We start from the raw sequence: 72,089 nt of genomic DNA, 5'->3' as shown, positions 1-72,089 counted from the left end.
GGAACCAAATTTGTTGAGGCCAGTAAAGTGCAATGAGTATCATAGTGCTGTTCAACGTGCTGGCTTTCTGAAGTACTTTGGGTATTAAGGGGAAGGGTGGAAAGGCATAAAGAAGTCCCGGGGGGCCAATCATGTACAAGTGCATCCCTTGGTGACTTCCCCGGGGGGGGGGGGGTGAGGGCAAAGTAGCTGCTGCATTTGGCATTCACGGAGGTGGCGAAAAGGTTGCAGCAAGGTTGGCCCCATTTTAGGAAGATCTCTTTCGCAACTTCTTGTTTCAGTGACCACTCGTGAGGCAACATAATCGTTCTGCTGAGTTTGTCTGCTATCATGTTGGATTTTCCTGGATGTGCGTTGCTATCAGAAAACATTGATAAGAGACAGCCCATTGCCATACCTGTTGTGCCTCTCGACATAGGGGATACGATTTGGTTCCTCCTTGTTTATGTACCACACTACTGACATGTTGTCTGTTTGAAATGCAATAGTGCCTATAGGGAGAGAGTCCCGGAATGCCTGTAATGCATAGAGCACTGCTCTCATCTCTAGGACATTGATATGCAAGTGGTTCTAGTGCTCTCGCCATAAGCCTCAAACAGTCTTTCCCAGATAATGCCCCCCCACCTGATCTGGGAAACGTCTGTGGTCAGTACAGCAGTCAGTTGTGGTAATACAAACAGGCGGCCCAAGAATAACTGATTCGTTTGAAGCCATCAGAGAAGATCCTTCTTGCATGAATCTGTGATAATTATCTGATGTGACGGTGGCAGATCTTGCATGGACCATTGGACAAAGAGTAACCACTGGAGGACCCTCATGTGAAGATGTGCCAGAGGTACTAGAAGAACTGCTGCTGCCATGGTACCCAGAACCTGTAACACAGACCTCACCTAAAACTTTCTTCTTGATATCAAGCTCCTGATTTGATGGTGTAGAGATTGAATTCTCTTAGGGTAAGTTTTGCCACCATCTCTTTTGAACCCGACTCTCTGCCTAAGAAAGTAATATGCTGTGAAGGAGACAATGCAGATTTTTTTGAAATTTGTTGTATTGCCTAGCCTGGAACAAAGAAGTATGGTTTCGTCCCTCACTTGCAGTAGTAGATGCTTGGTGGTGGCAGTCAGGATCCAGTCATCTAGGTATGGAAACACACAGAATCCTAGACGTCTCAAGTAAGCCGTAACCACTGCCATGCATTTGGTGAACACTCTGGGGTCTGTAGTGAGCCCAAAGGGCAGGGCTTGAAACTGGTAATGACTGGCTCCCAGTCTAAAGCGTAAGTGTCTCCTGGATCACCTGTCCATTTTTATATAGGGACCTTTTGGATGACTCATTTTTTTCTAGCAACTTGTGTATCTCTGATGTTGCATAGTCCCTCTGGCCAGGTGGAATATATGGAATGGACTGATTTATGGGGGAGGGGGGGGTTGAAAAGGGTATGAAATAACCTCTGGATATGATTGTCTGTACCCACTTGTCTTGACTGATTTCTAGCCAGGCGTTTGGGTACAGTGACAAGCGTCCCCCGACTGCCTGCAGAGAAGGACAGGCAGACCTCCATTCAGGAGTGCTGGAAAGGCCTGCCAGAGAACGCATCTCTGTCGCCCTGATTCTGCGGACCCCCTCTGCTGGGAGGTCTGTGTCTTCCATTGTTACTTCTCCTCTGTCCCTGGGGGAAGTTTCATCACGTGTCGGAAAAACCTTTTTGAGAGTTGCGGAACCACATTTTGCCACCTTTCTGACCTTTGGGATAAGGTCTAGTGGGGACAGAAAAATGGACTCCTACAGCAGACAAGGTTTTCCCTTCCTGTTCACACCTGGTCAAAGTTTCTTTCACTTTTGGTCCAAAAAGGGACGAGCCATCAAAGTGGGCATTGGTGAAGAAAGACTTGAAGAGTTCAGCAAAATTGCATAAATGCATCCAGGAATGTCTCCTTAAGGAAATTCCTGTACCTGCTGCCCTGCTCGCTCCATCAGCTGCATATGAAATCAGTCACATGGAGGAGTTAACAACTGAGTTGAGGATGGAGAGCTGGGAAGAAACTATCTGCGATCCCCGAAGCTACAGTACCCTGAAGAGCATCTCCCAGCTCTTTTATGAGATCTCTTTGAAGTCTTGTAAATGGGTCAAGTAATTCAGTGACCACAGTGTAAATGCCGCTGAAGGAAAAGCACACTTTCCATATCTGTCCATAGTCTGTAGTTCTTTATGTGGAGAGTGGACAGATGAGATGAGGTCTCTGACAACTCCTTCTTGGTGGCCGCTGCCACCACCATCGCATCTACAGGGACACCTTTGGTTAAAAATTCCTTTTCTGTAGGAGATGTAATGAATTTATTGGGCCTTCATGGAACAGGCTCCACCTTATCTGGAGAAGTCCAAGCCTTACGAGATATTACACTCATTAGCTGGTCATAGGGAGGAGACACCCAGGAAGTGAAAGGGCGAGAACCAAAAGCCTCCAGGTATACCGACTCATCCTCTGAAGGGTTGGTGGGCTTCCAGCCACCCGTCTGTTTAAAGGATCTCAAGGATGTCAGCAAAGGAGACATCCTCAGAGGGGGACCGTGGGGACCTTCTCAATCATCCAGGTCAGTATCTGAAGTGCTAGACTCATCAGGGGAGTCTATGTGCTTCCTCTTGCACAATCTCTTTCAAGGGACTTCCTCAGAGGGGTACTCTGGTAAAATTTCGGAAGAGATGATGCTGCCAGCAGAGGCTTCATGGGGCCGCGGGTCTCTATGCTGGGGGGGGGGGTGATGATGAGACCAACACAGGTGCCTGGGAGGGAAGAGAACCTGGGCCAGAGAGTGGAGCTGCCTGGGGTGACCGCACTCTCTCCATCATCTCAAAAGCCCCCTCGCCCCACTCCAAAGATGTCTTCGGTTCCGAAGAGACACAGGACCGACCCTGAGGCAGAGCGGGTGGTTTCGAAGCTGATGTAGGAACCGAGCTCAACCTCACCAAGGCAAAGAGGGGTAGAGTTGGATTGGACAACTGTCCTCGCCGACTCCCCTCCCCGGACCCGACAGGTGAACGTCTGCTCTTAGACTCCTCGAAATCCGATGGACCCGAGGAAGTCGGAGCAGATGTTAGAACCGATGAACCTAAGGGAAGTCTCAGTTCCGATGCCTCGATAACTATCAGAACCAAGATCTCTGGCTCCGAAAGCACAAGTCGGGTCGGAAAAGGAATCGAGGATGGGGATGGTGCTTTGGATGGTTCTGATTCCTTTGAGGCTGGAGGCGATAAAATGTTTGCCAGCGCCGGTGTTCGAAGCAGTCTCTTCACCACTCGCTCCATGTCATCATCAGATAAGCTCCTGGAGGAACGAGAGGATAACGAAGGAGATCTTGCCGTTTCCAAAATGGGTGATCTCAAAGTAGGAGTAACTGCCTCCAAGATCAGAGACCGGTTCCTAGTCAGCAACTCTGCCAGCTCTGAGGTCACAGATGGAGCCAAAGAGGTAGATTTAGATTTGTCTGATCCAAGCAGAACTTTTACTCACTTTTTCAGATTTGGAAGAAGAAGGAGATGATGGTTTAGAGCTCTGGGATCCCTCTAAAGTTTCTGAGAAGGGAACCTTTAATAAGCACCTGATAATAAGCTTGTTTTTACGCTCTAGCAGAACCCTGCTACTAAATCCATGGCAAATGGTACAAGGGTCTTGTAAATGGAAGGCATCAAGACAATAAACACAGCTAATGTACCCATCAGTAATCAACATCTTTTGATTACACTGATCACATTTTTTGAACCCCGACTGGCTAGGTTCTTTATGCTCTTTTTGCTCTTTAGATATGACTGAAGAAAAAAGGCACTACCAATAGCAATAATAAACAACTGTAAATTTAACTTGTCAAAAAATGGCTATCAAAACTACAAGCCTATAAGGTTAACACAAAAAAGAATATATATATATATATATATATATATACACACACACACACACACACACACACACACACACACACACACACACTCTGCAAAAAACGGCATTAAACCAATAAAAGGTAGCCTACTACAAAAACGCACCACACAAGTGTATATATATATATATATATATATATATATATATATATATATATATATATAAAACTATATATCAAACACTAAAGAACATGTAGAAAAAAGTGATTAAAGGACCAGAAAATTTTGAGGAAGAATCCTCTAACTAAAACAGATTCTCCTATATCAAATGGAAAATACACGCACACGGGGGTAGGAGAGCGGCCCTCTAAGTTAAATGGGTCACTAAGAACCCTCCAACTTAAATGGGTTCACAATAGATGGGGGGAAAGCTCTCCAAGAAAACGAGCTTGTGGAGGACAGTAATTCTAATAAACAGAGAGGGTAAATTTGACTATCTAAATACGTAAACCACACTCGTAACTAGTCGCACATGACAGAAAATGTACTGAACAGAGGTTTTCTCTGAAAAGATTAAGAATTATGACAGAAATATATAACAAACTACTTAGCCAATGAGCCAGCCAGAAAACACCTTGATCGCTTGAGCAGCAAACGAGATCTGGGTAATCTACCCTAAACATCATGGAATAGGGGTTAGCCTCGAGCCAGTGGAAGCTCTCGAGCTTTTATATTAGGCCAAGTTGGTACTGATGCTCAGTTCTGAACCCAACCAGCAAAAATTAAGGCGAGATAGGACAACATAACATTGTTTGTTTCCTTATGGCTCGTGAGGTTTAAAAATACTGATCGAGTAGATTCAACAGCTAGGTATGTTCACTAATTCTCACTATAAAATGAACCACAAAGCTGAGATATCTGATTGATCCACAATTATATTCACTTGGCATCCATTTTTACCCTACAATAAAGGGAAATCTGTTGCCAAACAACTCACCCTGCTGTTCACACATTAAAATATTCCTAGGACATACCTCTTAAATGTCTTCGATTTTAGGAGATATTCCTAATTTTGCCTCACAGTTTTGCTTTGTCCCTCACAAAATGTGATATGTAAAATAGCAAGAGTTTCAGCTGATATGTAAAGTTAAATCAATGCACAGTAGATTCTTACTGTTTCTTAATCTTCAAAAAGTATATGCCAATAGCAAATGGTCTTCGTCTATCTTCTAAATGAACAATGTTATTTAAAATAAATCTCTGAATTACAGCAATGTTTCTTGCTGTTTTTAACCTCGCCGTGATCCTCAAAGATGTAGAAATATATACAATAAGTACCATTATGAAGAACAAACATATGAGTGTAGAAATAGCAAATAAACTGCTGCCTCAAGACCACCATAAGTAAAATATTTATTGATTTTATCATCATCATCAAGTCTCACAAAAGAAATGGAGCTGCCTCAAAGTAAGCAATTCATAGCTTTAAAACTTTCTCAGTGGCTTGCAATAGGAAAATACCAATGCCAACAAAATGACAATGATCTAGAAAAGAAATAAAATAAAAATAATAATATAAAGATTGTGTAATACAATAGTCACCTACTAGACACAGTCATTACAGGTTATGGTCATGCTCACATACAGTGTGATTCTTAAGTCAAGCTCATTTAAACAAATGGATACTGGGAGAAGGCAAAACCACCACCACCAGTGCAAAGCAAGCGATGATAACCAGGATTCAGAAACATGGCCCACATTATGGACTGAAGATCTACAAGACAATATGTCCATGTGATTCAAAGTCACAAGAAGGAGAATGGGGGTGGGGGGGTGGCATAATGGTTAAGGTGTTTACCTGCCAAACACAAGGTGCAGGGTTTGATTCTCACGTGGGCTAATTGGCTAGGCTTAAAATGACCCACAAGGGGCAATTAGCCTAGTACTAACCTATGAATAATCACAACTCTGCCATGTAAATTAGCATGGTACTGTTTCATCATTATTCTGAGACATAACAGGACACACTAAGAACCTATAAAGATGAAAAAAAAAAATTTGCGTCATTGTCCTAACTAAAGGCACAACTAATATGAATCAATCTCCCTTCATAACTGCAGGGTGACTGTGAAAGACACAAACTATGCCACTAGCTCTTTACAAGTAATGACAGCAAGTGAGAAAGAGAGAGAATGCTTATTTGTATTACATTGTGAAGTGAGCCTTAGATAATGGAGCAGGCATCCCACTGGGACAGTACAGCAGTTTACTGTGATGGCATACTTCTGCACATTACCAGCCATGAAAGGCAGTAGAGATTGCTTCATAGTAAGTAACAAATGCATGAATGTACATCAAATACAGATGGAAGGGTATACTGTAACCACAGTTTTAGCCCTGCCAGGTTCCAACCATCAGCATCTGTGTGGAGGTTGCTGATTCTCCTTAAGGAATCTAGCACCACAGTAGAAATGCAGCTGAAGACTGGCATGAGATGGATGCCATCCTACTGCATCTAGTGAAGAATATTATGGGCCAGTGGCATACTATACACTATGACATCTACCAATGGCAGTGCTGTGCACAGGCTGCACAAGTCCGGCACTGCAATAGACTGCATGTGTGAATGTCCTGATATGCACAGTTGGATATGTGACTATCATATCTCTTTAATGGTAGGGTCATGTAATTTGCCACTATGCAAATTAACTAGGCCTGTAATGTACATTAAATACACAGGTTATTGTCATGGATACTAGATGCAATGGCTTGGGTTATGCCTACAACTCCCTGCAGAAATGTGGCACCAGATAAAAAGTCAGTCCACTCCATCCCCCTGTACAGGGACTCCGGAAATCCAGGGGACTACCATGTACAATGTTGGGGTGGGCAGTGCAGGAAGGAATACTGTCACACAGGGACCCTGACAATCATCACTGCCTCCATGACATAAGATAATTAATCACTGACCTAGTGTGCGTGAATGTCAGTTGTGTAGACAGCTATGCATTTAAGGCAAAAAACCTTCACCACAGTAAAACGCTCATAAGGCTCAGGCAACAGGCCAGCACTATAAATAAAATCCTCCAAACAATGCTGACAGACAATCCAAACTTCCTGAATCATGGCACACACTTATTATTTAAAAATACATATTAAAATAAAAAAAAAGTTTAGATCTTTCATCCTTCATTCACTTAAATAAGTTTCTGTGTAATGTGACCTGCAAATAATCACAAGATTATTAGAAAACTTGGTTTTTATTATGAAATACTAAATACAGCAATGACTCCTAATGCAGTAAATAAATACTTTATATTAACAAAGATAAAGTCAAATGCATAGATACAATTCTCTAAAATTATAATTGCAAAAACTCTCACATATTACCCTTTAAAATTATAACATTAATTAACGACAATAAATAAATAACAGTAATAATTTCATAGCTTTTAATCTCAAGACAGTTGAAATTGTGGAATAATCTTTAAACTTGGAAAGTTCTCTTTATTGGTTTGGAGTTAGCAATATAATTTGTGAACTTCTAATAGCATTTTCTATGACTCTCCCCTAGTGTATAGTTTTAGAAGACATTTACAGTGTTGTCCTGTTTCCTGATCCTTATGAGCATTTTTTCCATAGTGAAAGTTTTTTAGTTGTGTAGACAGCCACAAATGTGTACATGGATGTGCTGCTGCATTACTCAGATGAGAAGCACAGGAAGCATAACAGGATATTTTGAGGATATGGTAGGGAAACTTTGCCATACACAGGGTTGTTCTTCTTCTTTTGGCTTTTCCCGCTTAGGGGTCACCACAGCGGAACTCTGGTCCGCTAATGACTGGCAGCAGATTTTTATGGTGCCAAGGTGCCAGCCTGACAGCCAACCTTCAATGAAGGTGCACCCATTCATGCATGTTTTTCCAACGCCACTCGACCGCGGGGAAGACATGCAGACTCCACACACAAGGAGCTCCAGCCGAGAATCGAATGGGAGAACCTCTTGCTGTGAGGCGACAACGGTGCAGGGTAAATGTCATATATCCTGACCAATATCAGCTGTTATATACAAGGTCTAACTACGCATGTGCTTGAGTATGAGCTATACTTTGTAAAGGTGCCACATGGGCATACCAGCAGGTGCAGTTAAGTTCATACTTATAAGCAGTGTTTTGTGTAAGAAGCAAAAGTACAGTAGGCTGTGGTAATTCATTGGCATGTTCAAGTGCAAACAAACCTCTCAATTGCTAGGAAGTTGCATCCCGGTAAGCCACAGGACTACAGGGGCACACTTTTGGCACTAGGTTACCCCTAGCTACCAAATAGGTGGCAATCCACTGAGCATAGAAGAAGTTATCAGGGACTTGGGGACCCAGGTTGATAGTAGCCTGTCATTCGACACCCATGTAGCTAAAGTAGTTAGGAAGACCTTCTACATTGCCCACCTTATCATGAAGGGATTCTCATCTAGATCAAGGGAGGTCATAGTCTCCCTATACTCATCACTCATCAGACCAATGATTGAGTACAATGCCCCATTCGGAATGTATCTGACCCGACACTTGCAGCAGCTGGAGAGGCCACAAAAGTTCCTCACCAAAAGGATAAAGGGTCTCAAACATCTGTCCTATGCTGCCCGACTGAAAGAACTCCAGCTCTATTCAGTCGCACCGCTTGCTCAGAGGTGACCTTTGCCTAACATACAAGGCCATGTCAAACCCAGATTTGATGAATATGCTTCACCTCAAAAATCTAGATCCGTCAGAGCCACAAGGGCGGGAGACTTAAACCTCGACACGGCTATTAATAGGACGCTGGAGGGATAGATTCATCACCCAAAGACTCCCTATGCTGTGGAATAAAATCCCGGTATATGTGAGGCAGAGCACCTCGCTGGCCTTGTTCAAGAGAAATCTTGACCAATGGATGGGAGATCGCAGATATACCCCAGGGATTACCTCAGTGTCACTGCTCAACAGAGGCACAGCAAAATAATGGGTATAGTTCCCCATACTAAAGGGGTGGCGTAAGCCACAAAACTATGGGCTAGGCTTGTAAATGCCCTTGGGCAGATAGCCTAGTATGAACCTATGAACCTATGAACTTGTAACAGCTTGTTCAGGCTGTGGTGCTAGCTAGGCACACCCATGTACTCTATTCAGACCATTGTAATGCTGGTTAGTCAATAATCTGCTCTTCAGTAAGTTGTGGCACTGCGTGGGCACATCAGTGAGTGCAGATCATGCTAATATACAGTTTTATTTGAGGCATCTTGAGCTGCAATATGCTGTGGTACTTATCGAGCACATCATGGATAAAGATCTGTCATCTGTACTGTATTGTCAGCTGCCGCTTATATACAACTTTTTACACTGAGGGTTCCCATTGTTGGCCTATTAACTCTGTACCAAGATAACATTGTATGGCCCAAAGGTGCATACATTGTGTGTTCTGTGCCATTGTTGCATGTACTAAGTACATGTACAGCTGTGGTACAGCTTCTGTGCCACAGAACTTCTGCTCCGTAAAGATAGCACCATGTCTCTGGAATCATGATCTCTCATCAGGTAAGGCAGCAACTGGTGCACTCAGTGGTAATCTACATGCACACATTTAGTGTGAAACGGCAGCAGTATGTACAGCTGACAGCACGTTCATTACAGCGCAGAGCAGATGGAAAATTTCAGCGGCACATGAATTGCTTAGTCATGCATACACGCTGTGTCTGTAATGAAATCCCCACTAAATATACATATTATTTAACAAGGCACATTATACATCTATCTGACCATTACCAGTGCAGACACATAACATTCCACTACTGGTATGCCTATAGTTACCCTATATACATAGTTCAGTGTGATGATTTACACAGTGTTCAACATCTGTAATTTATGTTGTGTTGTGCCATTAAGGGTCATGCTAACACAGCACAAAACACGATGGAAATTTGCAAACATATCAGATGTCCCCAAATAAGATTAATGCCTAGTTAAGTGATATACATCATATAGGTATGCTTACATATGTTCACATATGCATGACTCCAAGATGCAGCTAAGCACACATACAGGTTGTGTGTTTATGTATTATGTTTGGCACATGGGCTGTGGCAGCAAAGATATACAAAGCATATCCACACACTTATTTCCTCAGGACCACTATACATGTCAAATACAAGCCTTCTATGGTACATCAATGTGCATGCTGCAGAATCCTAGTATGTGAGCATGTATAACAATGTCTGTGAACTACATACAGTACATGACAAGTGACAAACATGTTATCTGGTTCTTCACTCACTCTACATAGACACATACCTCACCATGCATGATAAGTAGCAGATGCTCTACCTATGAGGGGTAAGCCAAAAGGTGAAGGCTGCACAGTTTAATGCTGTATGGATGTGACATACAATTAATGTATCCAGCCATGCCTCAGTCAGCACAGTACAGGAACAGTCTGCACAGTACAGGAACAGTCTGCATCTGTTAATATGGAATGGTTAACTACATGTCCCACATCATGGTTCCAACAGCCATGATGGCATGCCAGAATTGCCATATACATGTATATGTACACTGGTACTGTTTTCATGACATTCTTCATACTGCTACTATACTGTTTAGGAAAATGCTGCGCACAGATGCCTCCAAAATGTACTGGTTACTGTCTGAAATTAACTTTGTCATGGTCCTGCATCTTACAGGACAGACAGTACATATACTTGCACTGGTGTGAGGTATAAATACTGGAAAACATGATGTATATGCTTAGTTATGTAACATATTGGTGGCTAGCTCATCTTTTAATGCATAGTATCACATGTAGATACCATAAAAGACGTGGATATAGCTTGCTTTCTTGTTTAGCATTATGCAATGTCCTACACTGCATTGTATGGCTAACCTAGTTGTAATGTTTTGTGGTGTATAATGTGTGTTTGTATTGCTGTATGATGTTTGCCAAAACCATGTCTTTTATTAATTCCATAGCAATGTCCACATATGTTCAATGTGCCTCACAGAGAATACACACAGTATTATGTGAGGGTCTATAAAGTGTCAGATCAATGTTATGCCATAAGTTAACCAGGTCTCAGTCGTGTTACATTCCATATTTGTGTTAAATATGCACACTGAGAATACTGGCTCCAAAGTTGCTAAAATTTCTTATGTAACATGCCATGGTGGGGGATGGGTTAGATCCATGTCAGCTGTTAGCATTCCTCCAAAGCCATACATTCCTTTGCCGCAAATTGCTAAACTCTACTTCAGTCATGACACATCCTTATGTCAATGTTTCCTTGCTATGTATAATATGGGCACAAAGATGGCTTTCCTTGTTGTAGATTTCTAACACAGTATAAGCCTTGCTGCATACTTTTTTCAAATTTTATTTTCTTTGCATGACTGTTTTGTGCTCCACTGTTTTGGTTACAATGTACATCTTTAACATATCTACTGTTGGACATCCTAGTGTGTTGTGTTTGCACTTATGAGCAGCCATGTCCTGTGCATATACCAGTGTTCTGTTATATAACTAAGGCATGTGCAGTAGGCCATATTGTAATAGTTGTATTGTCCTAATAAGCATGTGTCATAACAGCTGTCAGTATGGTCTATGTGATCCTTAGCTGCGTTCACACATGTTTAATATTTCCTTTCATGGGCATATTCAGCCATACTATAAAGTGTTTATGCCCTTAGATATGGCATACTACTGTGGGTTTAAGCTAGTTATTGTGGGCATGCTTAATATTATTCTGCACTGAAGTTCATCGAACATGATTTTGCATTTAGCTCTTGTATGTCAACTTGCCATATGTACCACATACACTGGCCTTCACAATTTTTTTTAATAAAAAGTGTTACAAGATGCTGCCTGGCCATGACACTCCTCTCATATTTTCTAGCAAACAGTGGCCCCATCACTTAAACCATCCAAGTACTTCTCAGCCATGCACTCATTTTCAGCTTTCCTGTCCACTTCTTTCTCTTCTCACTGCTAGTGAGGAATTGTTTTACTGAAGAATGTAACCAGAGACTCATATAACATCTTCCTCCTTGAAACAATGATATGCAATGGCATCATGATAATACAAGTGCATCCCTGCTTGCCCACATAATGCAACCTGTCATCAACACCTGCTCTTAAACTTAGGTCATCCTACCCTCCACTGGGATGTTTAGATATTTACTCAGGTCTCTACTCCTGCACAATGTGGGAAAGAAATGTCCCTGATAATCCTGTAACTTCTTGATTTTCTTCTTAACCCAGGTCAGTTGTGGCATGGTTGGACGTGTTAAGCTTGTGCTTGTACAAGCTAGCTGATAACTCTGTGGTGTGAACAGTTTGCAGTTGTCAAAGATGGTGCTGGTCATACTGCTGTCCAGCAACAAACCTACAGTAAATTTAGATGCACAATCTACATTATGTCATGCAATTCTTAAGATATCTGGGATGTTCGAATTAAGACTGCTATTTCTCCAGTGAGTATATGAGCCCTAAACATCTGTCTGGTATGAAAACAAAAGAAAGGTTGTTGCCTGAATAAGATCTTGTAAAACTAGAAAGGCACATCCATGAGAATAGCAAGCTATTTCACTGAGTGCACTGTTCAATGTAACAAACATTGTCCTTAACTTTGAGAAATTTTATAATGAGACCAGATGGGTTGAGATCTTTAAAAAGTAACAGCTTGTTAAAATGCAAACAGCTACAGAAATTGTGGACACAAGCCAAAAGATGCAAGTTGGAGCTACTTTAGAAAAATAATTAAAATAAATGGCTAATGTTTTGGAAATATTTTACAAGATGAGTCATTCTTTTCATATTCCACTATTAGCTATTTCTTACCCTCCCGAGAGAAGCAACCATTTGTTCTTATTTGGTTCTGCTTATGCCAATCTGTCTCTTCCCCAATCAGTGTTACCTGCTGTTCAGGGGATGCCTCACCCCCCCCCTCCCCATTTTTTTTTTTTAATTTTCTTGGCAGTCATCTTCTATGACACTATCTTTGCACTGCTCTTGTAAGTGTCCCAGCAGTCTTAGGGTACTGCAATCTTTTTTTGTCTAGAAACTATTCTCTTCTTTATTTTTAACCTTGTATTGTATCACAACAGTTCTCTTGTGTATACAAAAGTTATATTAATTCTGTTTGTAATGTATTAACTCCATCATAGTTTATGCAAGATATGCATGTTTTCATTGAAATGCAATTCTTTCTTGTCACTAATACTACATTTTTACTTCCACCCAGGCATCTTTGTTTCTAAATCACTTGTTCTGATAAAGCTTACTATAGGTAGGTTAGATTTCCCCAGTTTGTTTCTATTTCTAAGCCAACAGATGTTCTCTTGAAAATCACTTTTTTGTTATAATTACTAAAGTTGTCAGTATAGATGATCCCCACGATTCAATAAAGCCTACACAGTCGTTTTTCACAGTGTGAGCATTGCAGCTCGATGTGCACACAGCTATGTAAAGCTTTAGATTCAGTAAGTGCTGTGTAGAGGCAAACCCTCTCTCCCACAAACAAGGTAAACACAAAAGTATGTTAATTACAGCAGAAGCAGCTGAACTGCATGCTAATCAGCCAATCTAACACAGTGGAGCTATTCAATAAGCTATAAAGCATCCGTGTAAACTCTGTGCTGGTTTCTCCTGCATATTCCCAAACTTTTGGAATACAGCCACGAAAAGGAGTCTACATGGACAGAACCCTGTCAACTGTTATTTACAAGGTAAGTCTTGAACCTCGAGTGAATTATGTAATAATAGGAATGAGTGCATTATCCTTGTATCACACTAATAGAGAAACATATCCTTGTTTGTACCAAAACACTAACTCACCTTCCCCACCCCACCCACAAAAGAACAGTCTGTCCTTGCTTGTGTCATAACAGTAACTCACCTTTGCACACCCCAAAAGAACAGGGGAAATGACATATTTTGCTAACAAACCCTCATAAATGGTAAAAGTGCTATCAAAGGAACTGCACCTGAAACATCTGTACATACATATTACAACGCATTCCATTTTCATGCATTGGCAATCATGTATACCTCTGAAACAGTTTGGTAAACATGCCTATGCCATCAGTACACTTGTAAGTAATGCATACAGATAAAAGTGTAAAATCTTTTGCTTCAAGAGTTTTCTTAAATACATTCCAGCATATGCACTATGTATTTGAACAAATGGAAGCATACCTTCAAAAGTTCAGTAAGTCTCTGTACAGATATATCCCAAAGTAATAGCATATATTCAGTCTTCTCTGCCTAAACAAGTCTCCTCACCATCAGTTTGCCTAGCTACATGGTTGCCTTTTTATATGGTGTAGATTCAGGGCTGTCAGCATGGTGAAGATGCAAATGAGGTGTGAACTCATTAGAATTGCTGAATCCCAAAAAATTGGATCGGTGTAGGGATGTAAACATAGTGCAGCCACTCCCTCAATGTTTGGTTTTGATGGATTGCAACTGTGACTGATTAGTGTTTGGGAGAAGGAAAACACAGCAGCACTGCAGACTATTTTACTTCCAGTGGGTGTGTCAGGTCACATCTACAATGTGTTAGATGTAAGGTTAGAAATGTAAATAAGCAGCACACAAAAGTCACAGGTGTTCTTTCACATCCAACCCGCCCTTCATTTTTTGGCAACTGTGTATGATATTATTTCCACTTAATAGCCTCACACATTTTAAAACCAATTATATAGAATGGCTTACACACTGCATGTCTCAAATTACTGCTCAGATACATGAATAATGGCCAACAAGACAGAAATGTAAGAGCTGTGTATTTTCAAGCAATAATCATGGCAGATTGTGCGATCACTAGGTGTACTACATCCAAGACTACTAAATGTACAAATACTTGTATAGTTTTGTATCACTGTAGATGCTGTTGCAGTTGATTGTGTGCATAATGAGTTAAGTTCCTTGCTGCAAAGGTGTTTGTGTGGCAAAAAAGGATAAGCAGCCATCCGGTGTTCTGAAGGTGCATTGGAATGAGTTCAAATTCAGACCTATGTAGTAATATCTCATGTGTACTAACATTTTTAGTGTGGATGTCATAGGTCGCTTTTCTTCATTTCAACTACCTCTCCCTTTTCATTCTTTTTACTTTTTATTTTTTTATTGGCCAATATTTGCAGGACGTGCTGCTTAGTGCATGACAGATGGGGAAAATGAATGTCAGGTTTGGCTGTGCTTATCTCATTTGCATAAAAGACAGCAGTGCGCAAACTAGACAACTGGACCTCCCAGGAAGCAGACAGGACCCAGACAGCCAAAAATAGAAACCAGATGCATTCAATTAATAGTACTGGGCAACGTGCAAACCTGATAAGCAACATTGTGCTGCAGTTAACAGTGAGACCTTAAGAATGAGTAGTAAAATAGGGAATGTAATATAACTAGTGCTCTGGCAGCAGGTGTTTTAAGCGTAGAGCTGGAGTACAGATGGTCCTGGGTCCTAAAACAGGGTGTGCAACCTTTGTTTTACTGTTGTGACACTGCAGTTTATAGCAATGAACTGCAACACAGACAAGTGTTTTCTCAACCTTCTTGTGACAACACGTGTAAATGTATGACTGCCATACACATGGTCCTGGGTTCAAATACAGCATATTCCATACACTATTACTGTTCCGCTTCCCCATTATAGTTACTCTCACTTATAACACCTGACATGGTGTAGCTGATATTAATTATATGTATGAGGGCTGAGCCACTAGTATTGCATCAGTTATGCATTCATTTATCTATGTATTATCACATTTATTCTCAAATGTGTGACTGTGGGTGGGTATACTGTGTACTATACTCCTGTAAGTATATTTCTGCTACCTAGACTGCCATGGCCTTCACATTTAACACATACACAAATGCCTGTACAAACAATAACCTTGAATTTGCTTTGCTTGCTACTACTGCACTCCTCTTACCATCGCACAAACATAGTGCATGGAGGTGCGCAATGCCAAGCACAGTTTTTGTGTGGTGGTAAGTGGAGCACAACATTTTCAAACAGTGTGCACACTCCAAGTAAATACAATGACAGGAACTGGCAGAAAACCATCATTCTTCATTGCTCTTGATCCATGGTAGACATTTTAGGCATTTCTGAAGAAGGTGCCAGGTTTAAGGCACAGAGAAGGGGTGTCCAGGAATCCAAGATTTTTATTGGACTCCTAGTTAAACACCACAGTGCCAGACTTCTACAAGGGGACTATTCTGGCTCCTAATATAAGTCAGAAACTTGGGATAGTTTGGCCCAGGCTGTAACCTGTGCCACCAGTATCCTGTGCACTGGTGACCATTGTAGGCATCACTATAATGACTTACGGCAGAGGAAGAGGGATGCTCTCAGTGGTTGCATTGAGGAATTTAGGACTGCAGACATCCCACAACTGTGTAAGTATCAACTACAGAGAGTACTTTTAAGACTTCAAAGCTGATATAGGCAGGACTGGTATTCATAACGGTGTTCAGTTCTGTTTTTCCACAGATGCCATGGATAAGGGGCTCAATGTAAGAACCCATGGGGCGGGATTGGCGAGGATGAGGGAAGCATGTGGTATGTATACAGCAGAAGTTTAGTGTTATTGTAGCATTAAAAGTTAAAGATAGTTTTTTGCTATTTTAGAGTTGTAGCAAATTGAGCATCCATATCTCAATTGTAAAAGCAAGTATGCATGCATTAGTATGTAGCACAAACCAAGAATACAATATTAGACTTTAGCCGGAAGTTGTGAGTTCAAAGACCACACTTCCCAACTTTACAATACTGTTAATTCTTCAATTATGAGTAATTCAACGGTTTAAAGTAAAAGCTCTACACAAATGCCACATGCCTGCTGTAAACTGTAATCTCTATAATTGGAACACACATGTACAATATATCCACATGTCAAGGAGCACTTGCTGCAATCTGCAGTATAGTGTGCATCTGTTAGGAGATGGTAGAGTTAAATGTAAAAGTTTTCTGTTAGGAGGTGGTAGTCTTAAAAGTAAAGGATAAGATAACAGAGCCAAATAATTGTATTAATGCATTGTATGTCACAAAGGAAAGTATTAATCTTGTCTCTTTTTTCTCTCACCTCAACCCTTCTGTCTTATTTTTTTTATTTTTTGTTGTATTTTATTATAAATCGTCAAAATGTGTCATGTCTTCCATTGTATCACATCACAAAAAGCTCCACAGTACATAGGGGTAGGACTGCACCACAGGATCTGCTGCCCCCCCCCCTCCACCAGCTGCAGCACTATTGCCCAGCATGTCCAGGAACCAACCTGGCAGCACCACCTCTGCTGCCCCCCTCAGGTAGCCCTGCAGTACCTTCCTGGAGCAGTAGTGGAAATGATTTTAATCACCCTCACCGAGAATCCAAGGATGATGTGTACGGTTGTGTGCCACACTGTTTGTGCAAGCCTATGCCAGCTGCAGAGGCTGCTCTCCCTCATTTTACGAATAGTAGGAGGAGATATCAAGTACTCCAGCCAGTGGCAGAGTGAGGTGACACTAACAACAGTCCAGTGGGCGAGGTCTAGATTCTCACTTTCATCTAGCTTGATGTCCATGGGTTCTGGATTTCCCCACACTCACCCCGATAACTGTGCCTCCCAACCATTTGTGTCCATCACTGCCCCTGTCTCGTCTGTCTGCAACTGCTTCCTCACCTACTCAACTTACCTGACCCAGACATACCTACATCTCTTACCCAACATGACACTCACTCAAGAAAAATAAAAATAAAAATGGGCATCTGTGTTTCAAATAAAGAAAGAAAAATTGTCCCATACCTAGTTCTCCATTTTGCAGGTGTCTTTGTGACACATTTGATTTGGTCCAATTGGCTACACAACATGACTGTGTTGTAGTCACCCATCTCTCTCTGGAGGGGACAGTCCAAATTCAGGTAATATTTTGCACATGTGTTTACTTTGCACTGTTAAAGAAATGGATAGATATGGTTCAATCCTTCCTCCCTCCTGCACATTCCTGCCCTGCTTTCCCTTTGTTCTTCCCCCTGCTTCCTCACCATTCCACTCCTTTCCTATCTACCCCATTTTAATTCCTTTAATTTGGTCAAAAAAAACAGAATCTCAGAAAACACACATAAGTAGCAGAAAAAGCAATGGATCCCTTCACTTTTTGGGCTCCATGTTTCCGAGCAGATGCGCATCGCACACCAATGCAGTGTGACAGTGAGCAGTAGCAAAATGCTGCAGTTATCTCCATGCAATGCTGCTTAACCCTGCTGCGCTATGCCAACACACAACAATACATCTCGTATAAACAGTTCATGTCATTGGTTTATCACTCTGTAATGAAAAGTATTTTAAAGTATTAGAAACATCTGTATTCGAACCCAGTACTATCTGGCCAAAAAAAAAAAAAAAAAAAAACAATGCATCAGTGCATTAACAAATGCTGCCACAAAGTCAATTAAGCAGCAGGTGCACTTCACTGACTCAATAACTGTCAGTCTTTAGTAATGTGGCTCGAGTTTGTGCACTACTTACCTACATGCAAGCAAGTGTATCTCGCATGCATATGCACTTGGATAACTTTCGCTTAATCCTGCTGCTCCCCACACTATGGAAATGTACACATTATGCTGTATTACTGCTGTTTACTGTCCATTTCCTGTGTAGGACATGACATTACATGTGGAAACATTGCAAACTGACAGCCCTAACAGTATGCCACATATTTACAATACAACCATGTGTTTTCACCCCTCCCCGCAAGCACTGCAACCCTGGAGTCTCAGGACTTTTTCCACACACAACAACCACACTGCAAAATATAATATCAAATGTGCTATGCAATGCACATCAATCTGGTAACATGCAGAACTACAACTATTGACCCACACATGAAAAAGTCTTATCTGCAAGGCTTGTGCAGGAATCAGCATGGACCATATCCACAGGGACATAGGTAACCTTCAACACACTTGATCCTACCCATTTTGGTTTTGTCAAGGGTAGATCTTGCTTAGTGATCCTTGTGGACTTCTTGGATACTGATCCCAAAGACCTGGATGAGGGATAACAAAACATAATGCCTATACTGAGTTATCTAAAGCCTTTGACACTATCCTCCATTCATGCCATAGTGAAGATCTCCCATCTGGGAATTAGGCCATACAGCACTAGATGGACAGCCAACTGTCTCAATGACAGAACAAACACACACTCAAAGTTGGGGACTGCATCTCCACCACTAGCCCACTCACCACTGGAATACCACAAGGATCTGTGCTGGGCCCTCGACTGACTGGAACATACTTCCCTGAAGCACAAGCAACAGTAGAGGGCCTGTAGTTTACCACGTCTGCACATGACTGTTAACTGGATACAATCATATAGAGTCCTCCAATGATGGTAACGTATTACAGAAGGGGCTGACACAGACTAACGATTGGTGTCAAATTCATGGACGGAATTTTAAAGCATACAATGACTCATTGTCCCTTTTGTCAATGAAGTACCCCTCCTAATTTTGTTATACATAGCACCCCTCTAAACTCAAACACAGTGTTGTGAAACTTGGTAACACATGCTGACAGCAATCTACACTTTTCATCACTATGTGCCCATAGTGGTGACACACACAAACTGCATTGTGCACATCATACATATGGATATCACATCCAAGACCAGGGTAGTCTTACCTCTGCTGTACTCTATCTTTATTGTACCAATAATGGGGTACAATGCTCACATCTTTCTGTACCTCACCAGACACCTGCAGAAAGTGGAGAAAACAGGGTTGAGCCTGGGAGAATCCCAGGCTTCCAAACATGACATATTTGGAAAGACTGACATATGTCACTGTCCTCGGTATCATGCAGGCTATTGAGAGGTGACCTATGCCTGCCTGCAGAGCAGTCTCAAACCCTGCCCTTCTGGAAATGATGAACATCCGCAATTCAAATCGGACAAGAATAATTTGCCCCAGGGTCCTCAACCTAGACCATGACAACTATAACATGCTGGGGAGAGAGATACGGCCCAAAATTATTCACAATCTGTAATAGGCTCCCACTGCATGTGAAGCAATACTCCTCAATGACCCTGTTTAAGCGCAACCTTGAGTACTAGCTGGGTGACTGTAAAGTCACCTCTGGGCTGGCATATATGTCCCTCATGGACAGGGCCAGTTGGTGCTACTTGCAAACTCATTCTGCTAAACAAGACCGTCCAACTCTGCTCAGTATGGGGACTTGTGTTTTTACACAGCTAGGCTTCTAAACACCCTAGTGCTATTAGACTAGTGGCCATATATGAGGCTATGAAGCCATGTGCCTATGCAGACCTCCCAACCTGTTGTCCACACATGCCATGCTGACGTCATCTACTATAAGTTCACCTGCACTCTTGAATAAACCAGACTTGTGCCATGGTGCTTGTGTAAAGTACTGGGTTCTGAATACTGTATGCTTAGGTAAGGGTTCTGTCCTCAAAGCAGTTGACTTGGTGGGTGTATGTGTCTAGACAACAGAACAGAATTGTGTATCCTATAGTTACTTCTCCAATGACATGGATGATCAGTATTTTTATACTTGCACATGCCTACATTCAAGCCTCCCAACCTCTTGTCTCCCTCATGGCCTGCTGATGTCATCTACAATACGTTCACCTGCGCTCCTGTATAAACCAGATTTCTGCCGTGGCACTAGCATAAAGTACTGGGTTCTGTTGTCTGTATACTTAGATGGGAAGGGGTTCTATTCTCATTGCGATCAAGTGTGTGTGTGTGTGTGTGTGTGTGTGTGTGTGTGTGTGTGTGTGTGTGTGTTAATGCTTGACATTACAGAGAGCATTTTACACCAGCATGTGAGATGCTGTTATATTCTCCTCAACAGACACTGCTGATGTCATCATCTATATCACATTTTTTGATATGCAGTACTCACACTATGGCAGGGTCACAGGCTGGTCTGGAGGCCAGGCAGAAGTCACCTCATCCTATACAATAAAGATTATATTGACATGGCTTTTAATTTATCCACATACATGATGGCATGGTTTGTAGGCCCTGTGTTATCTTGCTGAGAAAGCCCTGTGGTGTCCCCAGCTGCTACACGTGTCTGGCGAGGTACATCTAAAATAAGTGTTTTGAACTTTGCACTTCTCAAGACTGAGGTGGAATCCTTCAAAGCCCCTGGGCCAGAGGATAATACAGCCCAATCCGCAGAATCCTTTACAAATGCATTCTATGAGCACCTGCAGGAATGCATGGATCATGCTATCCCAAATAAAACCAAGACTCACTCCTCCAAAAACAGGAGACTGGTTTGGTGGACCCCGGCCATAAATAAGTTATACAACAGAAGGAGGAAGCTACTACATGACAGAGCAAAATCCCAAAAAGGGAAGGCATCTCTGATCAGTATTAGCAAGAAACTTCGATCCCTCATAAAATCATCAAAGGCCAGTTTAGAAAGAAAAATTGCCCTAGACACTAAAGATAATCACAAGGCCTTCTTTAGTTATGTCAGAAACATGGGCGGAAACTCCCAGATATGCTCTGAATTGTTGCATAAAGGTACAAAATATACCGAACCTACAGACATAGCCAACATCCTGGCAGACAGATTCAGCGCAAACTTCTACCCCCCCTTCCCCCCAAAGGAGCAAACGCCTATCCCAACTGAATGTAACCTCCCTGACATCACAGATGCACAGGTGAAAGCTGCCCTCTCCAAAGCAAAACACACAACATCTATGGGACCGGACGGTGTCCCAGGCTGTGTCTTACACGAGCTCCAAGAAGAACTGAACCCTCACATTAAGTCACTGTTCAAACTTAGCCTTACTACAGGATATGTACCCAAAGAATGGCATACAGCTACAGTGGTCCCACTCCACAAAGGTGGTGCCACAACGGACCCCGGAAACTATCACCCCATAAGCCTGACTAGTCTGGTCTGTAAAGCTATGGAGCGTATTATCATGGAACTCATAAACAAAGACATTGGGAGCCTCCAAACACTGGACCCTACCCAATTTGGCTTTGTTAAGGGCAGATCTTGCCTCTTAAACCTAGTTGATTTCTTTGAAACAGTTACCAAAGCCATAGATGAGGGCAAGGTAGTCCACACAGCCTACCTGGACCTCACAAAAGCCTTCGACACAATACCCCACTCGGGCATCATAAATAAGCTTACCAGCTTAAATATCAACCCCTATATCGCAAGATGGGTTGCAAACTGGCTCAGAGATAGAACCCACATGGTCAGAATCACAGGTGCCATGTCCGAATCCAAACCAGTTACAAGTGGTGTCCCACAGGGCTCAGTTCTGGGACCTCTCTTGTTCGGTATATACTTCTCTGAGGTTCAGGCTAACACGGGGGGATTATAGCTGACAAAGTTCGCAGATGACTGCAAACTGGGGGCCATAATCGAATCTCCAGCTGACACAAGCATCCTCCAAAAGGGTCTCACAGAGACGGATGCTTGGTGCCAGAGCCATGGCCTCAAGCTAAATGCTAAAAGTGCATAGTCATCCCTTTGGGAAAAACAAGGTGCCCACAAATTACCACATAGGTGGTAATCCATTAAATCTGGAAGAAGTAATTAGAGATTTGGGGACCAACGTAGATAGTAATCTCTCCTTTGATAATCACGTTGCCAAAGTGGTTAGAAAGACCTTCTATATAGCCCACCTTATCACGAAAGGGTTCGCATCTAGATCAAGAGAGGTCATTGTGCCCCTCTACTCGTCACTCATCAGGCCCATAATTGAATACAATGCCCCTTTTTGGATGTACCTTACCCGACACCTGCAGCAACTGGAGAGACCCCAAAAGTACCTCACCAAGAGGATCATGGGCTACAAACAGATGTCCTATGCAGCTCGACTAAAGAAACTCCAGCTCTACTCAGTTGCTTACCACCTACTCAGAGGCGATCTATGCCTGACGTACAAAGACATGTCAAACCCAGAATTAATGGACATGCTCCACCTCAAAAATTCCAAGTCCCTTAGAGCTACACGCTCCAGGGACCTAAACCTCAGCACCAAAATAAATAGGACATGCTGGAGGGGCAGATTCATTTCCCAAAGGCTCCCCTTACTCTGGAATAGAATCCCAATTCATGTTAGACATAGCCCCTCGCTGACCCTCTTCAAGCGAAATTTGGACGCGTGGATGGGAAATCGCAAATTTATTTATTTTTATTTTACATTTGTTGACCGGGATAGTCCGACTGGATACATGTCCATTTTCAGCGGAGGCCTGGGGAGAAAAGCTCCACAATGTCAGAAGGTTACATACATGTTCAATATTACATATTATTACATTTAGTAGTCCAGTTAAGGAGAAAGATATACAGTATATATCATAACAAAAACAATCTAGCAATAGCTATCCAAAAAAAAAAAAAAATACAATGGTCCCTATACAATATTATAAAGCATGTTAGGTTAAAGGACAATAGCAGCCTTTGAGCTTGAGTACTATACAATGGTCTGGTTTAAGGTTATAGGTTCATACCTTAGGTTGTCTTTTTAACAGAGGTTTAGGGGTTACAGATATGGTTAGAGATTGGACAAGGAAAAATTGTGTTCGGTCTTTTGAAGATAAAAGTTAAGTTGTTAAACTAGGATAAGTATGGGGAGAAAGAAATCTAGGTTAAATGAGGAGAGCTAATCTGGGTTAGAGCACTGGCAAAGCCAATGTGACTTAATATGGAGTTTTAGTTTCTTTTTGAATTGGACCAGGGAGGTAGTAAGAGTAAGGTTACAGGGGAGGGAGTTCCATATTTTTCCAATGACATTGGCAAACAGAGAGTCACCCCCTGAGTTATGGGATTTGATTGTTTGGACAAGTTGCCTATTTGATGAGCGAAGACAGCTTAGATTGGAATAGGGAAGAATTATTTTTTTCAGTGCAGGAGTGTTATCAGGTTGTTTGAGAATTTTAAAAGCTTCTATGAGTTGGTTCATCTGGAGAAGGTTAGGTAGTTCTATCCAGCCTAGGTTTTTTAGGTTAGTGCAGTGGTGAGTTCTATAGGGCATACCAGTTGCAAATCTGGCAATGTGATTATAGCAAGATGAGAGTTTGTTTAGGTCGGATTTGTTAAGGTTAGTAAGCACAGGAGAGGCATAGAGAAGGGTAGAGAAAAGATGTGTGCGGGAAATGGCCACTTTGGCAATTGGAGTTAGGAAAGTTTTAATCCTGTACAATGACCCGAGTTTCTTGTTAACTGTTTTAATGGTATGGTTAATGTGCATGTCGAATTTAAGTTTATTGTCTATTGTAACTCCTAATAGTTTAGTATAGGAGTCTGGGGAGATGATAGTCCCATTGTTGGATTGTATGGTAAATGATATGGGAGAGGGTTTATGGGTTGGATGGAAGAGTAGTAGTTTGGTTTTGTTTGGGTTCAAGATCAAATGACGCCCTGATAGCCAATTTCTACTGCAGTAAAAATGTGCTGGGTTGTAGATAGCAAATTAACTGGGGAAGTATCAGAACAAACTAATGTAGAGTCGTCTGCATATTGAATACAAGAGGCCTCAGGGATGACTGTATAGAGGTCATTGATAAAGACTGAAAAGAGAAGAGGTCCTAATATAGAGCCTTGAGGAACCCCTATGGTATTAGATAATAGGCGCAAGAGCTTATTCTGCCAGAGTACTGCTTGTTGCCTATCAGACAGGTAAGCATAAAACCAGTTTATGGCTTGGTTGTCTAAGTTCAGGGTTTTCAAAGTATGGAGTAGTAGCTGGTGGTCAACCATATCGAAGGCTTTAGACAAGTCCAAAAAGAGAGCCGAGGATATTCTTTTATCATTCCAGTTATGGTTAATAGTGTCGGTAAAAGAAAGAAGGGCAGTGGTTGTGCTATGGTGGGGTCTGAATCCGTGTTGAGAATTGGCTAGTAGATTATTCTGGGTAAGATAGTGTAGAAGTTGTTTTTGTACACATTTTTCCATGATTTTGGCAAGTGGTGACAATATGGCTATTGGCCTATAGTTTGAAAGTTCTATGGATGAGCTCCCTTTATGGAGTGGTATAACATAGGATATTTTCCATATTGAGGGGATTGTGGACTCGGTTATGGTCCGATTAATTAGGATTGAGACGGGATATGCTATGACATCTGCAGCTTTTTGCAGATATTCGGCTGGTAGAAGATCTGCAGAAAGGGTAGTTGGCTTTAGCTTTTTCAATAAAGATCGGATGAGGGAAGTGGAGACAGGTTGGAGGTTAAGGGAGATGAGCGACTTAGATATGGGGTCTGTTACTGAGGTCCTGGTAGCCGATAGTTGGTTGGCTAAGGATTGAATAGTCTCTGTAATGTAAGTATTAAATGTATTTGCTACTTCTACTGGGCTTTTATCAATGAATGTTCCTGGGGTTGGAGTGTTGGATTTACCCGGTTGGAGAAGATTATTTAAGTCCACCCAGAACTTTTGAGGATTGTTTTGATGTTTATATTGCAGTTGGCAGTAGTAATCTTTTTTGTCATTTGTAATGGCCTTTTTAGTCTCATTCCTTAGCTGTTAGAATTTAATGCGGTCTAGGGGTCACTTTGTTGCACGCCAATTGTCCCATGCTTTGTGTCTGAGTTTGATTTTTGATATGGAGTCTTTTGTTAGCCAAGGTACTATTTGTGCTTTAATTCTGAATGATCTTTTTGGAGCATGAGAATCTAGTATGCTTAGGAATGTGGAGTTAAAATTTGTTACAGCATCATCCAGGGGAAGATACTTTAGCATTGACCAATTACAAGATTTAAGTTCCATTTGAAATTTTGCGAGGTCGAACATTTTCTTATTCCTGACAGACCTGTAAATGGGCAGTTTAGAGATTTCTATTTTGTCTTTTCTAATATATGTAATGAGGTGATCACTGAGGTCATTGGGAATGGTTCCAGATGTATACATATGGGGATGAGTATTAATGAGTATCCAATCAAGGATACTCTCTTTTTGGTTGGAATTACCTATTCTGGTGGATGAGGATATAGTCTGAGAGAATCCATGGAGGTTTATATGAGTGGGGTTGGAATCCGATAGGCATAGGTTCCAATCAATGTTGACATCACCCAACACTATAGTTTCTTGAGGGCAGTTGTTAGCTAACCAATTTAGAGTATTCTCCAGTGTGTCAGAGTTATTCCCAGGGGGGATATAGATCCCAATTAGATTTAAGCTTTTTTGTTTGTTGAGTTGTAGTTTTAGAGACAGTATTTCAGCATTGGAGGTCTTGGGTGGTTGAGTAGGGTTTAGTGTGACATTTAATGTGTTCTTGTAAAGTACGGCAATCCGGGATCTCTCCTGTGTCCCTGCTAGACAGAGGCACAGTAAACTAATCTTAAAAGGGTACCTTCTGTGACCTACTTTACAGAGGCACAGTAGGCTAATCTAATAGGGAGGTGGAAGCCAAATACACTCTGGCTAGGCTTATAAATGCCCTAGGGCAGAGAGCCTAGTATCTACCTATGAACCCATGAACTACACTGCTGTCATACAATCCTAAGATCTCAATACGATGGTGTGACTTATGATGTGCACAGCAAAGACTTTCAAAAGCAGTGTGGACACTTGGCGGTCAACGTTCAGATTGCCATCTACATGTGTTCCCAGTGCTTGTATCACTGGGTTTTGGCATAGCAGGATTGTTGTCAATGCTGTGATTAACATGGGACTCCACTTTTCAGATGGACAACATTACAAACACACATTTCTGCATTTATTTGTGCAACATGTGCCTTTGTCACCATTCGGTTGTGTGCGTCAGCTCCTCCTCTACTATGTAATCACTATTGGTGTACTCAATGACTGCATACAATATGTAAGAATCAGCAAACTTAGTAATTCAAAGGCCATATATTTTAGCCTGAACTGTTGAGAAAATACAGTTCAAACAGTGAAGGGCCAAGCACAGATCCCTGGGGTTTGCCAAAAGTGACAGTTCTGCTGATACAGACTGATTCACCAAATTTCACATTATGTGTTCTGTCAGTGAGCCAACTGGTTACCCATCAACTGATTTAAGACTTAATCCCCAGCTTGGGGGTCTTCTCAATGATTAAGGAATTAAGTCTTAAATCAGTTGAGTGATTGTGTCAAAACCCTAGGCCAGATCACAATAGGCAGTATACGTCTTACCTGCATTCAGGCCTATCACACAGAATCAATGAGCTGTGAAAACATCGCAGATAATCTGCGGCCATCAACAGCTATATCACCAAATGGGTAGACCAGTGTATCACTATGGTGAAATGTGTGACATGACATATACCTCAGGTCCAGTGATCAGGTTGGTACATCAAAGGTGACTACTAGGCCCCTTCCTGCCCAGTGGTTAAGTAATGGACATCACAGATGACATACACATGCTGTGTCCAAAGATCTGCCTGAAGGACCACAGCTTGTGGGCAATCATTGACTCCAACTTTGATATTAGTCTAATACATACAGCATCAACACATACCAAAAACTGCTGCCACAGCCATGACAACACCTGTATAGACAAGAAACATGAAGGAATTTGTTGAATCAGGAAAAAGACACACCATCCAAGTTTAATGTGGACATCACACCCTATAATCAGACCAAAAGGTATGTGACCCATGTCCTAGGGTAGAGGGTAAGGGGTCTATCCACCGGCATGTGGACATTGCTGACTATTCCATTGAATGCAACACAAGTACAGGTTATGTAAAGTACACAAACATCAGAGAGGTCATAATAACTTCATGGTTCCCAGCCTTCATCATACCAATAACTGTATACAATGCACCCTTCCTCATGTACCTCCCTACACATCTTCCAGTGACGTACAACTGAAGTGTATCACTTTTGTCATAGTGCGCTGTCACACAATATATTGGCCATACCTAGGTATTCTTTCTGTGGAATATACCGGACTTTCTCCAATCAAGTTGTTAAACTAGATGCATGCATGTGTGCTACCTGTTCTGCTTCTGCACACACTATATACATAGGCGTTTGACAAAATTAATGGCATCTCTCTTCCATGACAGTGTGTATTGTGCTGTATATATATATATATATATATATATATATATATATATATATATATATATATATATATACATACACCATACAAACAAGGCAACTATCCTGTATTGCCCTTACTTGTTGCATACTGGTATAGCAGTATCCCTCCTAACACTTCCAGCAAATGTGTTACAATGCCAGGACAGTGTGCAAGGTTACCCTCATACAGCGTGAATGCATAATAATAGTTCAAGTGTGTGTGTGTGTGTGTGTGTGTGTGTGTGTGTGTGTGTGTGTGTGTGTGTGTGTGAGTGTATACACTCATCTCTTATCACATATGTTATGTCAGAGGCATGGGATTAGTGGTGGCATTGTTCTGATACTGTCCATGATAGTGGTTGGCTATTGTAATGTTTTCCATGATCCTTTACCTGAGGCCACCTTGCTAGAGACCTCTGCTGAAAGCACACTCATATTCAGGCACATCAGTCTGCACATCTTCACAGTATGTACCCTATCCCAATTGTATGTCAGATCCCTGACAGATGTCTTCTGCATTATTCATGTAAGGATGTTTATCTCACACAGACATCCTCCCCATTGGTATGTCACCTTGTGTGACAGTCACAGAAAACACATTTTTAATGTACAGTCCATACTGTAGCATATAGATGCGTGCTTGGTGTTGCTGCTACAACCATCTTCCATTGGCATGTCATCCTTTGCTGTACATGAGGGAGTTTCACCTGTCCTTATTCCCTGTATTAATTCCTACAACTCATCTGTGTGTCCCTATTCAATAAATACACTGCCCGAGTGATCATTTTTCATAGCAGTCCCATGTCCTGTTACAGATTAACACAGCTTCAGTACAGAATGCCAGGAATGGTATATCACAATACTCTGCACTGTAGATACACTGTCCTGTACTGTTTGAACCATATACTTCACATTCATACCTCTCAACTGTCCAGAAATTCCTAGGATGTCCAGATGTTTTCCTTATCAAATTTGTTGCTTTCTGTCATATCACTGGGATGATCTCTGCTCTGATGTGACTCAATATTACATACATTTGAGTGCATACCGCTCATCTGTCCTGATTGGTGAAGAATGTCCAGACTTTCTCTCATATTTGTGATCTTTTTCTCATTATATTTTTGTTTTTTGGTAAATTATTGGCATGTCATTGTGGAGTGAAGCCAGAAACAGATGACTGACATTTGAGTTTCAAATTTCATGCCCTTCAGGCAGCTTATGCTAATGTACAACCTAATTATTCTATTAACTTTCTAAGTTTGGAAGTGTCCTCATCTGCAGAATTAAATATCTGTCCCTATTATTGGGCCTTTGCCCCCCCCCCATTATGTACACCTTTGTCCCCATAGCTTGCTCAAAGGTAATGACAGATATATACAATATCCCACAAAGCCTTAAAAAACGAACTGAACAGTCATGGGTGAAAATGAAATTCAAAAGAAACGCAAGTTAAAAAAGTTCTTCCGTGATAAAAAAAGACTACGAAGAAGGCTTAAATTGTATATTCAGTCACAATGCAAGTACGTTGGGGCCTTCTTCCAATGAAAATGATGAGCATAATAAAAGAGGTGGAGACTATATACAAGAGGGGAGTGGAACCAGGAAGAATGGTGCAGGGAAACGAATGTGAATCAGCTCAGATGACGAACAAGCTGAAAAAGAGCCTGAGACAGGAAAAAAGCAGTGGAAAGAAAAGAAACAAGGGAACTATTATAACCGTGGTGCAATACAGTGGTATTCAAACTGGAATTTTCAAAAGGTGGATGTTTATCATGACAAAGGGTCAGGCAAAGAATCGTGGGAGTCTGTAGCGGTCCAGGAACAGGATCCACTTTTAAATGTCGAAATTCCGAAATCTCGACTTTTAAAAAAAGTACCTAAACATCGAGATTTCAGAATCTTGACATTTAAAAGTGTGTTAAAAAAACAGACAGAGACCTTCAATAAAGTGTTTGTAGGGGGACAAGCCCCCCTGCACCCCGCACACCCCCTTACTTAAATATACCAATTCCGAGATCACGCTACAGTGAAGAGAACAGTAATGCTCCTGTTGCACTTACTGTTCTCTTCAATGTAGTGCGATCTCGGAGTTGATATATTTAAGTAGGGGGCATGTGGGGGGTGCAGGGGGGCAAACAGTTTCTTTTACTCTCTTTTTTTTTAACCCACTTTTAAATGTCGAGATTCTAAAATCTCAATGTTTTGGGTACTTTTTTAAATGTCGAGATTTCGTAATTTTGACATTTAAAAGTGGACCCCCCAGGAAACACATTAACAGTCAAAACAAAAAACAAACAAAAAAAATTTTTCTGGAAGAAAAAAAGATGGCAAGGAGGTTTTCAGGGCAAAAAGCAGTTCAACAGGAGATATATGAACATAAAGGTACTGTGACAAATTCTTTTTAAAGCTGACAATCTAGCCAAACTTCTACTAAATGATTTTCACGTAGCACTATTAGGGAAAGGATTGACTTTTGTGCCCTCAGCAAGGGCGGACTTGACTGGGACTGTGAATGCTCTAAAAGAATTTGTCAGAAAACTTAATTTGAAATGTTTGTTTTTGATGTTGATAAACAAGAAAATGCAGGTGGTAAAATATTGTTTAAAAAACTAGTGTATTTAATCCAGTATTATGGCGTGAACTTGAACCTTTTTTAATACCTTCTGAAAATATTAGAAAACTGTTAAATGAGAAAAGTGAATCGATCTTCTATAATTTAACTAAAGAAGAAAAAAAAAAGCTTTATCAGATTTGAAAAATAAAAATGATTTATATATTAATAAAGCAGACAAAGGGAATGCAATTGTGGTTTTAGACACTTTATACTACGTAGAACAAATAAATAACATTCTTAGTAATAGCAAGTTTTACAACAATGTGTCTTGGGCTAGAGTAAAAAAAAATGTATGGTGTAGTGAATGCACGTAGAGAAGAATGGTTTTCAGACAATTTAACTGAGCAATACATAGTAGAATTTTTTTAAAGTGGGAAAGCCAAAATTAGGAAGTTTTTTTGGGCTTCCAAAGGTCCATAAAAACTTAGATTGTGCTGATTTTAGGCCAATAGTGGCTAGCCAAGGCAATAAAACAGAACCTTTGGCTATTTATATGGACAAATTTCTGCAAAGGTATGTTTTACAAGGGAGGTCTTTTATTAAAGACTCTTTTGAATCAAAAATGTGATAAAGAGTGTTAAATTGCAGAACTCCATGTGGTTATTTACTGCAGATGTAGCTTCTTTATATACAATGATACCTAATGAAGAAGGGTTGGAAGTTGTAAATAGGGAATTGCAGACCTCAGGCTTGTTTAGTTGTCGACAAGTTATACATTGTTTACTGAGAATTTAGATGTAATTTTAGCATATAATTTCTTCCAGTTTAATAATGAGAAATACAAACAGACTAATGGCATGGCAATAGAAGCAGTGATGGCCCCAAGTTATACCAACATTTTTATGATGGGCTGGGACAAGGAATTTATATTCAAATCTGTTTTTGAGAAGCATGTAGTACTGTATAAACATTTTATAGATGATTTGTTTCTTATTTGGCATGGTTCTGAAAATGAACTTCAAGTTTTTATGAAGTATTTTAATGAATCCACTAACTACTTGAGGCTTATACTTAATTACAATAGAGAGACTATTAATTTTTTGGATTTAATAGTATACAAATCTAAAATGTTTTAAAAGCAAACATTTAAAAAAATGTGCAAAGCAATAGTTATCTCCATTTTAATAGTATGCATAGTTTTAGTCTTAAGAGAAATATAGCAAAGTGGCAGTTCACTAGGATAAGTAGGTTAACTGATGCTACAGATTTTTTTAATAAAGAATGTGAATATTTGAAAGAGAGGTTTTAAGAGAGGGGTTATCCCAGGGACTTAGTAGAAGGACTATTGGTAACAGCTAAAAATAAAAGGGAAAATGTATTAGACAACTATGATGAAGTGGAAAATAATCAGACTTCATTTAATAAAAAAAATATTCTCTAGGATGTATTTGAGAATTCTGTAGATGAAAATAAAATTAAGACAATAATAAAAAATAACTGGAGGTTCTTAATGAACTTTTGATAACACAGTTTTTGTTTCTAAAAAAGGGAAAAATTTAAAAGAATTTTTCAAGAAAAATAGTTTTAAGGGGTCTGCATTAGATACTTTGAATGTGGACAAGATGAAGTGTACGAATTGTAGATTTTGTCAGCATATAAAAGAAGGTGCAACATTTCAACTTGTAGCTAGAAATTATGAGATCAGGTTATCTAAGCAATTTAATTGTAAGTCTAAGTATGTTATATATATTGCATTTTGTGAATTGTGCCCAGCATTTTATATAGGGAGAACTATTAAGAGTGTTTTTCATGAGAGTTCATGAACATCTATGAGCCATAGGTAAGCTAGATGTTAGTAATGCCTTAGCAAAACATGTAAAACAAAAGCATTTAGAAGAAAGGAACAAGGCACTTTAAGTTTTCAATAATGACCAAGTATATAATTATGATTTTAGGTTAGATGCAGAGGATGAATTAGAATGGAGAGACTATTGCTGGCAGATGAAGCTTAATGCATGTAAGCTCCTGAGCCCCCAAGCCTTTCTGTGTTGGAGGGAAGCCTTCTACCTTATCAGTGGGAGCGGTAAGCACTAGGTAACCTATCTACCACATAAGGAGTGGTTTCTGGGCTCAGAAATTGTAGTTATTGGCTGTTTGGGCAGTTTTTCCATCTCTCTCAACTTTCTGATCTAAAAGCCCGCATTTGCACTTGTTTCCCTCCTTTCCTGTAACTAGTCTAGTCCACATACAGATTTTCTGTATCCAGGACTGCTTGTAAGCTTCTGAGCCCCCCAAGCCTTTCTGTGTTGGAGGGAAGCCTTCTAGCTTATCAGTGGGAGTGGTAAGCACTAGGTAGCCTATCTACCACAAGAAGAGTGGTTTCTGGCCCAGATGTGTGGTTTATTGGCCTTTTGGGCAGTTTCTTCCATCTCTTTCAACTTTCTGACTTAAAAGCCTGTTTTTGCGCTTGTTTCCTCCTTTTCCTGTAACTAGTCTAGTCCAGATACAGATTTGCTGTGTCCAAGACTGTAAGCTTCTGAGCTCCCCAAGCCTTTATGTGTTGGAGAGAAGCCTTCTAGCTTATCAGTGGGAGTGGTAAGCACTAGGTAGCCTATCTACCACAAGAGAAGTGGTTTCTGGCCCAGATTTGTTGTTTAATGGCCTTTTGGGCAGTTTTTCTTCTATTTCTTTCAAATTTCCAGTTTAAAAGCCCATATTTGCTCTTGTTTCCCACCTTACTTGTAACTAGTCTATTCCAGATACAGACTTGCTTTATCCAGGACTGTTTGAAAGCTTCTGAGTGGTGCCAGAGTCTGCTCTTCAATTTTTCCTTTAGATCTACTAGTTATCTCCTCTTCTGCACTTATACTAGCGTATTAGTCTAGCACTTTACCACATTTCTTGTAGCAATTATTGTAACACACAACTGCTACCAGCACTAAACGTTCTACAAGGAAACAGATCTAGTACTTATTATCAATGCCCACCCCTCCAGGCATGTCTAAAGGTCAGTTCCCTGTGCTTTCTCCTATTAACATAGTGAACTTGGGCATCCTGAGGCAATGTAGCAATTGCCTCATGTACACTGATAACCCTCTCCTCTTACCTCCCAACACTCAGACTTGTGAGAGAAGCACTTATATATCCAAATTGGAAGCCACGCACTCTCCAGCCAAGACCGGAATAGTTGGTCAAAGGAGAAGGTCAACACTTGGACCACACCACATGGAACACATAGCCCTCCGGAACACACACCAGCACTGCTTTCACATAAAAACACAAACCACACACCCACTTTCGCTGAGGCTCTCAACAAAAATTTACCCACATAGCAGAGACCTCCAAGGCAGAAAAGCTCTCGACCACCACAAGACAACACTAATCATGAGACACACAACTCTCCTAAACAGTGTGCCACCCAACCAAAGCCCCTAAGGTAAAACAGCATGCCCAACACACTAGTCATAGGTGACTCGATAGTGAGGCACACTGATGTCCAACAGTCAGCTGCCTGTCAGGTGCCAGGAGCCAACACATAATGCACGCACTCGGGTCACTCAACAACAGGTACAAATATGCCTCTGTCAGTGTACATGTGGGTGTAATGACCTGAGACATACCTCCCTGGATTACATGAAGAGAGACATGGGGGAGCTCTCAGATTATATAGTTCAGGCAGGTATGACCCTAGCCGTGAGCAGCATCCTACCATCACCCAGAATAATACCACAGTACAAGCAGAAAATGATTGATTTCAACAATTGGCTAAGTTTCTGGTGTCACTCTAAGGGGATCCAGTATCTGTCTACCTGGGATAACATGACTGACAGACCTCGATGCTTTGCCAGAGATGGCCTGTATCCGGAAGCCCAGGGGTGACAGATGCAGGCCAGAGATGGCCTGCATCTGTCACCCCTGGGCTTCCGGATACTGGCCAAGGCTCTTACCACTCCTACAGTGCCTTTTTTATGCAGTGTTCCAAAGACCAAAGTACCACTGTAACAGCTACAAACAAATGCAATCTAAGGGTCATGTTGCTCAACGTTAGAAGTCTAAATCTCAAAATGCACTCACTTGAGGCAATCCTTAAAATGAAGAACATTGATATTTGTGTTGTAACAGAGACCTGGTTCAAGGCAGCAGAAAGCACCCCTGCACTACCAAGCTATAACTCATTCCACACCTTTCGGCCCCAGAACCTGGACCGAAGCTCCAAAGACGGTGGTTTTTCCATATTCATAAAGGACTCACACACCTCCAGACTGGTAGCCCATCATAATGCATCAGAGATATTTCAGGTGCAGCTAACATTGGGTAACACAGCAATTCAGGTCGTAGCCTGCTATAGGGCCCCAACCATGTCTCAAGACTCGCATTCCACATTCCTAAGCACCCTGGAGAATATTAGGTTCCAACTTAACACTCTCTTACTAGGTGACTTCAACTACACCTCCATTAACTGAGTAAACTACTCATGTACCAATACACTTGCCCAACGTTTCCTGGAGTTCATTAATTCCAATGCCCTGGACCAGCTCATTCTTATCCCCATTAGAGGTAGCAACATCCTTGACCTGGTCATTACTAACATGGGTGACCATTGCTCTACACCAATAGTCAGCTCCTGCCTGGTTAGATCCGACCACAAACTAATCACCTTGGAAATCCACATCCCCCCCCCCCCCCCCAGTAAAGGTAACCACCATGAAAAACTTCTCCAAAGCTAACTTTGGGATCCTAAAAACAGCACCCATGCATATGGAGAATAGTTGCCTGACCACAGAATCATACACCAGTGCACTGTACGGACACGTACACAAATGCATGGATCTCACCATACCCAACAGAACCAAGACACTCTCCACCAAAAAAAGGAAGACAATCTGGTGGTCCCCTGCCATAAACTCTACAACAGAAGGAGGAAACTGATGCGGAATAACGTGAAGTCCCAAGAATGGAAAAACTCCCTTATCTGCCTCAATAAAAAGTTGAGATCCCTCATCAAATCCTCTAAAGCTAGGTATGAAAACAGAATTGCAGCAGATAGTAAAGACAGCCACAAGGCCTTCTATAGTTATGTAAAGAATCTGCACGACAATACCCAGATTTGCTCTGAGCTACTGCACAATGGTACCTCCTATACTGAGCTAACAGATATTGCCAGTATATTGGCCGACAAATGCAATGCCAACTTTACCCCTCCCCCCCAAAGAACCAATCACAATACCAGTAGATTGCCAGGCACCCAGTATTACTGCTGCACAGGTTAAAACAGCATTGTCCAAGGCCAAGAATACAGCTTCTGTGGGACCTAACAATATCCCTGGTTGTGTTCTACATGAACTACAGAGTGAACTGGTACCTTACCTGTGTGCCCTGTTCAATCACAGCCTCACCTCAGGCTTTGTCCCTGCCGAATGGTGCACTGCTACAGTCATCCCTCTCCACAAAGGAGGAGTGACTACAGACCCTAGGAACTATTGTCCCATTAGCCTGACGAGTCTGATATGCAAAGCTATAGAATGCATCATCATGGACTTAATAAACAAGGATATAGGGAACCTCCAAACTCTGGATCCCACACAGTTTGGTTTTGTGAAGGGTAGATCATGCCTGCTCAACTTGGTCGACTTCTTTGAGTCAGTCACCAGAGCTGTGGATGAAGGCAAGGTGGTTCATACAGCCTACTTTGAGCTGGCCAAGGCTTTTGATACCATTCCCCACTCAGGAATCATAGAAAAACTCACTAAGCTTGGCATCAACCCCTAGATCACTAGGTGGGTTGCAAATTGGATCACAGATAGAACCCACAGTGTGAAAGCAGCTGACTCCACGTCAGACTGCTGATTAGTCATGAGTGGAGTCCAACAGGGTTTGGTCCTCGCCTGTGTGGTATCTACTTCTCTGAAGTCCAGGCCAACACAAAGGGACTCTGACTGACAAAGTTCACAGACGATTGCAAGTTGGGAGCTATTACTAACTCCCCAAGTGATGTTGACATCCTACAGAATGGCCTCACTGTGACCAACGACTGGTGTCAGAACAATGGCCTTAAGCTCAGTGCCAAAAAATGTGTAGTCACCCCCTTTGGGAAAAACCCGGATCCCATGAATTACCACATTGATGGTAGTCCACTGAACACAGAAGGCGTTATAACAGATCTGGGAACACAGGTTGACAGCAACCTCTCTTTTGATTACCACATTGCCACTGTGGTCAGAACATCCTTCTTTGTGGCACATCTCATTACTAAGGGTTTTGCATTCAGGAAGAAAGAGGTCATTGTCTCCCTCTACTCTTCCCTCATTAGGCCAACCATCGAGTACAATGCCCCATTTGGCATGTACCTCACTAGACACCTGCAACAACTGGAGAGGCTGCAAAAGTACCTCACAAAGAGGATCCTAGGCCTCAAACACTTGTCCTCTATGGACAGACTCAAAAAACTCCAACTATTCTCTGTCTCATATAGCCTACTTAGAGGCGATCTCTGCTTGACTTACAAAGCCATGTCTGACCCAGCTCTGTTAGAAATGCTACATCTAAGGAAATCCCAACCCCTCCGCACCACACACTCCAGAGACCTCAACGTCATTACCACAATTAACAGAACATGCTGGAGGGACAGGTTCATAAACCAGAGACTGTCCATGCTATGGAACAGACTTCCCATACATGTCAAGAAGAGCACATCGCTGACCCTCTTCAAGAGAAATCTTGATGAGTGGAAGGGAAACAGAAAATTCACCCCAGGGATAACTCCAGTGGCTCTACTCGACATAGACACTGGGAACTTAGGTCAGGTGGCACTATGCCAGGGTAATCCTATGGCTAGGCTTATAAAGGCCCCAGGGCCATTAGCCTAGTACACACCTATGAACCTATGGTTTAAATGACAGGGAAAACTTTAAGGTAGTTTTGAAAAGGAAAGGGTTAATGCATTAAACTATTAGGTCCCATGTAAGCCAATTAGGTATTTAAATGGGTTAGTGGATTATGCAATTAGGTCTGATGAAGTTCCAAGAAGGGAATGAAAGAGCTTACTGCTTGCATTTTTTTTTTTATGTGGTGTGATTTTAAGTAATAAAGTTTGCATTTTACTCGTCATTCATTTTATTATTTTGTAATGACAGGTATGTCTAAATTTCATTCTACCACATGTCTATGTGACATCTATGGTAACTATGTCCCTGCATTATGTTGGCCTTTGGTGAGATATGTTTAACTAACAGATTCATAGCTATTTGCAAAGCCCTGGACCACAGATGCTCTGTTGTACAAGGAATTGATATCTGCATTGGCTTACATGGTTTTCTGGCCAGCAACATTGTTGCCAGTCATGAAACCTAACTTATGTGTGTTGCTTGGCATTAATATGCATTGCGCGCCAACATGCAATCTCTGTGTAGGCTCAGAGTGAAGACTACACAGAGTTTATTGAACCCTGGAGGACAGGTTTCCCTTCACTTTTAGGATTCAAGTCAGAGATGAAAGCCAGATAATAAAATACTTCACTTTATTTTTCTCATTCTTCATTTTTCTCATACAAGACTATATCCTAGGTCAAATGATTTTATCAGTCATTGCATGACTCAGAAATGCTTGTCTACACTATGTGCTGAGTAAGGGTTGCCCTGAGGTGAAATAGTCATAGATGAGGGACTCCATAGCAGCCCCATATGCACACATCCTCAGGTGCCTCTTGTCCCTGATTTCTTCCCATCCTAGCTTCCCCTGATTTCTTCCATTTCTCAGATTTTATCTTAATCTTCAGATTGCTTGCTTGCATTTTTTTTTTCAACACTGGGAAAAACTGTGTTTTAACATCTGTAGGCAAAATAACTAATTTAAGTTGGAGATCTGGGGAGATGCTAGGTGTCCAGAAGACATGGGTTTCTGGATACTTTGAAGTACATTTTAAACAACTTCATGCAGCAACAGCCTGAATAAAAATCATGACTAAGGAAAGAAATTGAGTCTTACTCTTCAACTTTGCTGTTTCCAGCATCCTTTCAACACACCCTAACTGATCAATACTGAACTGCAACAATTGTGGAGAAAATCAAATTAGTCTGGGGGGTCTTTGGGCCACTAGGCCTCAAAAAGCCATGGAATTATATGTGCTCAGAGGTACATTTTAGATCCTTTTTTTCAACTTTTTCATTCAATGATGACCTGAACAAAAATCAAGAGAAGAGAGATAAATTCAGTCTTATTTTTTATTTCAAAAAAGAAATAAGCTGTATTCCAGGTTATATGTTCAAAGCTAACAAAACAGCAGTTCACACTAAAATGAGAAGGCAATTGCTTACAAGGATACATAAATCCTTCATTATAACCCTCCCAAAGGGAGTAATCTTTTGTATATCCCTCAGATGTTTGTGATGAATGTGAAGGCACAGATGGACAGAGTCATATTTCAAGTGGCTACTGACATACATATATACTGCATGCCTCCTCATCCTACCCACAAAACATAGCACCTTCTATGTACCCATCTGATGTCAAACTGAGATGAAACTGAAAGAGCAAGTAGAACACAGTAATATATATCCAAGTGCTGCTGTCAGATGTATATAAATAGCAAGCCTCCTTATCTCTACCTCCAAAATATAACCTACTGCATTCATATCTCTTAGGAATTGTGAGGAAACTGAAAAAAATAACCATCATATTAATGCATTACAACTTGTTCTTTGTAGACAGTGCACTGTCCCTAGACAAGCTTCCATGCACAGCTCTTAGAGTGGTTAACTGTTGGTAAATCACAGGCCATTCAAGTGTCCGCAACAGATGAAGTCCGAATTATGCACCTTTAAATATTGTCATGCTCTCCACTCTGCGTATATTTACTAGCAGGGTGCTCCATAATCTACTCACTCTTTTTTGTTTTTTTTTAATCATAGAGAGTTCCTTAAAGAAATTCTTACTGCTGGCTAAATGATAATGATATTACTTCTGATATCTAATGCATGCTCCATAATTCTACCCCTAATGTTGAGTCCAAGATCTCGTTTCATTTTGTAACTTTTAAAGATCAGAAGATCTCCCCTTAACAGCCTATATCCTACAGAAAAAAACAGAGTCAGTTGTTTGATTCTATCACTATAGTGGAGATGCCCAACTTTAAATATCTGCTTGGTAAATGTCTTTTGTACACACACTAACCTCTTTAACCATGTCTGATTGTGCACACAAAAGAAGCACAGTATTCCATAATTGGTCTGCCTACCAACTTACATAGAGGAATAAAGACGCTCCTATCCTCGTTAGAAATGCATCTTAAAAAATCCTTCATTAGCCCACAGGATTCCCTAAGCATGCATTTCAAACAAACATAAAAATTCAGTCCAGAGTCTATTACCCCAAGGTCTTTAAATATGTTTGACTAAAAATTTCACAAATAATTAAACGCACATGGATATAAACTATTTTTTTTTTGTTCTAAAGTGTAACATAATACATTACTTTTGTATAAAATGCCATACCTTTCAACACCTAACTCCTGTAGCACTCTCTGATCCATAATATTGGTTATAACAGCCTCAATTTCATCAGCAGCAGTTAGTTTACTAACCCAGAGGTTTTGTATAGTTGGAAATTTAGAAATGAAAATAACAAATAATAAATGGCCAAAATCAAGTCCTGGGGGATCTAATCCTGGGGAGTATAACCTCTTTCCCACCAGAAATACACTTTCTAATATGCACATTGCAACTCCTACCAACGTGGACATTTAGCAACCCAGTTTATTATAAGTATTAACACTCAGTGTTAGCATTGTCTCTAAGATCTCATTGTGAGGCACTGTTTCAAAAGCATTAGAAAAAATCTAAATACACAACATCAGCTGCCAATACAGTATCAAGTGCATTTAGGATATTTAAATAAAAGCTAATAAGATTATTTAAACAGGAATGACCCTCAGAAAAATCCATGCCTATACATTTTTAACCCTGCTTTACCCTGAATTGTCAGTTGTTAATTTCTTAAATCATTTTTTTCCGACATGCACTTTAGACTTACTGTGAAAGGATTAGTACACATAATTGCCCTTTTATATAATCCTGGGACAAAACCCATTTTCATTGTTCTCTGAAAAAGGCTGGTTATACATAGCAATAGATGTTTTGCAATATTGCTTAATAAATATCAAATTAACCCACTGGATCCATCAGTCAACTTAGATTTCAATTCCTTCAACACAGCATAAATGTTGCTGGGAGAAAATGCAGAGTATATATCATCATTCCTTACTTCATTTTGTTTATTCCTCCCAGCAATACTGGATAAGAAATCAAATAACTTATGGGCAAACATATTCACCAATTTAACAAATTTGGTGATAGTATTATCTAATTCAGAATACATATTTGTTATTTTATTCTTACAATATACACTGTCTCAGATGTTTAAACAATGCTTTGCTATTATTACTAGTATGTTCAGTAAGTTTAACTGTGTTATAATTAGCACAAGTTCTTTCCTTCCTGTATGTGCTTTTTATCTTTTGATCATGTGATTTGTTTTTTTCATTTGGAAACATATTAGATGACCTCCAAAAATGTATTTTTTGACTCTATTTTTGCCAACTTTTTTATTTTATTTATTTAAAATTTGTTTACTGGGAAAGTCCGATTTGGTCAGTACCGTTTTTCAGGGGAGGCCTGGCGAGAAAAGCTCCATTGGCAATTAACATAATTACACTGATTACATTAACTTGTATACTTTAGAATAGGACACTGACTATACCATAAAATTCACACTAAAGGAAAAGACAGACATTTATGTATACAGTAGTTCAAAGCCATCTTGTACAGAGGATACAGATAAATTACACTGACTACATTAATTTGTACACATTAAAATTGGAGAATTTGAAGGTACCATAAAATTCACAATGGTAGAAAGGATAGACATTTATACATCCAATAATTCAAAAACATCTTGCAAAGAAAATACAGACATAAGATTTATGTACAGAGAGTATATTCAAGAGACAAGAGAACTTTACAAATTAGAAATATGTTAGAGGACAGTAAATGGGTAGTGGTGTTGGGAGAAGGGGAGAATATAGTAGTAAAAGTACTACTAAAGTAAAAAGTAGTCTACTAATCATTATTTTCAGAATACTGAATTGTCCTTGTACTCAATTGTATTTTAAACCTTGCACAGCCTGCAAGCTATTATTCAAAGAAACAATTTTTGATTCTCTTAAATCTTTTTTAATTTCTTTGTATTTGAATTTAGTCATTTTTTAACTATTGTAATCTTTTTTGTAATTTACTAATGCTTGGAGCTTATCTCCCTGGGCCTCTACTGAAAATGGACATGTATCCAGCTAGACTAGCCCAGCCAACAAATGTAAAATAAAAAATAAATAAAATAAAAACGAGTAACTATATAATTCCATACGATGGGCATTAATTGAAAGACATAGGTAGGGAACCTAATACACAAGTAAATGAGATTTAAACAGGACTAGTGCATGGGAAAAGCCATTTGTTATTCAGGTGAATCTTAAGCATTTTTTTAATTAATTGGGTTAGCAGTAGCAATGACAGGAATAGGAACAGTGTTCCAAATTTTGGAGACATAGCTGGAGTAGAGAGAGTTCCTGGCACGGTTGTTAGATTTCATGATTTGTAGTAGAGCTTTGTTTGAGGAACGGAAGACATGAGTTGAGTGTCTGTGTAGGACTGTAGTAGGAATGATGAGCTGTGTGTATGTTAAATAGTGGGGTAATTCTAACCAGTTGAGTTGATGCAGGACAGAGCAGGTGTTATCTGTGTGGGGAGCTTGCTGCAAATTTAGCCATTTTATTGTAGTAGGCTTCAAGTTTCACTAGTTTTCTTTAGGTTGGTGAAGATAGGTGAAGAATATAACAGGGTATAGAGTACAGGGTTCTAGCAATTGCCTGTCTTGTAGCTTTTGTGAGGAATCGTTTGATTCTGTATAGAGTTTCTTAATTTTATATGAGTCTTTTTGATAGCTTGCGATGTGTTTGATGAATTTCCTACTACTGTCGATTAGAACACCTAGCAGTTTTGTTTGGGATACTGTAGCAATTATGGTATTGTTGGAATAGTGTATTTGATATGAGGATGGGGAGCCTATGGATTTGCTGGGGTAAAAGAGCACAAGTTTAGTTTTACTTGGATTAAAAATCATTTGTAAGTTTGAGAACCAGGATTCCACAGCTGAGAGGGACTGGTGTGTAGTTACTTCAAGTTGTAGGGTGGGTGCAGTGCAGATGAGTGTAGAGTCACAGGAATACTGAACAATGGAGGCAAGATGGGTAGCGGTATGAAGTCTATTGGTGAAGATACTGAACAGAAGAGGACATAGAATTGAGCCCTGGGAGGACCCCCATGGTGAAAGCAAAAGAGATGAGAGATCTTGGTGCCATTTAAGAGCTTGTCGACAGCCAGTTAGACAGTTATGGAGCCATGCAATACATGAGTGACTGAGTTGTAGGGTAGAGAGTTCAATGAGGGGTTTCTCGTGGGAGATGCTATCAAAAGCTTTGGACAGGTCCAATAGATGGAAGATACTAGTTTACCTTCATTTCTATATTGGTTGATTCTATTTGTAAAACGTATAAGGGCAGCTGTGGTACTAAGATTGGGGCAGAAACCATGCTGCATATTACCCTAGGAAATTGTTAGATAATAGGTAATTCATGAGCTGGGTATGAATACATTTTTTTGCTACTTTAGATAAAGGAGATAAAATTGCTATGTGTCTGTAACTGGAGACCTTATGGTACATGATATGTACGAGCGTAGTGTGACAGCGGTGAGGTCTGCGGTGGGAGTGACAGATGCATTTAAGGTGGCGGTGGGATTACATCAAGGATCAGCTCTGAGCCCTTTCTTATTTACAATGGTGATGGACAGGTTGACAGACGAGATCAGACAGGAGTCCCCGTCGACTATGATGTTTACAGATGACATTGTGATCCGAAGTGAGAGTATGGAACAGGTGGAGGAGACCCTGGAGAGATGGAGATATGCTCTAGAGAGAAGAGGAATGAAGGTCAGCAGGACTAAGACAGAATATATGTGTGTGAATGAGAGGGAGGGTAGAGCAATGGTGAAGATGCAAGGAGTAGAGGTGGCGAAGGAGGGTGAGTTTAAATACTTGGGATCAATAGTTCAGAGTAATGGTGAGTGTGGAAGAGAGGTAAAGAAGAGAGTACAGGCAGGATGGATTGGGTGGAGAAGAGTGTCAGGAGTGATTTGTGACACAGGAGTACCAGTAAGAGTGAAAGGATAGGTCTACAAGAGGGTAGTGAGACCATCTATGTTATATGGGATGGAGAGGGTGCCATTGACAAAAAGGCAGGAGTTAAAGCTGGATGTGGCAGAGTTAAAGATGTTAAGATTTGTACTGGGTGTGACGAGGGTGGACAGGATTAGGAATAAGTATATTAGAGGGTCAGCCCAGGTTGGAAAGTTTGGAGACAAAGCCAGACAGGCAAGATTACGTTGGTTTGGACATGGGCTGAGGAGGGATGCTGAGTATATTGGGAAAAGATGCTAAGGATGAAGGTAACAGGAAAAGAGGAAGGCCTAAGATAAGGTTTATGGATGTGGTGAGAGAGGATATGCAGGTGGCTGGTGTGACAGAGCAAGATGCAAAGGACATGAAGAAATGGAAACAGATGATCCGCTGTGGCGACCCCTAATGGGAACAGCCGAAAGAAGATGATGATTGGAGTTCACTCCCTTATGTAGAGAAATGATGTATAATATTTTCCAAATTGCTGGTATGCAGCATTCTGAGATACAGCAGTTAATCAGGATGGAGATTGGATAGGAGATGGCATCAGCTACTAGTTTAAGGAATTCTACAAGTAAGTTGTCTGCTGCAAGGGTTATAGGTTATATGTTATAGTTATAGGTTTAATTTGCTAATTGATTTTTTATGGTATTGGTTTGGAGAGATTTAAAGAAAAAAGTATTGTTGTCTTCCTTGGGTGGTACTGGGATAGTCAGAGGAGAATTGTTGTAGTTCTTAGAAAGTGATAGTATAGAATTTGTGAAGAATGCATTGAATTGTGTAGGTATGCTGTCATTACTACTTGCGGCTGATGGGGTTGGTGCTGAACATTGGCTGGGCTTGAGGAGTTTTTTTTTTAATAGCTGGATAGAATTTTTGTGGGTTGTTATAGTGTTTTTGCTGAATTTCATTATAGCAGTTTTTTTCTAGTTTGATCTGAGTTTTGGCTTTACTTCTAAGTTGGTGATAGTGATCTAGGCTGACCTGAGATTTGTTAGTATGCCGAAGTATGCAGGCTTTATCTCTTAATTTAAGTAGCTGTTTGTTGACTTTTGATAGCCAAAGAGCACAGTTTGAGTTACTCAAAGTACAGCATGGCACCAGTTTATTTAGTATGACTAGGAAAGTGAAATTAAAGTAATCTATGGCAATATCTAGGGATAAGGTTTTAGCTGCAGGATGAAAATGAAGGTTTGAGCATTAAAGTCTTTTTTGTTAAGAATCTAGTGGTAGGTAGTGTTTCTTGGGGGGATGAAGACATTCCCCAGGATTCAATAAACTCTGTGTAGGCTTTGCGCAAAGCCTACACAGAGTTTACATGTTTGTGTGACTGTGTGTGGCAAGCAGTAGCACACAATGCATATTAATGACACTCTCTGGGCGTAAGTTAGGTTACATGGCTGACAACAGTGTTGCCAGCCAGGAAACTGTCTTAAGTTCTGTTTAAAGCAGGGCACCTATGCTCCATGGATTTGTGGGGAATGCCACACTGACCACCAAGGCTTCACAGATAGCTGTGAATTTGTTACTGCACTGTATCTCCACAAAGACCAGCATAATGCCTTTGCCTTAGATGCTGCATACACATGTGGTATAGTGAAACTTAAAAAATACTTGTCATCCTTTTTGAGCAAGATATGTGGACAAAGGCATACATAATGGGGGGACAAAATGCCAAAATAGAGAGAGATTTTTAATAGTGCACTTCCAAACTTAGAAAGTTGATAGAATAAAAAGGTTGTACATTAGCGTGAACTTTCTGAAGGGCATGAAGTTTGAAACTCAAACATCAGTCATAAGTTTCACTCCGCACTGATATGCCAATGATTTACTCATAACATTTTTGTTTTCTGGTAAAATATGTGACAAAAAAGAAGTTATGTACTTACCATAACATTCCATATGTGTTGCACATCTTCATTTATCCTTGACAAATGGGTTTGGTTCCGATATTGGAACAGACTCGGCCATTACTACAGCCCGTGAAAACCAAAAACTCTCAAGCCTAAGTCCTATCCAGAATGCTGATTTCCAAATTACCTCAGATTGAGCTTGCAGATAGAAAAGGACAGAAAGTATAATCCTAATAACACCTTTATAGAGACCATATCTGGTGCTGTATGTGAAAAATGCATTAACTAGGACCATAATTCATTTCACCAAGAGGCAAGAATGGAATGGGGATGGAGGATGGGGAGTCGAAGATAAATGAAGATGGACAACACAGATAGAACGTTATGGTAAGTGCATAACTTCTTTATCTGATGTTGTCAATCTTCACTTAATCCTTGACAAATGGGACAGAGTCTCCAGCTACCTTAGATTTTGGGAGGACTCATGGCAGTATATTCCTGAGCACCATAGAATCAAATGATGCTCTTCCCCTGGACCAAATCCAATTTCTAATGAGTAATAAACGTATGTGGGGTAGCCCGCGTTGATGCTGCACAAACACTGTCCATGGAAGCCTTGGAATAAAAAACTGCTGAAGTAGCTATGGTTCTAGTAGAATATGCCCTAACAGGCCCAGGTAATTTGATTTTCCTCTCATTGTTGGTCAGATCTTCTCATGTCTTTTGTTCTTTTGCTCTATGAAGAAAGAAGTGCAATTGTCTACGAATATCTAATAACTTCAAATAGTGTGCACCTTTGATTGAAAAATTAGGAAAGAATACTGGTAAATTGATTAATTTTTGTTTCTGACACCACTTTTGGTAAAAAGGAAGGGTTCATTCTCAAGGAAACCCTGTCTTTGTGAAATATCAAACATGGTGGTTTACAAGATAAGGCCTGAATTTCTGAGATTTTCTGACAGAAGTAATAGTTACCAGAAATATGGTTTCCAAGTTAAGAATTTTAGGTCACAGTTGACAGCAGGCTCTAATGGGGGATGTACTACTGTTTGTAACACTCAGTTTAGGTCTCAAGGTGCAGATGGATCTTATGCAGCAGTTTTAACATCAAGGTTCCTTAAGAATGCTTTGCCAAGTTTATGAGAAATTAATGAATAATTTTTGAACCCATTATGAAAATTTGAAATAGCCAATAGATGAACCCTAATAGTAGAGGAAGAGGCTCCTGCTTCAAAGAGAAGAGCTAAAAATTCTAAAACTTTCTCAATAGTAGCAGAAAAGGGGTCAATGTTACTATCTCGAGCCCAGAAGGAAAATCTGTTCCATTTACTTTTGTAGAGTTTTCTGGTGGAAGGCTTATGGGAAGCCAAAAGAATCCTACAAACTGGGGAAGATAGATGATTACGCCCGGCAATCAATGGAACTGGAGAAGCCAAGGTGTGAGCTTGAGGTTTTGAAGGTTTGGGTGAACTAATCCCTTTGGATGGGATAGGAGATCTGGATCTGGGTCCAGAGTATACAGTTGCTGAATCAGATAATGCCAGGGGAACCAAATCTGTCAAGGCCAGAAGGGGGCAAGGAGGATTACTTTGCTCTTCAACCTGATTGCTTTCTTTAGAAATTGAGGAATTAAAGGGACCAAGGCAAAGGCATACAAAAGAGTCCAGAGGGCCAATTGTGCAGGAGAGCATCTCTCAGGGGCTACCCTGGAGGGGGGGACCAGGGTGAAGTAGCTGCTGTACTTGTTGAGGAGTGATGCAAATAGGTCACAGCAAGGCCAGGACCAGTGACAAAAAAATTTCTGCCACTTTGGGATTGAAAAACCACCCTTGTGGTAGAAGAATGCATCTCCTCAGTTTGTCTGCTATCACACTGGAACTCCCCAGAATATGTGTTGCTATTAGAAAGTGGTGGGAAGAGATCACCCACTGCCAAACTCTGAGAGCTTCTCAACAAAGGGGTAAGACTTGGTTCCTCCCTGTTTGTTGATGTACCAAAACCACAGACATATTGTCTGTTTGAATCACAATCTTTCCCAAGGGGAGAGCAGTTTGAAAGGCCTGCAGTGCTAAAAGCACTGCCCTCAGCTCTAGAACACTGATATGCAGGTTGGCCTCCATGGAGGACCAAGTGCTTTGGGCAGTCTTGCCCAAATAATGCCCCCCCCCCATCCCAGAGGCATCAGTCATCACTATGGCTTGGGGATGACATAGGACAAAGGGCAGCCCAAGAGAATTTCTTCTGAATAAATCCACCAAGCTAGGTCTTCCTTCCAATGGTTGGTAATCAAAAATCTGAGCCGACATTGGTTGATACATTACAAACCACTGAGATGCTAGAAGTCACTGTAGAATTCTCATGTGAAACCTCACTACGGGAGCTAACAATATGGTCGCCGCCATCGAACCTAAGGCTTTTAAAACTAGTCGTGCAGCTACTCTCTTGTTTTTGACAATGTTTTGCACTTGGGCCTTGATCTTTTGCAATCTTAGATAATGTAGAGAGGCTAAGTATTGGTATTTAGAACCACTCCTATGAACTCTAACGTTTGAGTTGGAGTCGAATGGGATTTCTCGTAATTTACGATAATACTCAGGTTGGCACAGGTCTGGAGAATGTAGTCTCTTGCTTGTTCTAGAAGATGCCTGGTGGGAACGGTAATGAGTCAGTCATCTAAGTACAGAAACACCCAGATAGATGCAATCTCAAGTGAGCTAATACTACTGCCATGCATTTGGTGAACACCCTGGGGGCACTGATGAGACCAAAGATCAGAGCTCTGAAATGATAAAGACCAGCTCCCAGCTGAAAGTGGCAAAATCTCCTGGAGCACTTGTCCATTTTTATTGATAATACACATCCTGGAGATCTATCAAGCACATCCAATCGCCTTTCCCTAGAAACGACAGAATAGACTGAACCACAACCATCCTGAATTTTGTCTGTCCAACAGATTTGTTCAAAACAGTTGGATCCAAAATTGGTCTCCAGTCCCATGTCTTTTTTTGGCACTAAAAAGAATCTTGAGTAAACTCTGGGTTCTATCTGGTCTAGTGGGATATTCTGGATGACTCTTTTACTAGCAGTTTTTGTATTTCTAATACTGCTAGTTCCCGCTGACTGGGTGGAAAATCTGGGATTTTCTTGCAAGGCAGAAGGAAGGGTATTGGTGTAGCCTCTGGTCATAATCCTCTACACCCAAACATCTGAAGTTAATCTGAAGCCAGGCATGTTGCTGCAGAGATAAACACACCCCGATTGCCTCAAAAGGAAGGCAATCAGGCCTCTTTTCAGCAGTGCTGATAGGGTTGACCAGGAAAGGTATCCCTGGAACCCTGATTTTGCAGGCCACCTCTGCCAGGAGGATGGCGCCTTCCATTAAAGCTTCCCCTCTGCCCTTGGGGGAGACACTGCCACGTGTGTCCTGGAAAGGCCCTTGGGACTTTTTGAACAATATTTTCCTGCTTCTATGGTTCCTCGATAAGGATGGTTGAGTAGAAATATGTACACCCACTGCAGAAAGGGTCTTTCCATCCTTTTCACACCTGGACAACGTCTCAAACTTTAGGGCCAAAAAGGGTGATCCATCAAAGGGGTCATTGAAGAATGAAGACTTGAATGGCTCCACAAATTCACACAAGGGCATCCAGGTGTGTCTCCTTATGGCTACGCCCGATCCTGTTGCTCTAGTCATCCCTTTGGCTGCATATTTTGCTAATAATATTAGCCAAACTCTCAAAAAAAAAACTTGGCTAACTCTATAGGCATAACAAGTTCCTCTCCCACCCCTCTAAACAAACTTTAGCTCTGTCTTACCTTTTACCATCTCTAACTTACGGTGATCCCTTACTAAACAGCCTCCAGTGTTCTTTGATAACAAAACTAGAAACATGCTATAACAAGACTGATAAATTCGGTACAAATAGGTCGCCACTCTACTCACCACTGTATTGCCCTAAAACAATTACAATGGTTGAAACTCCCACACTATCTACTCCTCCTCCAGCTTACTACCACACAAAGTGATTTACAAGCCTGTCTGTCCTACACTCAGCTCCCTTCTCACTCTGTACAACCCAGTTAGAACTCTAACATCTGAACATCAATATCTTCTCCAAATTCACAAACCCAAACTACTTGCAGGACAGTTTTTGTACTACTGGAGTATTGCCAACATATACGAAAATATTTGAATTTTTGTATATATTTTGTCCTTTTTGGCAATTTTATGTAGTTCCTTATGTAATTCTTCGCCTCTATTGAAGCTTTTCTCCCTGGGCTGGAAATGGGCTATCCTGGCCCAATGGACTTTCCCAGTAAACAAATAAAAATAATAAATAAAATAATTAATAAATAAATGTGCTATGAGCCTCACGGACAAATTCAAAATGGACTCTAGGGTGGCTAACTAAGAAGCAACCTTATCTTGGACTTCGTCAGATACAGCTCCTGCCAGGGTATCTGATAACTCCTTAATAAGATCCCTCTCTTTGCAGTCTGGTGAAGTGTGCCATAAACTTCAAAGACCGTAATGGAAAGGTCAAAGATGTGTAAATCTGCTTATCAAACCTATCCATCTTCTGACTCTCTCTATTGGGAGGATGGATAGTGGAACTTTTCTCTGCCAGCTCCATTTTGTGGCTGCCGCTACCATGACGTCTACTGCCAATCCCTTTGCCCAAAACTGATGAACCTCAGGTGCAGTAAGGATTTTGTCTGGTCTATTGGGGATGGGTTCAGTGGTGTCAGGAACCTTCCACACCAGTTGCGAGATCAACTTAATGAGCTTGTCAGTAGGTGGAGTAACCAAAGAGGTATATAGTCAAGCTCTGAAGGCCTGCAGATACAAACTGATTCCTCTGAAGAGGGCTTGTGTGACATCCAGCCACCCCTCTGCTTAAGGATCTCAAGGATGTCTCCAAAGGAGACATTTTCTGGGGGTGACCATGGCGAATCCTCCCCTTCATTGTAATCAGTGTCCTCTGTGATGGATTCCCCTGGGGAATCCAAGTGTTTCCTCTTACACCTCCTCTTCTGAGAACCTTCTCAGTGGAATGATCTGGGGAGGTGCAGTTGCGGCGCTCACAGTCCAGGCGTTAGAATTGGTTGAGGCTCTAGATGAGGGGAGAGGCTGGAAATCTGCTCTGACTTGGGTGGAGGTGACTGAAAGCCCACAGTGGATAGAGCCCTCTCCATGGCCTGGAAAGCTGGTTCCCCCCAAACAGGGAAGGGAGCCCAGAGCCAAGAAAGACTGCCTACAAACTGTGGTCCCCACTGCTCAGAAGAAACCGCTCCTGAGGCCAAAGCCGGGGTCAAGCTAAAGGCTGCCAAAGCCCCAGGGTGCAGGGATGGCTCTGAAAAAACTGGCGTAGAGTCCTGCTCCACAGAACCAACAGCATAACCAAGACACCCCAAGAGGTCTCCGGATCCAAAAGAGTTGAAGAGCTCAGGGCAGGAATCGGTACTGGAGATAGAAACTTAGCTGGTACCAAAGCAGTCAGCACTGGGAAAGTTGGGGCCAGGATCTCCAAGTCCTCAACAGAGGTTGGAGGAAGGGTTCTGGCACCGGAAGGGGCTGGAACTAAGGACATAGCTAAAACTCCCCTCTCCGCATGGACCGGATTTACTAATCTCAATACATCTGATTCTAACCAGTCTATTCATTTTACCAAGAGCCTGACAGAAAAGGATCTTGGTCATTCCAAAAAGGGGCTAGGTAACTGACCTGCAAATGGGTCAATAAATGGGGAGTATCTGGTCCTAGGACAATCTAGGAATGAAAATTCAGCACTTTCTGCTGGTGCCAAAGACATCAGCAATGGAGTAACAGATGGCACAGAGACTATTGGCTGCATGGTTTGACATTTGGTCTGTGCCGACAACTTTGGCACCGGTGAGGAAGAAGCACCAAGGAGGTCAATACCGAAGAATCTTGTAAGGCCCATACAGACTCCGCACTAGCAGAGGGAACCAACGGTTTAAATCTCTTAGTCGTCAGGGCCGAGGGAGAAGCTGGCACTGACAGACTACTTTTCTTGGACTTGTCAACCTTAGAAGAAGATGAAGAATGGGATGAAATATCAGTTTTACTATTTGTCTCGTAACCACAGATGGCCTCAATGGCAGATTTTATCTCCCCCCTCAAGACTATTTTTTTTTTCTTTCTACCAAGGCCCAGTAACTAAAGCTGTGGCAGATACAGCAACCTTCCTGTAAGTGCACCGGGCCTAGGCAGTAAACACAGAGTGTGCCCATCAGAATTGGGCAGTTTTCAAGCACATTTGAGGCATTTCTTAAAGCCAGAAGTGCCTTTGCCTTTACCAGCCATGATATGCGGAAAACAACACACCGCACACACTATGTACCTAGAGAAAGTGGATTGCAGAAAATAAGAATAGTACACTTTTTTTGAAAGGATAAGAAAGGAAAACAAAGATAGGCTACCAACTATGGTAGTAGAGGATACCTGGAGGTACAGGAGAAAAAGATTGCCAATGATGGTACAGAAAGGTACCCTAAGGAATGGAAAGCAAACTACCAACAATGGTAACTGAGGGAAAACACCAAAGTGTTTAAGAAAGGTATAGAGCCATCAGAAAACAGGTGGGCTATAAGAGAAAACAGTAAACATTAATAGTAGAAAAAACCTAAATACAAATATATAAGACAAAAGATCACTTAGTTCGAGAGCTATTGGTGACACGTCTGTCACAGGAAGTGGCAAACGAGATCTGAGGTAATTTGGAAAGGAGCATTCTGGGTAGAACTTAAGCAGGTTCTTGGTTCTTGCGGGCTGTAGTAATGGCAGAATCAGTTCCGATAAAAGAACCAAACCCATTTGTCAAGGATTAAATGAAGACTGACAACATCAGATCTGGTTATTCTGCATAAATCAGGACAATTGAGAGGTATGCACTCAAATTTATGTAATAGTAAGTCACATCAGTCCAGAGATCATCCAAGTATTATGACAGAAAGCCACAAATTTGAAGAGCAAAACATATGGACATCCTGGGAATATCTGGACAGTTGAAAGGCATGAATGTGAAGAATATGGTCCAAAACAGTACAGGACAGGGTGCCTACACTGCAAAATATTGTGATATCCCATTTCTGGCATTTTGTACTGAAGCTATGTTAATGATCTGCAACAGGACATGGACTGCCATGTAAAATGATCACTCTGGGGAAGTGTGTACATCGAACAGGGACACACACATGAATCCTACGAATGAAGACAGGAGAAAGAGGACAGGAGAAACTCCCTCATGAACAGTAGAAGAGGCCAGGTCAATGGAAGATGGTTGTAGCAGCAACACCAAGCATATATCTACATGGTATAGTACAGACTGTACAGTGAAAATGCATTGCCTGTGACTGTCACACAAGGTGACATAACAATGGGGAGGATGTCTGTATGAGAAAAGTATCCTTACATAAATAATGCAGAGGACATCTATCAGGGATCTGACATGCAACTGGGGTAGGGTACATATTATGAAGCTGTGCAAACTGATATGCCTGAATACAAGTGTATTCTCAGAAGAGGTCTCCGGCAAGGTGGCCACAGGCAAAGGATCATGGAAAACATTAATAGAACCAACCACAATCATGACAATATCAGAATAATACCACCACTAATCCTATACCTCTGACATAACGTATGTGATGTGGAGTGATGAGATAAGCCTGCACACACATATTTTAACAGGAATTATGATACATCCACACTCTAGGAGGGTAACCAAACACACTGTCCTGGAACTGTAACATGTGCAGGAGGTGTTAGGAAGGACACTACTATACCTGTATGTGGCAGTATGTGCAGTGCCTTGTGTGCATGGTATATATATATATATATATATATATATATATATATATATATATGTGGATTTATATCACTTCACTGAAAGACCATTTCACTGACACCCATTTCACTGAGACCAAATCACCTAAAGTTCACTTCACCTAAAACTCATTTCACTGACAAGTAAGGCAAGTCAAAGGTATATGTCCTTTTCCCCACTGTAGTGCAATCCTGGTGTTATTATATATAGTTAGGGGATGTGTGGAGGGCTCAGACCCCTACCTAGTTGGGTTTTACCAAATAATGTAAAACAAAACCAATCAGAAAACCAAATTAAGTGGGGGCTATGCCCCCCACGCCCCCAACCCCACCCCAACTATATATACTAACGCCAGGATCACACTACAGTGGGGAAAAAGACATATACCTTTGACTTGCCTTAGAGTACTACTTGTCAGTGAAATGAGTTTTAGGTGAAATGAACTTTCAGTGAAATGAACTTTAGGTGATTTGGTCTCAATGAAATGGGTGTCAGTGAAATGTTCTTTCAATTTCTTTTGGATATGGTCCATGTTGATTCCTTCCCTAGCCTTGCAGATAAGTCTTTTTAGGCATATGGGCCAATAGTTGTAGACCTGCATGTTACCAGACTGATGTGCATTGCATGCCACACAACATTTGATATTACATTTTGTACTGTAGTTGATATATGTGTGGAAACAGTACTGAGACATCAGGGTTGCAGTGGGTGGGGGGTGTGGCAACAGATGGATGCATTGTAATTATGGGACATATTGTTAGGTAGGGCCCTCAGTTCATAATGTTTACATATGCAATTTCATGTCATACAAAGAGAATGGACAGTAAACAGTAGTAGTACAGCAAAATATGTATATTTCCATAGCGTGGCGAGCAGTGGGTTTGTGCGACAGTTAGCAAAGTGTATACATATGCGAGATACACGTTTGTGTGTAGGTAAGCAGTGAGCAAACACAAGCTGTATTGCTAAAGTCTGACAGTTAGTAGTGAGTCTACAAAATACACTTCTGCTTAACTGACTCTGTGGCAGAATGTGTTAATGCATTGATACATTCTTTGTTGGGGCTAGATGGTACTGGGTTAGAATACATGTTTATCTAATACTTTTAAATACACTCCCACCATATCTAATACTTTTAAATACATGGAAATACACTGCAGTCATTCCTCATTGCTGTGTGTTGGTGCGCAATGTGCATCTTTGCTCAAAAATGCCTGAAAGAGGTGAAATGGGTAGCTAGGACAGTGGTGAAATGGGAAGCAAGCAGAGGGAAGAACAAAGGCAAAGCAGAGCAAGGCTGTGCAGGAGGTGGATAGGACAGAACCACATCTATCCATTTCTTTAACAGTGTAAAGTGAACATATGTGGAAAATATTAACTGAATTTGGACTGTCACCTCCAGAGAGAGAGGTGACCACAACACAATCATGTTATATAGCCAACCGGGTTGAAGCAAGTGTGTCATGAAAACAAGTGTGTGAAACAGAGAGCAATGGGATGATTTATTTTTTTTGTAACGAGAAAGGAATGTTGGGGAAGGGTTATAGGAATGTCTGGGTGAGGTAGGTTGGGTAGGTGAGGAAGCAATTGCAGACAGACAAGACAAAACACAAAATAGGGACAGTGATGGACACAAAAGGTTGGGGGACACGAAGATTGGGGTGAGGGTGGGGACATCCCAACCCCATGGTCATCAAGCTGAGTGACAGTGAGAATAGAGTCCTCAACCCACTGAACTGTCATCACTGTTACCGCAATCTACCGCTGACTGGAGGGCTTGATGTCTCCTTCTCCTCCTTTTGGTACATTGCAAAATGAGGAAGAGCAGCCTCCTTAGCCACAGTAGGCATGCACTAACAGTGCGGCACACTAACCTATGCACCCATCCCTGGCAATTCAGCATGGGTGATAAAAATCACCACCTCTGCCACTGTTCCCAGAGGGTACCACTGGACCAACCTCTGGGGCAGGACTACCTGAGGGGGCAGGTAGCGCAGGGGCAGCAGAGGTGGAGCTGCCAGGTTGACTCGCAGACATGCTGAGCAACAGTGCTGGAGCTGGTGGAGAGAGGGCAGTAAGCAGATCCTGAAAGGCAGTCCTACCCTGCTGTGTTGTGGAGTATTTAATAACATGGCACACATGGATGACATGGACACATTTTGACGTAATAAAATTAAAAAAAAAAAAACACAAAAAAAAAATTAAAATAAAAAAGAAATAAGGGTTGGGGTGGAACAAAAAAGTGATAAGATTTGTACCATCATATGCACTGATACAGTTATTTGACTGTGTTATCTTAACTTTTACTTTTAAGACTACCAGTGCCTAACAGATGATACAGTCATTTGACTGTGTTATCTTAACTTTTACTTTTAAGACTACCAGCTCCTAACAAATGCACACTATACTACAGATTGCAGGAAGTACTCCTTGACATGTGCATATGCTGCACATATGCATTTTCCAGTTAAATAGATTACAATTTACAGCAGGGCATTTTTGCCAGTGGTATAGAGGTTTGAATTTAATTTAAATATAATTGAAGAATTAATAGTATTGTATAGTTGAATAGTGTGGTATTTGAACCCACAACCTCTGACTATTGTACTTTTGGTTTGTGCTACAGACTACTGCATGCATACTTGCTTTTACAGTTGAGACATGCATGTTCAATTTGATACAACTCTATAACACCAAAAAAGCTAAAACAGCTAACTTTTAATCCAACAGTAACAGCTACTCTTCTGCTGTATACATACCACATGCTTCTCTTATCCTCTCCAATCTAGCCACATGGGTTTGAACATTTACCTCATGATCACGGGAAGCTGTGGAAAAAAACAGAATAGAATCCCATTATGAATACCAGTTTTGTCTATATTCAGCTTTTAAATCTTACAAATGCTCTCTCTGTAGCTGATACTTACAATGATGTGAGATGTCTGCAGTCCCAAATTCCCCGATCCAACTGTCAAAGGTATCCCTCTTCCTCCTCCATAGGTCATTTGTAGTGATGCCTACATTAGTCATCAGTGCACGGGATACCAGTGGCACTGCTTACAGCCTGGGTTAAATTATCCCTAGCTTATGACTTGTACTGGGAGCCAGAATAGTCCCCCTGCAGAAGCCTAGTACTGTGTTGCTTAACTGGACACCCCATCTCAGTGCCCTAAACCTGACACCATCCCCACAAATGCCTGCCATGTATCTAGAGCAATGAAGATCGATGCCTGCCAGTTCCAGTCATCACATTTACTGGGACTGCTTGAAAATGTTGAACTTCACTTACCGTCATGCAAATGCAGTGCACTATGGTAAGCAGACTGCAACAATAGCAAGCAGTGAGGCGTTATGTAATTGCAGTTGCAATTTCAATGTTATTGGATGTACAGACAGCTGTGTATGTGTGTTAGGCAAATGTGAAGACCATGCCAGTCAAGATAGCAGAACTATACTTACAGGAATAAAGTACACAGTATACTCACAGTCATACATGTAATAATACATAGATATATACATAAATAACTGACAATAATAGTGTCTCAGCCCTCATACATATAATTAATATCAGCTCCACTATGTCAAGTGTCATAAGTGAGAGTGACTATAATGGGAAGTGGAACAGTAAACGTTTATGGCATATCCTGTATTCGAACCCAGGACCATGTGTACGACAGTCCTACACTTAACACTGTTACTACAAGAAGATTGAGAAAATACTTGTTTATGTTTCAGTTCATTGCTATAAACTGCAATGTCACAACAGTAAAACAAAGGTTGCACAGCCTGTACTAGAACCCAGGACAATTTGTACTCTAGCCCTACACTTACATTTGCTGCCACAGGAATAGTTACATAACATTCCCTAATATACTAATCAGTCTTATGGTCTCACTGTTAATCGCTGCTCAACACTGCTTAGTGTGTTTGCAAGATGCCCAATAGTATTAATTGAGTACACCCAGTTTCTGTTTTTGGCTGTCTAGTCCTGTCAGACCAGTTGTCCAGTTTGCGCAGTGCTTCCCCAAACCTGATAAGGATTTTTTTCCAGTTCCCATGTTTGTGCTAAGTGCAACATCATGCAAACAGTAACCCCCCCCCAAAAAAAAAAGTAAAACAGGGAAAAGAGAAAGGTAGTTGAAATGACGAAAAGCAATCTATGACATACACAGTAGAAAATGTTACTACACATAAGTTATTTCTACATAGGTCTGGACTTGAACTCTCACTTCAATGCCCTTTCATAACACAGGATGGGTACCTTATCCCTCTTTGCCACACAAACAGCTTTGCAGGCAAAGAACTGAACTAAATCTGCACACAACCAACTGTAACAGCATCTACAGTGATATCAAACAATATAAGTGTTCTTTGTACATTTATTAGTTTTGGATGTCGTGCACCTAGTGATCACACAACTTGTCATGATTATTGCTTGCAACTATACAGCTCTGTCTTACATTTCTGTGTTTGTTGGCTATTCTTCATTTACCTGAGCAGTAATCTGAGACATGCATTGTGTAAGTATTCTACATCATTGAACTTAAAATGTAAGAGGATATTAATTGGAAGCATCATATGCAGTTGCTAACAAATTAAGGGCAGGTTGGATGTTAAGGAACACAACCTGTGACTTGTGTGCGGCTTTATTTACATTTCTAACTTTACATCTAACACTTTGTAGATCTAAACTGACACACACAGTGGAAGTTAGGCAGCCTGTAAGTGCTGTTGTGTTTTCCTTCTCCCAACCACTAATCATTCACAGTTGCAATTCATTAAAAATAAGCACTGAGGGAGTGCCTGCACTATGTTTACATCTCCTACATGGATCCAATGTTTTGGGACTCAGCAATTCTAATGAGGTCACACCTAATCTTCACCATGCTAATAGTCCTGAATCTACACCATATAAAAAGGCAACCATGTAGCTAGGCAAACTGATGGTGAGGAGAATTGTTTATGTTAAGAACACTGCAGATAAAGCTATTTCTTTAGGATACATCTGTACAGAGGAATACTGAACTTCAGGAGTTGTGCTTCAATTCAGCTACATGCTGCATATGCTGGAATGTATTTAAGAAAACTCTGAAGCAAAGGCTTTTACATTTATATCTGTATGCATTAGTCAGAAATGTAGTGATGGCATAGGCATGTTTGCCAAGCCATTTCATGGGTATGCAGGATTGCCAATACATGAAAATTGAATGATGTGTGATAAATATGTACAAATGTTTCAGGGACAGTTCCTTTGATATCACTTTTAGCATTTCAAAGATGGTTTGTTAGCAAAATGGGTCATTTTCTTATTCTTTTGGGAGGGTAGCAAAACTGAGTTACTGTTATGGCACAAGCAAAGATAGACTTTTCTTTTATGGGGGAGCAAAGGTGAGTTACTGTTATGGCACAAATAAGATTTTGTTGCTCGTGTTACTCTCCTTGTTTCACATCCTGCCTGTTCTTATTTTACATCTGTAGACTGTTTCTACAGGGGTTAATACTGAGTAGTTACATTTTCTGTTTTATCGGGAATCAGCCATTCAGTACTTATGTGATACCTATGTGTATTATCTTTCTGTTTCCATTTAGGACACCTAGGAGTATGCCACCTAGGCGTATCAATCCTCGGCAACCTGCCTTCATCGATGCTGAAAACTAGGTCATAGTGGATGCTTTTGACAACATGGTGATTTTCTGCTGGAAAGGGGGTGGGGAGATATGGCACACAGGATGCAAATGTGGCAACAGATTGTTGCTGATCTGGCCATGGCAGGGCATACGAACAGGTGTGCCACAGGGCCACTGATATGATCACATCTGCACGGAGGAGAGCAGCTGCAGTGGACCATGACCAGATGGGCACCAGGGGACGGCCTGCTAAGGAGCCACCACTAACACCCAAATGAAGAATTCCTGGCCAATATCAGGGATCTTAACAGCTGATAGGAGAGCGCAGTAAAGCATGTCCTGGATGTGGGAGCAACAGGATCACATACATCAACCATATGTCCCAGGAGGAGCTTCCAGGTAAGCTTTGGTATCTCAACAGTTGCATACTGTTGTATAGTAAAACATTTGAATTCAATACATTACTTCTCTGTCACATGTATTCTTTTGGGGGACTAAAGATTGCTAGTGTTATTAGCTTTGGTTTGCGTTGACAGCCACGTTCTTGTTGAAAGTATAACCAATGGACATATAAAAGGGGTAAAAGTATTACCCCCCCCCGTGTTACTGTTAATTGTGATGATGTTGCTCTCACCTCCTGTTTAACTTCTTCCAGGATTGTCTGGATTACAGAGGAGAATCTTTTCTGCAGATGGAAAGCCAAGCATTTTTATGTCAGTACTGCTAAACAATTTAAAGAAATATTTTAGTGTGTTCTATTGATGTCAGGCCTGTTGTTGTGTGCATTGCTGTACTGTCTGCAACAGTGGCAGCACTGTTACTTTGTTAGCATATAGTGCAATACAATAGTGTAGGTATTAATGTATTCATGTATTTGTTGCTTTTTAATCAATCACAGGTGATTGTGACAGTAGGAGTGTGGGCCCTCTGCCACCTGATATCAGTGTATCAGCAGACTGATGAGGATGGTGGCCAAACTGAGGCACAGTCATCTGACATGGAGGTTGACAATCAGCCAGTCCATGCAGTTCCATCAGACACTCCCAGTAAGCCTATGCCTACCCATTCCAGTGAGGCCACAGATACTGGACAGGTGGAGGGCAAGGCTATTGATCAAGAAGTGTGGCTACTGCAGCTTCAATGCCTGAGTCTGACTGCAGCCAAAGTGTGGGTGAGGTGCCATGCAGGAAGATTGATAGAGGTGCTCAGAAGGGGCCTGCTATCCCTCCTCCACCTGGTGCAGGTGTCTCTTCCTGAGCCACTCAGTGTATGTTTAGGACCATCATGAAGGCACAGGCATGGTCCCATAGGTGATCAAGACAAATGCTCAGGGTTGTAGATGTGGTACAGTCGGACATGCATGACTGCCTCCACTGTGTTGATTCAATAGATCACATGAATGACACACTGGAAAAATCATCTGCTGGGAGGGGAATGGCATCCACTTGAGCATAGGTCAGCCACATCATTTGCTTTCAGCCAAAATGGCCATGCCCAATCACACAGAGTGGCAATACTTCCACTGCTCCATCAGTGAATGTGCTGTCCACACCCTGACATGGCAAGCCATGGTGTCATGGTCCTGGGCATCCCTGTGAAGGGAGCTCGTCCAGCAGACATCAGTCACTTTCAGGTAGTAGCACTGCATCTGAACATGGGCATGGATGTGCCAGTGCAGTTCCTGTTAGAGCCAGTTATCATGCTAGGGGATGACAATGATGAACTGCCACCTCTAACATGCATGGCTCACACCTGTCTGACATATACCAAGATATAGAGCCAAGCACAGTGCTTGGCCATGCTCATGCAGATACTTACACAGCAATTTCACCTGGAGGACACCTATGGAGACACAACAGTTACTCATTTTGTGTCACTGGACATTTGTTGGTGTATCCAACTGTATGCCTACTTCTCTTTCTTACTGACAAACTCACTGACCTTTTGTGTCAGCCTAGGCTTCCTGGCCAACACACAACACCCTGTGCAAGTCATAACTGTGACATATCCCTGTTTTCTGTCTTTTGGATTCAGGGATACATAAGCATTGTGTCTGAGGCTCAGGGTGCATTGCTAACTTTGTGCTAAGAATATCTGCACTTGGGGTGTTGAACTATTAATTGCACCTTTGACATATATTGGCCTTGGAAAGTTAGACAGTTGATAGCATCAAAATTTCCCAACCTTATGGTGAATGATCTTGTGAGGGTTGTGCAGTCAGAAACTGCAATGTGTATCATTACTTTCTAACTTCTCTCTTTAATGATTTTCCAGTACAAACGCATGGTACTAAACTGAGGACATTCAGTGATTATCAGTACCTTTGAGAGGTATGACTGTGTGAATCGTTGATGCCCAAGGCCTACTACTTAGTAATGGACACATGCAAGTCAAATAAGTCTCTGCTGTCACATGTTAAGGTAATTTCTGTACAAATTACTCACTTTTTACTTGCTTACCAGAACAAGTAATGAAATATAAGAATATGCCATACATTCATATTCAGTATACTCCAAGTTCAGGACATACCTTGTAAATGCAGCAGTTGCCACAGTTTTAGTTCAGGGCTGACTCGGTCTGATGCAAGCAGTACACAGCCAATACATGGGGAGGTAAAGGTTGTCTGAGTTGCCTGGCATCAATGTTACTACATATATGTGAATAGGAAGAAGGTTTTAGGCCCCGAGGTAGTGAGGCAGAGTGCTATGCATTGCCTCCTAGCCAATTCAAGGGCATACTGAGCACACCTACATCTACCTACACCCACAGCAGCTGGCGGTTCCTCTCTGACTCCTCATCTTCCTGTGGCTCTGGTGACTGTGGTGGGATGTGTGCCCCCTTCCCCTTGCTGATCCTGCTGAAGCATTTTCCTCAGGATTATGTCTACCATGGGACATCATATGAATATTTCTGTACATGTCCATGGATTGTAGTGCAGGGCTCCCCCAGATGTATCTAGGCATCAGAGCAGTAACTTCAGCAGCTCAAACACACATTCTATGATATTTCTGGTTTGAACATGTGCCTCATTATGGTGTTTTTCTGTGTGTGTGTGTGTGTGTGTGTGTGTGTGTGTGTGTGTGTGTGTGTGTGTGTGTGTGTGTGTGCATTTCTGATGGATGTCATCAGCAGTGCAAATCCTTCATCCCCCAATAAAATGACCCTGTGAAATATCTCCTCCAGCAAACATGTGATACAGCTGGGAGGTGTGCCAGATATGCGAGTCATGGTAACTGCCAGTGTTGCCAGCACATACGTTCAAGATTAGTCACTCGGCATTACACACAACTTGGCAGTTGATAGAGTGGTAGCTCTTTCTGCTTATGTACAGCCTACCCTGTTCCCCAGGTGGTGTCTTCATTTCTATATGTGTGTAATCTATGGCACCCAGTACTTCAGGATAGTGTGCTTCATGGTAGAACTCTGGCATATTTCTGGCCCTCTCCTCAGAACTACAGGGAAAATATATGTGGTTGCTGACATGCTGGAGCATAGCATTCAGGGACAGGAGGATCCTGGATACTGATGCCTGCGAAACCTCCAGCATGCCCCCTGTTGATCTCTGAAAGTACCTGTAGCCTAGATTCTAAGGGCTACACATACCTTTGTTTCCACTGGGATGGGGTTCCCCTTGGTTGGCTCTGGCTCTGAGTTGAGGACGGCAGAAGTCGCAGAGTTCCTGTACCATTTTCCTGTCCATCCTGTAGCGCTCTACAATTTCCACATCATGTAGGCTGTGAAAAGTTAAATGGGTCCTGACAACTCTTCTCCTTCTCAGCCTAGACCCATTTAGCATCAGCAGTGGCATTGGCTTCAGCACATAGCACATTCAAATGAATTAAAGCAGCAGCAGCCCCTAACATTCTGTGTAGACTCCTTTCCGTGGCTGTATTCCAAAAGTTTTGGAATTCGCAGGAAACACCAGCATGGAGGCTACGTGTATGCTTTATAGCTTGTTGAATAGCTCCACCGTGTTGGATTGGCTGATTAGCATACAATTCAGCTGCTTATGCTGTAGTTAGCATACCACAGTGTTTACCTTGTTTGTGCTGGGGTGCATGCCTCTACACAGCACTTACTGAATCTAAAACTGTCTGCAGCTATGTGCGCACAGTAAAAAAACGACCGTGTAGGCTTTACTGAATTACCCCTGTTGTCCAAGAAGGTATGTGGGGAGGTGACCACTAATGCTGTCAGGAAGACAGCCTGCGTAGTAAGCATGGGAAGATTTGTTTGTTAAGATCCAATCTAGAATAGATTGCCTTTTGGTGTTTTTGTCTACTATAATGGATTGCCTTTTGACTACCATCATGTCCACCATAATGGACAGTTCTTATTCTGCTTCCTAACATGCTCCATTGGCATGTATTTTCCAATAAGTCCAGTAATAAAGTTATAAAAGGTTTCCCAGATAGTCTCTATTCCTTTACCCTCCATTTCTACCCATCACTTACATATTTTAGTTCAGAATCAATGACAACAGAATCAAACTAGTAAAACCGTCTTTAGAAGGTATTTGGCTGATTACCCTTTCCTGCTTGTAACCTGGTCTCCCTTCCAATACTTTGATGGTCTGAATTACTCAGTTCTGGTTCTTTTACATAAATTTACAAACTGCAAATTGCCCTTAAGCGAGGCTACAAAGATATTTTGAGGTGTGTTAAACCTCCACTATCTGTACATAGTTGTGTTTCATCCTGTACACTATAATTATATTTATCACCTTATACTTAGATGTTGCACTAATGACTCCTGCCACAATATCACACTTGCTAGCAAGGCAAAGTAAAGCAAACCTGGATAGAGTGCCCTAAAAGGGAATCCATGTCTATAATTAAGTTAGGAGATAAAATAAAACCACATCCAATCTTTCCATCCCCGTAGATACCTAAACCACAATAAATTCACAATGTTCATTACCTAATATAGTGATTGGCGTTATGTTACTTGTCACAAAAAGTGAAACGTTCCCACCTTTTCCATATTTCCTGTAAGAATGATGTCCCTTGTATCCTTACTATAACTCTACTCTGTTTCTTGCTCATTACAGCCGAGTGACGTCTCCAGGCGTTTCTGCAGTTACCTCCTACTGCTCCTCTAGGCGTCAAATATTACTTGTTCATACTTGCATTAATAATTCCAAAGCCATGCTACACACAATGTGTCAGAATATTTTATCTTGAAGCATACATGATGGCAAGCACAACTGTATTCATAAATGAGCACTGTCAATTAGTATTTGGTAGAACTATGAGGTGATAATTTTTTAAAGACTGAAGCCACACCCACTGGGAGTTAAAGGTACACACTTAAAAGAGCTCTACTGGAGGGAATGACTCAGCATTCTCTCCTCCAGTATCCATTATTTTACTTGACAGTCGTTTGTTACTGGAGACAAAATAATCACCAAACACTATGTTGTTCAAAATCTATGTCACTAGTTTGTAAGCCTGCATCCATTAATTCTGTTAACCTTTCTCTCCTGCACCTAGCACATTCTTTAATGTCGGACAATCAACCCTCCAAAATATTCATATTCGTATACATACCTGTTAGAAATCCCCTCTGCTAAATATTCTAAGCAAAGTTTATCCATTTCTTCCACAACATAAGACACCTGTAGGAAATTACTAAGCACAAAGAAAAACACAAGTAAATAAGAAGTTATGTACTCACCATAATGTTCCATGTTGGTAGTCCAACTCACCCTTCATTTTTACATATGGGTTCGGAGCCAATCCTCAGCTCCGACTCGGCCGATTTACAAGCTGGAAGACTTCTGGTTGGCTCGTGGCTAAGCAGGTATCCCATGGTGCACCAGTACAATCCCCAGATCTTGTTTGCTGCTCACTGGAATAACAACCATAAAAACAACCAATACTAAAGGGTCTCCAACCAAGGGCAACCAAATTATTACTTCCAGATCTTCCAGGATGGGGGCAGGAGGGCGGGTTGGTAAAAATGAAGGGTGAGATGTTAGGTAATCCCATCTCACCTTCATTTTTACATATGGGACAGCGCCCTAGCACCTTATTCTTGGGTAGCTCATTGGAAAATACTCTTGAGCACCCTGGAGCCAAAGGATGCTCTACCCCTGGATGCCAAATCCAATTTGTAATGTGTAATAAAAGTGTGAGGGGTAGCCCACATAGCTGCTGCACAAATATTATCAAGTGGTACCCTGGCTTGAAAGGCTGCAGAGGTAGACAGCGACCTGGTAGAATGAGCCTTGATCCTGTACGAAAAAGGTTTGCCCTCCGAGCTATAGATAAAGGCTATACAACTGGAAATCCAATTAGATAGTGTCATTTTAGAAACTGGTAAGCCCAATCTAGAGTCAGAAAGGAAATGAATAATTGATCTGATTTCCTGAAAACCTTAGTCTGCTGTAGATAAAAACGTAGTTGTCTATGAACGTCTAGCTGATGAAAACGGTACTCAGCTGCATTGCAGTGGTTAGGGAAGAAAAAAAAGAAGTTATGTACTCACCATAACGTTCCATCTGAGTAGGTAACTTCATTTGTCAGCAGCCTGTGAGTATCAGATCCGATTCGGATCCAAGCCGGCAGCTTTCCTAGCAAAAGATCTGAGATCCAAGCTCCTCCCCCTACCCATAATACCCTGCTACCTCCCTCTAGTCCTCAGATTGAGTTTGCCATAGTATCACAGAATACTACAATAACAAAAAGAAAAAACACCTGAACATCCTAACCTGATGTCATCTGGGAAGTGAAGCACAATAATCCTTCAAGGACGAACTACAGGTCAGGGGGACGGAGGGAGTGTTGGTTGCTGACAAATGAAGTTACCTACTCAGATGGAACATTATGGTGAGTACATAACTTCTTTATCTGAAGTAGTTAACTTCATTTGATCAGCAACCTGTGGGAGAGAGTCCCCAGCTACCAACAACTTGGGAGGTCCTCATGGAAGGATATTCCGGAGCAATGCAGAGCCAAAAGATGCCCTTCCTCTGGATATCAGATCCAATTTATAATGTGTAATGAAAGTATGAGAGGAAGCCCAAGTAGCTGCTGAACAAATGTCATCCAAAGGGACCCTCGACCAGAAGGCCGCAGAAGTAGCCACAGAACGGGTAGAATGTGCCTGAACCCGAACAGGCTCAGGTCGACCAGAGCTTCTGCATGCGAGAAGAATGCTTTGGGAAATCCACCTAGGTAAGGTTACCTTTGTCACTGGCTTACCCAAACAGGACTTAGCAAATGAGACAAAGAGTTGTTCCGATTTTCGAAAAACAGCCATTCTGTGTAAATAAAACCACAACTGTCTATGTACATCCAGACAATGAAGTCTATACTCTCCTTTGTTGTGATAATTAGGAAAGAAGACAGGCAGATTGATGGATTGGTTGATGTTGGCTTCGGAAGCCACTTTAGGCAGAAAGGAGGGATTAGTCCTGAAGGAAACTCTGTCTTTATGAAAAATTATGTATGGAGGCTTACTACAAAGAGCCTGAAGCTCCGATATCCTTCTAGCTGAGGTGATAGCAATCAGGAAGGCAGTTTTCCAAGATACATACTTTAAGTCGACCGAATCTGCAGGCTCAAAAGGGGGACCAGTCAGAGCCTGGAGAACTAGGGTTAAATCCCATGGAGGAACTGCATCCTTAACAGGGGGTCTTAAAAGAAAGGTACCTTTCAGGAAGGTCTTGCAGATCTTAGAGGAAGCTAGGGGGCCAAAATAGTTTCCAATGTGGAAGTGGGAAATAGCTGCCAACTGAACTTTAACATTTGAAGAACTAGCCCCCTGATGAAAAATGTGGGATAGAAAGTCGAGGACTGCTGGAATAGGAGCCGTAAAAGGATCCAAATTCCTATGCTCCGCCCAGATAGAAAAACGCTTCCATTTACTCTTGTAGACTTTCCTGGTAGAAGGCTTATGAGCGGCCACCAGGATAGCCTTAACTGAGGATGAGATACCTGGAGTCCTAGCCATTAAAGGAACTGGATCAACCAAGCTGAGAGCTTGAGGTTGTCCAGGTCGGGGGGTTTCAATCCCAAGGGATGAGAAATCAGATCCGGAATGGGATCTAAGATCCAGGGAAGATGCACTAGATGAGACAGTAGGCATGGGAACCAGGTCTGACGAGGCCAGAATGGGGCTATGAGGATAACTCTGCTCCCCAACCGACGAGCTTTCTGCAAGAATTTTGTCATCAACGGAAGAGGAGGATAAGCATAAAGAAGACCGAATGGCCAAGCATGAACCAGAGCATCTCTGGGGCTTTCCCCTGGTGGGGGAATTAGAGTGAAAAACTTGCTGCACTTTGCGTTCGAAGGCAACGCGAACAGATCGCAGCAAGGTTGACCCCATCTGAGGAAGATCTGTTTCGCTACTAAGGGGTTCAGAGACCACTCGTAAGGTAAGAGGATAGTTCGACTTGGCTTGTCCGCTAGAATATTTGACCGACCCGGTATGTGCATTGCTATGAGAAAGCGGTTGGTGGATATCGCCCATTCCCACACTCTCATGGCCTCTCGGCAAAGTCGGTAAGATCTGGTTCCCCCCCTCACTTGTTGATGTACCAGACCACTGACATGTTGTCTGTTTGAATTGCAATAGTCCCTAGAGGAAGAAGGGCATGGAGAGCCTACAACGCTAGAAGCACCGCCCTCATCTCCAGAATATTGATATGCAAAAAGGTCTCTGTGCGAGTCCACGTGATGCAATGCCCCACCCCCACCCGAGGCGAGACGCGTCCGTGGTCACTGTGACTTGGGTTGGGGACATGGAGAAGGGGTGCCCTTCCCGGCGATGCCTGGAATGGAGCCACCAAAGTAGAGATTCCCTGCAAACCCTGTTGAGGGGAATAGGGGAAGACAAAGGATGTCGTAGGATAGACCACCGGACCTGTAAGGTCTATTAAAGAATTCTCATATTCAAACGTGCGAGCGGTGACAGGTTGATGGCTGCTGCCATGGACCCCAGAGCCCTCAGGACTAATTCCGCTGGAGGGGCCAAGGACTGTAGAAGAGCCAAAACGTGGTGGTTTAGGTTGCGGAGTCTGTCTGTCATCAGAAAGACTTTGGACTGAATTGTGTCTATCATGGCCCCTATGAAATCCAAGATCTGAGTAGGCTGAAGGGAGGATTTCTTGTGGTTGATCATGATCCCTAGATGGTGGGCGAGATGTAGGAAATAGTCCCTGGCTGAACATAGTAGATGCCTGGTGGGGGTGGCTAGGTGCCAGTCGTCCAGGTAAGGAAAAACCTGTATTCCTTAAAGCCTCAGGTGGGCCGCTACAACTGCCATGACCATGGTGAACACCCTGGGGGCTGTGGTGAGACCGAAGGGTAGGACCCTGAACTGATAATGGCTGGCTCCCAGCCCAAAGCGGAGAAACCTCCTGGATCGCATGTCCATTAGAACGTGGTAGTACGCATCCTTGAGGTCTATGGAGCACATCCAGTCATTCTCCTGTAAAAGTGGGAGAATGGATTGAGTGGTGACCATGCGGAACTTTTCTTTGGCGACTGACAGGTTCAGTGTGGATAGGTCGAGAATTGGTCGTAAGTCCCCCGTCTTTTTTGGCACCAAAAAGAACCTGGAGTAAAAGCCCGATCCGGATTGACCGGGGGGACGTGCTGGATAGCTCTTTTTTTTAGTAGCTCCTTTATTTCGAAGGCTGCTACCTCCCTCTGATTGGGTGGGACATCGGGGAGGCGCCCCGACCGGGGAGGAGAACTTAGGAACTTAGGAATGGAATTAAGTAACCTCTGGATATGATCCGGAGCACCCAGCGATCTGTCGTAATGGACTCCCAATATGCTAGATGCTCCGAGAAGCGTCCCCCGACTGCCTCCAGAGAGGAGCAATCGGGCAACCCCTCAGGGTTGCTGCGCGGGTCGATCGGAAAAGGGTTCCCTTGACCTAAAATTCTTCTGCCCCCCTCTGCCTCTGGGCCGGCATCCACCCTGCCCTCCTCTGCCTCTGAAGGACGAGTGGTCAGGAGCGAAATGGGATTGTTGGGATTTCCGGAACCACATCTTCTTCTGTCCTCTTTGGTTCCTGGAGACGGACCTCTGAGGAGCCGAGAAGCGGATCCCAACGGCAGACAACGTCTTCCCGTCTTTCTCACTCTGGAGTAGCGTATCGCGCATGGTTTTGCCGAAAAGTGTAGAACCGTCAAAAGGGGCATTTGCGAAGGACACCTTGAAGGGTTCTGCAAAGTCACAGAGACGGAGCCAGGCCTGTTGTCGTAAGACAATGCCTGCTCCGCTGGCTCTAGCCGCTCCCTCCGTGGCATGGGAGAGAAGCCACATAGAGGTGTTTGTGATAGACTTAAGAGTGGCCATTCGAGCCGAGAAGGTCTGTTTGTCCTCGACCGACATGGACTCTGGGGGTGACTCAGCGTACTCTTTGATTAGGTCCCGCTGGAGCCGAATTACATGTGCCATATAGTTCAGCGACCTGACAGAGAAGGTCGCTGAAGCGAACATCTGCTTTCTGAGGCAGTCCATCCTCCTAGACTCCTTGTCTGGAGGATGTACCGAGGAACTCTCCTGTGCCAATTCCTTCTTGGTGGCAGACGCCGCCACCATGGCATCTACCGGGGCACCCTTGCTCCTAACTGTCCTGTCTGTGGGGGGGCTGAGAATCCTGTCCGGTCTCTTGGGTATTGGCTCCACAGTGTCCGGCTCCTTCCATGCCCTGGTAGTTATGAGGTCCACCAGGGGATTGGCGGAAGGGGACACCCAAGAGGTAGATGGGCCTGTGTCGAATGCCTCCAGAAGCACAGACTCATCCGAGGAAGGCTTCTAGACTGACCACCCCCTCTAATACGAAGCATTTCCATAATGTCTCCAAAGGAGACGTCCTCTGGGGGTGACCTGAGGGAACCGTCCCCTTCCTCCAAGTCAGTGTCTTCTGTGAGGGACTCGGGTGAGTCCAAGTGCCTCCTCTTACACTTTCGTTAGTGAAGAACCTCCTGGGGGGGGGGGGCTGTCCGAGGAGGGCTCACCAACAATGTCCTGTTCCTCTACAAAAACCATCTGGGACGTAGGTGCAGGCTGTCCCTGGGGCCGGATGATGGAAGACAGGCCCGTCTGAGAGGGAATGGCGGGTGGATCCATAGCAAGAACCTGGGGCCTCGAATCCCTCGAAAGGACCCTCTCCATGACGTCAAATGCCGAGGGTGAGCTGCTCTCCCTAGGATCAGAAAGCAGCCCCGTCGGATCCGGCGTGTGGATCGGTGCCGGAGATGACCCGATCGGATCGAAAAGAACAGTGCGCTCTGACCTCAAAGGAGCCGAAGGCACACTGACCCCTCCGGATCAGACACTCAGCTCACGGCCCCGAGAGCTCGGATCCGAAAAAGGACCCGACAAACTTGAAGGTGCAGTCGGCGCCGAAGTAGGAAACACTGTCGGCGTGACATCACCCCGGTTCCGAAGCTACCCGGATCTGACAGCTCCGAACCCCGATAGTGGGTCGGAGAAGGAGCAATGGGGCAAAAAATGGGGTTGAGCTCCCCCCGGTGTGGGGGAGGCAAGAGCATTCCCATCTGCAGCTGGGCCTGAAGAAATCGACTCATCATCCGGTCCATGTCCGCGTCGGATATACTTCTGGTTGACCTGGATGAGGCTGCCGAGGCTGGCCGGGAAGTCCGCCTAGACGACCTCGAAGGTGACCGGGTCTCCTCCTCTGGCTCCGGGGAGAAACGCGGAGAACAAAGCCGGGAGGGGGAAGACCCAGAGACCTTAAGGGGGGAGGCGAGCTGCTTAGAAGGCAGGGCCGAGGGGACTGAATCGGCCCACCTCTTGTGGCTACGATGCCTGTCCCTATCACGCTCCTTGTCTTTCTTGCCCTTTATTCTGGTGTCCCTTTCCTCCTGAGCCGAAGAGGGAGTTTGAATCCCAACCAGGGAAGCGGGAACGGTTGTTGGAGCAGCCACAACCATGGCTGGCGCAACAAAGGGGGAGGAGGACGAAGCCGAATCAGGGGGAAAAAGGCCCACAAGGATTAGCTTGGTACTCCTATCCCTCAAAGCCCTGGGGTTGAAGGATGCACAGCCCGACGAAAGGTGGTCCACACCCAGTCAAATAATGCACCGAGTGTGGCCATCCGCTGGGGACAGCTTATGGCCACACTCGGAGCATTTAGAAAAAATTGCTTTTGGGCTTTCAGACATTTTAGAAAAGAACAGGCCCACATGCACACACCTTCACACACAGACAGAAGGGGGAGGGGAAAATAATATCTAAACTAAAGCTAACGTGAAAAACTGCCAAAATAGTTTAAGAGAGGAAAAGGTACCACACACACCAAGTTTAAAGAGATTTTTAAGGGAAAAAATGTTTGAATAGCTTTTTTTAACTCAAAAACCCAATGCTAGGAGCTCGTTCTCAGATGCTTCAAGAAGCCACGGCAAACAAGATCTGGGGACTAGAGGGAGGTAGCAGGGTATTATCGGTAGGGGGAGGAGCTTGGAGCTTGGATCTTTTGCTAGGAAAGCTGCCGACTCGGATCCGAATCGGATCCGATACCCACAGGTTGCTGATCAAATGAAGTTAACTACTTCAGATCTGGGAGTTCTATTGATTGGTTTAAGTTAGCATTAGAACAAACTTTGGGGACAAAGGAGGGATTAGTACATAATGACACCCTGTTTTTGTGAAAAATCAAATACGGTGGCTTAACAGGCAAGGCCTGTAGCTCTGATACCAGTCCAGCTGATTTGATAGCTACCAAAAACAAGGTCTTCCAAGACAAAAAGTTTAGAGAAGATGAGTGGAAAGGTTCAAAGGGAGGAGAAGTCAATTTGGACAACACAAAATTTAAATCCCAAGAAGCCACTGGTTCTTGCAGAGGTGGTCTCAATAGAGTAACCCCTTTCAAAAAGGTCTTGCACAACTTATGAGACATTAAATTGGTATCTGGAAAACCTAAGTGAAAATGAGAAATGTCTGCCAATTGGAATCTGATAGTGGCAGCGGCAGATCCTTGCTGAAAAAGCTCAGAAAGAAAATCCAGAATCACAGTGACAGAAGC

This window comes from Protopterus annectens, chromosome 17.part0 (genome assembly GCF_019279795.1).
Source record: "Protopterus annectens isolate FY-2018-M chromosome 17.part0, PAN1.0, whole genome shotgun sequence".
Taxonomy (NCBI): domain Eukaryota; kingdom Metazoa; phylum Chordata; order Ceratodontiformes; family Protopteridae; genus Protopterus; species Protopterus annectens.
The sequence above is the reverse complement of the archived record's forward strand: the minus strand, read 5'-3'. Positions refer to the sequence as shown.